At 35.2% G+C, this 68,787-nt stretch overlaps 1 protein-coding gene and 2 non-coding genes across 5 annotated transcripts; all 3 read right to left on the reverse strand.

The window, feature by feature from the left end:
* Positions 1-5,385: 5,385 nt before the first annotated feature.
* On the reverse strand, positions 5,386-5,465 carry TRNAK-CUU. The gene has a single exon. It is a non-coding gene; the product is annotated as a tRNA-Lys (tRNA).
* Positions 5,466-9,379: 3,914 nt separating this feature from the next.
* On the reverse strand, positions 9,380-22,306 carry LOC124894840 (zinc finger CCCH domain-containing protein 44-like). 3 transcript variants are annotated; one of them, XM_047405361.1, is made up of 11 exons: positions 21,820-22,306; positions 21,533-21,612; positions 18,499-18,686; positions 15,708-16,719; positions 15,485-15,612; positions 14,710-14,769; positions 14,574-14,624; positions 13,525-13,595; positions 12,487-12,641; positions 12,286-12,357; positions 9,380-12,200 (listed from the first exon to the last, which is right to left on the reverse strand). In XM_047405361.1, exons 1-11 carry the CDS (start codon positions 22,053-22,055, stop codon positions 9,694-9,696), a joined length of 4,560 nt encoding a protein of 1,519 aa, XP_047261317.1. In that variant the 5' UTR covers positions 22,056-22,306; the 3' UTR covers positions 9,380-9,693. The 3 variants fall into 3 exon arrangements, with proteins under 3 accessions (XP_047261317.1, XP_047261318.1, XP_047261319.1); XM_047405362.1 differs by lacking the exon at positions 18,499-18,686 and having other exon boundaries at positions 21,820-21,869; XM_047405363.1 differs by lacking the exons at positions 18,499-18,686; positions 21,533-21,612; positions 21,820-22,306 and adding an exon at positions 18,330-18,475.
* Positions 22,307-40,067: 17,761 nt separating this feature from the next.
* On the reverse strand, positions 40,068-40,174 carry LOC124894841. The gene has a single exon (XR_007051386.1). It is a non-coding gene; the product is annotated as a small nucleolar RNA R71 (small nucleolar RNA).
* Between the last annotated feature and the right edge of the window lie 28,613 nt (positions 40,175-68,787).

Consider the following 68,787-nt stretch of genomic DNA (forward strand, 5'->3'; position numbering starts at 1 on the left):
CGACGGCAATGGTGGCTGCCGGCAGCAATGGTGGAATTAATTTCCTCCCAAATTTAATAAAGATTTGATTTTATTTCTGCCCAAACGTAAAAGATGATTAGTTTTTCAATTTTGTGATGAATTTTTCTTTTTCAATTTGAAATTGGGTTAAATTGATGGAAATGAATTGGGTGTGTTGAAGATGAAAGAAAGAAGCACCATCATTGAAGAGAAGAAAGAAACAAGAGAGAAGAGAGAAGAGAAAGATTTTTTTTCGATCAAACATAAAAAATGATTAGTTTTTCAATTTTGCGATGAATTTTTCTTTTTCAATTTTAAATTGGGTCAAATTGATGGAAATGAATTGGGTGTGTTGAAGATGAAAGAAAGAAGCACCATTGGAGCACCATTGAAGATAAGAAAGAAAGAAGAGAGAAGAGAAACATTTTTTTTCCAACCAAACGTAAAAGATGATTAGTTTTCAAATTTTGGGATGAATTTTTCTTTTTCAATTTTAAATTGGGTCAAATTGATGGAAATGAATAGAGAGTGTTGAAGATGAAAGGAAGAAGTACCATTGGAGCACAATTGAAGAGAAGAAAGAAAGAAGAGAAAAGAGAAAAAAAGAATAGACAAGAGAAAGAATGAAAAAATAAATAAATAATTTTAAAATCAGAAAATTGAGGGGCTATTTGACTAAAAAAAATATTTTTAACATTTTTTTAATACTCTCACACACCCAATACGCGTGAATTACACACATTTATCCAAGTGGACAGATATATACCATTAAAATACGAAAGAAAGAAGTCTAGGGGGTAATAGGACCCCCACAAAATTCAGTATCCTCAACTGCAAATCTGATCAAAGTTCAGGTATTTTTTTGAGTATTTTTCTATAAAAAAAAATAATAAATCATTCATTGATTTTTTAAGCTAAATAAAATATTATTGAATAATTTTTTTATTATAATGAACAAATAAAAATAATATTTTAATAATAAAAATAAAATAAATAAAAATAATAAATTATTCATTAATTTTTTAAATTAAATAAAATATTATAGAATATTTTTTATAATGGATAAATAAAGATGAAAGTAGCAGCACTTCTATTATTTGCAACCCCAAGGTAATTCACTTTAAAGATAGTACAGTCGTATTTGGGACAGATTCTCCACAGTCCAAAGGTAACCAAATCCTAACAAATTGGTTTACACTTTCTTTAAGCAAAATAGCTTGAACCCTTCTATTTATTTGAATTTTTAAAGTGGAACACCTCTATTTAATTTTTTGTTATTTGAATCCTTAAATTCATCAAAACATAATATTTTAAACTCCTCTAATCGTTGACCAAGTTTATGTGGCACAAAATCGACTGAATTTGACGAAACGCGCGATTGCACGAGCATGGGTGTGAATGAAGATCATTTTTTTAATTATTTTTATATTAAAATAATTAAAAAAGAAAAAAAAAGCCACCCACCCCCCCCCCCCCCCCCCCCCACACCCACCACCCCCCCCCCCACCCCCATAACCCCCCCCCCCCCCCCTCCAAATTCCCCAGTCATCCTCCTTCACTACTATTTGCCACCGTTAAAGTCCACCCGCCAAAGCATCATATAGCTCCCCCCTCCCCCGGCGGCGTTTCCCCACCCGACAACCCCGATACAGCCCCCACCATTTAACTTTTTAATTTTTTTAATTCACTTTTCCATTTTAATTTTTCATTTTTTTAGAATTAATTTGAAATTTTTGTGGATTTTGCTAAAGATATTTAAATTTGAAAATTCATTATGTTTGTGTATGTGAATTTATAGGTAAAAATTTAAATTAATTGGAGAGAAATTTTAATTATTTGAAATGAATTTGATGTTTTTTTTTTTGTGAGCAAACATCAAGAACATGATTATTGAAATTTTGAGTAAATTTCACCCATGGTCACTTAATTTTGTGTCTATTACACAAAAGTTATTTTTCTTTCATTCATTTCATCCATCGTCATTTAACTTTGCTCCAGCCATTATAAAAGTCACTATGGCCGGATTTTGTAATAATTCCACCGGAAAAATGACGTGGCAACCTTAATTAGTTCTTGATTTTAATTTAAGAGAATGTAATACACTATCCATATCTTTGATCCATTTATGTGCCCAACTCAATTATCCTTATGAATTATATAACAAAAAAAAAATCAATTTTTTAATAGATTAGGCTACCTGGTGCTTCATAGAAAAAAAATTGATTGATATTTTTATGAAATTAAACTAAAACTTATCAAAATGAGAAGAAAATAGAACATCATAAAAGTCTGAAATAAAAATAAAATATTTCATAAATTACATTCATTTGTGTTTATAAATTACATTTCATAAATCGCATTAATTAAATAAATAAATTTTAAAAATTGCTTTTAATAATAATAAATAAAAATGAACAGGGACAGTACATTTTCAATTTGAAGTTTACACTCTTAAAAAAATTAATAATTAATATAAAATTATTTTTATCATAATATTCATATTAATTGATGTATAAGTTTAAGTTTGAGGGAATAATTAAGAGAATAAATAATTATCTTGATTATTAAGAATAAAATATGAAAAAAACTTAAAAATTTATTTATTAAATTAAAAATAAAAGTAAAAAGTATTTTTAATATAATAAATACATAAAAATAAGCAAAACGCTATCGACAATTTTATTTTAAATAGAGAAAGGGGGAGGAAATTGAGGGCCTAGGGAAGAAGCATATATCGGCCAGCTAGAAAGGGCGGAGGTGGGAGTGAGGATTGGTTGGGGAAGGAGGCATCATATTTTATTTTGTGATCATATAACAAAGTTTATCCTTGCCAAACAAATTTAAAATGTGATTTTTTCAAGCCAAAATTCATAGATAAATAAAGTTGGACAGACACAGTAAAATTGAACACTTGTTATGAAAAATTGACTTTTGTGTAATAGACACACATGAACATAAATTATGAAATATTTTATTTTTATTTCAGACTTGTTATGTTGTTCTATTTTTTTCTCATTTTTATAAATTTTAGTTTAATTTCATAAAAATATCAGTTAGTTTTTTTTCTATGAATCATTAGGTAGCCTAATCTATTAAGAAATTGATATTTTTCTTGTTATATAATTCATTAGGATAATTGAGTTGGGTACATATAAAATGGGTCAAAGATATGGGTAGTGTATTATATTCTCTTAAATTAAAATTAAGAACTAATTAAGGTTGTCATGTCATTTTTTTGGTAGCTTTATTACAAAATCCGACCATAGTAACTTTTGTGATGGTCGGAGCAAAGTTAAATGATCATGGATGAAATGAATGAAAGAAAAATGACTTCTGTGCAAGAGACACAAAATTAAGTGATCATGGGTGAAATTTACTCTTGAAATTTTTCTACAATTTGTAAAAGTTATTTATTTAATTAAATTTATTATATATGTAATTTTTTATGTGACATTTAAAAGTGACGAGCGAATTCAAATTTTCTTTCCCTTCATTTGAGATTTATTTTTTTATTTTTTTTGTAAATTAATTTCTCAATACAATTTTTTTCATGTTTTGTTGGGATTAAAATTTGAATTTGAATCGAAAATGAGTGATAGTGGATATTAAAAAATTAATAAACTCCATGTATAAGCTTGAAAATGCTTGAAGTTCAAATTTGAAGAGCAATAAATGAGTTTTTGTGATTTATCAAAGATATTCAAAATTAAAAATTAAAAAACTTATTGTGTTTGTGTATTTAAATTTAGAGTTGAAAATTTAAATTAATTGGAGAGGAATTTTAACTATTTGGAATGAAATTTAAAAAAATATACAATTTATAAAAGTTGTTTATTAAATTAATTTTTTAATAATTAATTTCTTATGTGGCATTTTAAAAATGACGTAAAATTTAATGCAGCACTTGAAAATGACGTGGAAGCAATTGTGTTATACACACCAAAATAGGGTTTAAAAGGATGATTTTTATCGAGTTGAGGGGTTCGGATTACAAAAGTCTAAGTTGAAACGTTCATTTTACAAACTCAGACAAGTACAAGGGTCCACGATACCATTTCGCCCTTCTTTATATTGAGTAAATTTTATCCGTGGTCACTTAACTTTGTGTCTATTACATAAAAGTTATTTTTTTTAAATTTATTACACAAAAGTCACTTTATTTTGCTCCGACCATCACAAAAGTTACTATGGCCAGGTTTTACAATAACCCACCAGAAAAATGATGTGACAATCTTAACTAGTTCTTACTTTTAATTTAAGAGAATATATATATTACTCATATTTTGACCCTTTTTATATGTGCCTAACCCGATTTTCTTTGTGAATAATATAATGGAAGAATACTAATTTCTTAATAGATTAGGCTACCTAGTGAAGACTATTTTATAATAAAGAAAATGATTGAGATTTTTATAAAATAAAATTATACTTATCTATTCTTAAAATCCTCTAAAGTTGAGACATGTGTTGGTAAATTATTTTTCTCCTCTAAAATTATGACATGTAGTTGAAAAAAATTATTTTTGTCCCGCTAAAAATATGACATGTAGTTGATAAAATTATTTTTTTCATAAATTTTTTCTTGCCACTTGGGCCTTTGCATTCGGTATATCATAATTATATGATAAACTACTTTATTTATTGAGTTTGTCTTTATATTTTTAATCGTTTGACTAATCGGATAATTCTCTTAGAAGTTTTCATTATAATATTCAGTTTCTGATAAATTACATATTGTTTAATTAATTCAATTAATAAATAAAAAAGTTAAATATCCTATAATTTCTTTATCTATTAAAGTACTTATATTTTATGACTTTTACTAACATGACTATCAATAATATTATTTGTACAAATTCCGACAATAATTATTCAATGACAAAATAAAAAAAAATACTTTAAAACTATCTTTAGCATGTTGATTTATCTTCAAAGAACTAAATATTTAAAAAAAAAAAAAACAATATCATACGCGTATTTCTATTTTAGGTATTTTGAAGAATTTATCTTGTTTATCACTCTTTTTCGATGCACCTTTTGGCAGATAAATGTAATATTATGAAATATTTCATACAAATATCAACCAATTTTTTTTTATGAAAATAGTCATTATTAGGTAGTTTAATCTATTAAGAAATTGGTATTCTTTCATTAAATAATTCATAAAGAAAATTGGGTTGTGCACATATAAAAAAGATCAAGATATAAATAATATATTATATATTTACTTAAATTAAAATTAAAATTAAGAACTAATTAAGGTTGTCATCATTTTTCCGGTAGGATTATTGTACATCATTTTTTATGGATGAAATATATTCTCTTCATCTAAATTCGTTCATAAAGTTGAAATTACTTAATTGGGAATAAAACTGAGTAAACAGACGCCCACCGTGGGGTGTGGGGCTCAAACCCACGACCACAAGGTTAAGAGCCTTGTGCTCTACCAACTGAGCTAGATAGGTTTCTTGTTGGTCCGTCAGCGGCAAGAATTTGATTAACTTCTAATGTTAATATTTAACGGCTTAGCCTTGTACGTAAGTAAGATGTAAGATTCAAAAACCAAACGAGTTTAATGAGCAAGCGTTGAAAATCAAATATTATTATAAAGATTTTAAAATTGGAGTCGTATATGACTATTCAGAATTTGAATATACTTCTAAATATGATTTATATCTCTAATTTCTAAAAATTAGTAAAATCGTTCAACTTAACTAACCTACCTATAACATACAATGCAATCTTCTCTAAAAGAGTTATATCTCAAAATATATAATCACATGATGTCATAGATTAGATCCCATGTACAATTCACTTTATTTGAAATTTTTAAATTGGATGAAGATGAAGTTACGTTTGATTACAATATTTACAAGTAATAATTGTTTGTTTGAATGTACTTCTCCCTAAAAAAACATGAAATATAATTTAAATAGCCATTTTTATTTTTATTTTTAAAATAAGGTAGATTTGTGAAAAAAGTGAAAATAAAATTTTGGATATTTTTCAAATTTAAAGTTGTATTTAGAATTTGCATGATCCAACACAAAAAATTTTTTAAAAAAAAAAAAAAAAAAAAAGGCAAACTCTCATGACCTAAACGGGTCTTGAATGTCTCCAACCAAGAATGAAAAAACTAAAAATTACATAAATACACGACTTATGTTTTTAATATTACAAAAAATTTCAAATCCCTAAACATATTACAAAAATTCTAACATATACACAGAATGTTATGTATATGTCGGCTATATTATATATATTAATAGGAAAAGAGAGTAAAAATAATTAAATAATTAGGAAAAGGTGTAATTAATTCCAAAAGGATTGGTATTTATGTACCGGTTGATTCAATTTTTGGATGAGTTGAGTTGATGAATGAACTGTGTACTGTAACCAAGCGTCCAAAGATTGTTTTGGTAAAATTAGATTCAACAATAATAATTACAAACCCCCAATAGCCCAAACTTTGTTCGTCTTGTTTCCATCTTTAGGAATTTGTCCTCCGCTTCAAAATACTTCCTCCGACCACTATACTTAGAATATATTTTCATTTTTACTTATCACTTTTAACATATTCTAAAAATATTTTTTTATTTTTATAGCACTTTTAGCATATTAAGAAACATCAATTAATATAAATACTATGATAAAATTCTCATATCGATCACTACATTTTAAAGAGCATGCAAATTTCAAACTTAGATAAATAAAGTAAAAGTGAACAATGGAGTATACCAATAAAAATAATTAAGCTAAAACACAAAATAACTTTAAGGAATCTCATTTCTGACAATCTTTTCTTTTCTTTTCTTTCTCAGTTTTTATTGATTATAAATTTTAAAATAAACTGACTCACCTTCTAGTAACTTAGTTAATTTTATAGTTTTAGTAAAGTCTCTAGATTAAATACAAACTTGATTTTGGATGCCCGTGATCAACTTGACCAGTCATTCATCAACCTGTCTACAACTGACTAATAAGGATCGGTCCGTTTAAAATTAAACTGTAACCGATGAGCCAATCATAAAATTGGCTAATTGATATTGGGTTATCGAATAAATAATTGGTGTTGGGCTAAATTTTATCTTTAACAGTTTATTGGTGTGGGGATGCATTAATCAATTTTCTTATCGGATAAACCATTAACCCGTTAAGAACTATCATACTTGTACTTTTACCCCTAGATATATAAAATACATATTATATTTTTATAAATCCTAAACCTAAAGCCCCATCTAGTATCTACCGTGATGTATTATTATTAGCTAACCAAAGCCCTCTAAATATTCTTCCTTCTTAATTATACTTTCTAACCCTAGTCTGTAAATGTGTAAAGTCTAATTTAGTATTCTGCCTAGAGCAACTCTTTGTTTTGAATTCTCAAATTTCTCCACTGATTTGGAAAAGGAAATGAAAACAAAGATTGTATTTTTAGCTGCTTAGCATTAATTAAAAATATGTAGTGTGTACATATTTCGGGTAAGATAAAAGATGTTTAGGGTAAGTTTTCATTTCTGCAGTCAAATTTCGGGGAATAGCTCGTGAGGGATGATATACTCGATTCTGCTTCTGTAAACCACATAAATTCAACAAGTAGTGTGTCGCTTAGGCATAGTTATAAAGGGGGGTAAATTCAACTACTAGTGTGTCTCCTACGCATTATAAAGGGGGAGCGTTGGTTTTGAGAGGCAAGCACCAAGTATTATTATTTATTAGTACTACTATTTCCTCTGTCACTGTATTTAACACTTCTAATACAGTAAGACAAACTAAGAAGAGAAAATTAAGTATGGGGTGGCAAATAAGTTTTAAAATTAAAATTGGTAACAACTTTGATCAACTTAAGTCAAATTCTTTTTAATTAGTGATTAAATAAATTGGGGTATAAAATGTAACTTTTTAAAATTTTTAAACTTTTCAAAAGTCCTCCGAATTCCCCCTTTTCTTATCTTTCAATATTTCTTTTTTTTCTTTCTTTCTCCCGACCTTCTTCTTCTAATTTTTTCTCTCTCTAGTTTTTTCTCTTCTTCCATCTTCTCTTCTTTTTTTTTTTCTCTTTTCATTTCATTTTTCTTCCTTTTTTAATCTTTATGGACTATTTTTTAAAAAAAAAAATTGAGTAGTTTGAAAAGAAATTTTTTTATTTCTTTTAAAAATAAATGAAGAAATAATTCAACAAATTCAGCAACTACCAGAGTTTCTACAATAGTTACGGTAATTGCTACAACAACTACTATTAGTTGTGTTACAGCAACTATCGAAGTTGCTACAGCAACTTTGACTGTTGCTCCAGCAACTTCGATACTTAATTTCTGAAAAAAAGATGTGGTTAGAGGAGGAGCCCACGAAAAAACGATATTTATGATAAAAAGGGAGGTGGTGGTGTTGGTGGTGACGCCGAATGAGAAGGACATTTGTTGAGATATTGATAACGACGATGGTGGAGGAGAAAGAAGAAAAATAGGCGATAGTTATGTAGAGGGAAGAAATAATGGTGAATCTGAAAGAGGTGGCAATGGTAGTGATAGTGGAGGAAGAAGAAGTGGCGGCGGCGACGACAAAAAGGGTGTGGAGGAGAAGTGATGGTGATGGTCTAGGAATCTTTGGGTAAATATGGTGTAGGAATCTGTGTGTAAATATTAAACTTAAGAGTTTTAAAATTAATGGCATTAATACTAATCTTAAAATTGTCACTTCTACTCTATATTTAAGACTTGTGTCACTCTTTTTTAGTTTTAAAATTTTTTTGCCACCCTTAATTAATTTACCCAACAACTAAGAAGTCCTCTATTTTGTAAGGTGTGTTCATCAGAGGTACCATGGAGGTCCGATACACCACCCGATAATGATTCGATAATTGTTCATCCGTTACAATCCGTTACCGAATCAACCGTTTTCTTATTGGTTGGTTAGTGTAATTGTTCATTCATTACAGTCCGTTACCAAATCAACTGCTATCTTATTTGGTTGGTTAGTGGACCGTTACCGAATCAACCGTTATCTTATTGGTTGGTTAGTGAATTAGTATATTTTAAAACCAATACAGTTAAGCCAAACCATTAAGCCTAATTATCCGTCCGATACACCCGATACGCACCCCTAAATAAGGAGGAATACAACCAACAAAATAGTGCTGCTGTGATTCTAAATGCTAGTTTGTTGTAATGTAACTGTACAAAATGCGTGGCTGTTGCAACTGTAAGACTTGCACAGGAACTATGCAAGGTTGAACGAGTATGTCATCCCTCACGAGCAATCCCCAGAAATTTGACTGCAGATATGGAAACATACCCTAAACATCTTTGAACTAGACCCTTAGAATTGGCAACAACATTTAGGGCGTAAAATAATTAATCGCGGGAGAGCAGAAGCGTTCTTCTCTCTAATCTCTAATGTATACGTACAAATTCCTGACGATCACCAATTCACTGCTGTAGTTTGTACATAGAGCAATAGTTCCCCGATCAAATACAAGGATGATACAATTATTTTGGTCTGCTTTAGTGTACTAGTTTCTACCTGGTTAACATTATGGTTCAGTGGGAATTCTTTTTGTATCCTGCCTTCTTTAACTGAAATTTTTTGGTTAAATTATACTAACATTTTAGCTACATCTTGATCATCCTACTGAAAGAAATGGTTGTACAAAAAAGATTAAAGCAATTGCCGTGAATTCACCAATTCATACCTTCAAAGGTGAAAATAGTCGCACGACGCCCCCTTCTTGCAATGCCCACTCTCATAAAACTTGCAAACACGTTGTCCATTTGGAGGAGGCCCAGAGTATGCCCTGCCACCAAATGTCTGTCTGCACCACGATGACCCATCCCTTCCAAATCCCAAGTCCCCTACTGGAATAACCCCATCTCCTGGACCACCAGACCTCTCTCCTGAGTATATACACTGGCTTTCAGGCAATGGATTCCCAGTGAAAGGGGAGGTATTCACGTTTGAACGTCCACATGCAGTCACCATGCTGCTACCTTGATTAACATCTGTGAATCCCTGAACCAGTCTACTGCAAATCATGTTTGCAGGTGCTGCACAATAGTCGGTGGTTATAGCTTCCAGACCTGTACTATAGCTGATGACTGAAACTTCAGTTTTCCTCGTGGTAGAGGGTGTAGGTACATTGGACCCAGCTTCACCCTGGGAAAAGCAAACATCAGCTGACTTTGTTTCTCTCTCATTGCAAGAAGATGAAGTCCTGCTAGACCTCTTTAAAGGATCAAAAGCTTCGGCCTGTGATGCCCCCGCTAGTTCATCTGTCAGAGAGGATTGACAAGGTAACTGCATATCTTCAGTGGAGCTCAGAGCATCATTTTTTGCAGGATCAAGTGTGGGACTAAGCTCCTCAAGAAAGCTGAAAAAGTCACTTTTAAACACAGATATTGTCTCCTCACCGCACCTCATGGCTGAGGTTGGTGAACCCATACCACTTTGAGTTTGAGATTCCATTGCATCAACTTCAGCTAATAGGTCTGATACTGATTCCTCATCTAAAATGCTGAACTCTATTGGCTCACCAAAGAGTGCTCGCCAATCAGAAAAGTTTGAGATTTGATGACATGAGGAATTATGATTGAGTTGGTTGGCATCTGAAGTAGGTGTGTCGACATGATCACCCACTGCTTCAGCTGGTTTCAGTGCAGAATCAGAGAAAAGATCAGAGTCCACAGATGGTTTTGCAGCTGGTGAATATCCACCCAATCCACTAGCTAATTCAGGAAGTTGGGGGCCATCAATCACTAGACTAGAAGCACTGCTCCAACTAGGGCCTGAATCCTGAACAGGAAAACTAGAAGTTGAGGAATCTTTGTTTGATGCAGCCTGCCTAACTGGAGCTTCGTCTTCCAATTCTGGTTTAGCACTTGGCAAATCCTGGATATTTGAAGCACAAACTGGAACAGGGCCTGAATCCTGAACAAGAAAACTAGAAGTTAAAGAATCTTTGTTTGATGCAGCCTGCCCAACAGGAGCTTCGTCTTCCAACTCTGGTGTAGGACTGGGCAAATCCTGGATATTTGAAGCACAAACTGGAACAGGGCCTGAATCCTGAACAGGAAAACTAGAAGTTAAAGAATCTTTGTTTGCTGCAGCCTGCCCAACTGGAGCTTCGTCTTCCAATTCTGGTTTAGGACTTGGCAAATCCTGGATATTTGAAGCACAAACTGGAACAATCGAACTCAAAGAAAGTAGCTCTTCAGCAGCCTGAGCTTCAACATCGTCATAGCTAGTTTTTGGAGTTGGGCTGGGGAGATCTGGATAAGTCGTGATACCTTGTTCAAATGAATCAATTGACTTAGTTACTGATGCAAAACTAGATCCAGATTTTACTTTAACTGAAGTTCTATTACTGTTTGAGGATCCCCAGTTCTGTCCGGAAGACTGCCCTAAATGCCTCTGACGGTGAGATTGCATACTATGGCTAAAGCCATCAGATATCTGAGATATTGGGCTTCCACTTGAGTCCCGAACCATATGACCTGTACTGTAGTGAAAATCAACAGTTTTAGGGCATTTTTTCCCATGCAGAGGAGCTCTGTGCACATTTCCATGACTGGATGAAGGTTCTGGGCTGGATGCATGGGGTTTGTCAGAATAAGAATTATTCAAGTCCAAACATTGTGGAGAAGACGAGGACAACCCATCCATTTTCGCAGTCTCAGTGTTACCATTAGAATGGTTATTTCTGATACGGAGGTGCCAAGGTACCTCCCTCCCTCCACATTCTCTCCCTATTCCAGTTGCAGTTGCACACCACCCAACGCTACTGTTAACAGAAGCAGCACCAAGCTTCTTAGACTGGTGTGAAATCTCACCATGCACCTGAGGGGCTTTATGGAACAGCCCTTTTAGTGCATTAGTTAAAAGTACTGAGTCGTCATGCTCATCATTTGTCCATATCCTCATATCAAGTGGGAAAAGCCCCGACGTATTCCATTTCTTCAACTGTGTCACTGAAAATGGTCCTTGTATTTTACCACTAGGGTCACGGTAATGCCAAAGCTTGTCTGTATCACTATTTTTAGTGGATGTTGAGTTCACTGTAGATAAGCTTGTAATTGAAGTTTCAGATGCAGACCTATCCACAACCTGACATTCAGTACCTTGATTCCCTAGCTTCTTCATAATATTTCCATGAGCCTCTCTTTTTTCACTCACTTTAGATAGAACCATGATAGATCCCTCTTTATCTGGATAAAAAAACAAAAATTCTACTTACTTAGATCACAAAGAATCAACTTTTGAAAGACTTGCTGGTACAACCAACCACCTAACCTTTCTTCCATGAAGACATATGCTTGTCTTCCCTTCTACTAAATCTAGCGTATTTTGGCCCCCCATGTTCAACTGCATTACATTAACATCATCAGTAAGCAAATCTTTCAAATTGCGCCCAATAAAAAGAGATCACCCATAAATTGGAAAAGAGATCACCCATAAATTGGAAAAGAGTGACTAAAAACAAACTGATGTAACCTTGTTTTTTGTCGTCCGATTCTCCAGCATCTTCGTCTGTTTCATAATTAGGATCCATCTTTGGATCAGCATGCACTTCTGGAATTGCAAGTAGCCTCCGCTGATGTTCTTCAGGCGTCTTCAGAAGCTCTAGCTTCTCTACACATTCTCTGAGCGTGGGAAGTGTCAAGGAAGTCCACATACCCATGCTCAAAGTCTGATCTAATTAAAAAGTGCAGAACATGATATCTATAGATTTTGAAATCATATGCTCTTTTTCAAAGAAGAAAATTGAATTCAATCTTTACAGAGAGATCTAATAAATATCTCAATTGATTTAGATGTTGAACTGAAATTTGCGAGTTAACAGCAGCAGTATGCACCAGCAGCTATTTCACGGTTCACTCTTATTCATTGTAAAAGATTTAGTTTGCATATTTCTATAGCTTAAGCAACTTTTATATAACACATATATTTTCTGCTATTTAATATTATAAGAGGTGACTGCAGAAAGATAAAGTAAATATGAGTGATTCAATTCTAAAATGTGTTTTAGGGTTCATAAAATGGTAAATACTACTAATGTATGTGAAGATCTAGGAAAAATAGTCTGAACCTTGTCAAAAAAATTATTGATTAAAATATATTTGAGAAATGAAAAGCACTCCTATTTATATCTGCTTATAACAATGAAAAGAAAAAAGTACTTGCATTTTACTCAGATTGAGTCTTTTTTCATTAAAGTAACTTCAACCTCATTGAAATGTAATTCAAATTAGTAAAACCTCAGTTGGGACCAACCTTCCCATTGCAATTTAAATTTGTTCATGTCCCTGTTTCTGACCTCCTTTTTTCTTTCCCTCAATAAACTAAATTATCCATTTGTTAAGGTAAACAGACAGAAACATATGGAACTGTCAAAAAAAGTGTGGAACAAGAGAAAAAGAAAAATACAGAATTTTAAAATATGGTGCCTCTGCTATTGTTGGAGACATCAATATTATCTTGAGATAACAATATATAAAGGTAAACTGCTTCAACAGAGGAAGGAAAGGATATTCTTTCTTGCGCCCTTTTTCACTTGCTCTTTCACGAAGATTGTTGAGTCGTTGTATCTCCTCTTCCAGAGACTGTTCATTTTTCAAAAATAAAGAAACAAAAGCCCATCACAACACAACCTATATAACATCTTTTTCAAAAGTAGTAACAGTGACAGTACACATAACACCTTCGAACACAAAACCTTTTACGTTCCATGAGAGTAGGTACAACAAGTGTTTATGGGTCGGGATAGTTTACCTACTTTGGAATGTAAAGCAACAAAATGTGTAGATCAGTTACCATTCAGGAATCAATACCTTTTCCTTCTTTTGGCTGCAGTTTCTTTGTGCTTTAGACACCACTCAGTTTTGAAGCACAAAAGAATTCTAAAAGGAAGAAAAACATTTGAATACATTTTAAAAGATCCAACTATACCAATTCCTCTCTGTTGCAATTAAATTTACATGATCAAATGAAATATTTCTATCTCCCATTACTAATTTCAATACAAAATATTGCCTCTTCCTTGCCTAGACATGCTCTGCCTAAAGAAATACATAGTTTAGAACTTCATTTAGGCCCTTCAAAGTCATGCAAAAGCTTGCTAAAAATAAAATAAAAATACTGCATTATACCCAGATGAGATGCTCATCCAGATCATTGATATGATCTAAAAGAAAAGAAAGGAAACCCTTAAGCACATTTTAAAGACTTAATTATGCTCCTCCCTTAACCCTTTAAACACATTTTAAGGACTTAATTATGCTCCTCCCTTGCTGCCATGTGACTAGGTCACGGGTTCAAGCCATGGAAACAGCCTCAGGCAGAAATGCAAGGGGTAAGGCTGTGTTCAATAGACCCTTTTGGTCCGGCCCTTTCCTGGACCCGCGCATAAAGGAGCTTTAGTGCACCGGGCTGCACTTTAATTATGCTCCTCCCATCCCAATTTCTTGTGGCCCATTCATTATCATTCCAGTTAAATTTGCATGACCATTTTATCAAGGGAATATATCCATCTACAAATACTAATGGAGAAAATTGCAATGAATAATGAAAAGGTGACATACATCTTTGAGTTTTACAGCACGGAGTTCCATTGCTTTCTTCTGTATCTCACCCTATGAAGAAGAAAAGGCATCATTTAATCAGTCATTGTGATATCCTAAAGCAAAACTTAAAAGTGACATCAGGTTCAACACTTACTATTGTCAACCGCTTTACAAGCCCACATTTTATGATCTGACGTAATCTTCTGCATTCATCCTGAAAATTGCCAATAAATAATTAAGAAGTTATCTGAATCAACACCAATCACCTACTGAAATCACCATACACCCTATACAGGTACAACATATTAAGGTGACAGAGTAGTAGAAATTGTTGAGAGTCCACATTGTTGAAGGTATGAGCGGTAGTCACTTAAAAAAAACTTTTTATTATTACATAGTTGAAAATAAAAGAGATATAGAACAAAATTAATTGAACCCACACCTACTGTGTGGTAGATTCCCTGATATCACTAGGCTTAAGTATTGGTGGTAGTCTTTTCATATGGTTCCAAACAGTTCCTCACAAGTTAACTTTCGGAATAGAGTTAAGTTCAAGGTCCATTTTGCTTAACATATAAAAGCCAAGAGCTAAACTCATCCCTGATACTAGACTACCCATCGTACGGACCAAAATTATGTTACCATTGCTCCAAACGTCCAACTCTGAGCATGCCGAAGGATTTAAGAGTGACCATATTGGTTGACGGCATGGACTGTAATTTCTTTATACTATCGTGGACAATCCTGACCTTATGAACTAACTTTTGGGATTGAATTAGGTCCAGAATATAGTTTCCTTCGCAGAACTAAGAAGTAAAAGGTTTATTTATGTACCATTCGTAAACATGAAAATGAAGTTATTCATTAATAAATGCAACAATCTTGCAATTCAAGTAGTGAACAAGGAACAGTCACGTGTATCTAATTACCTCAGAGAAATCTTGATTTGAAATAGAATCAATAGGAACAATCTCTTTCTTGTTTAAGTTTAATACTTTAAGCAGTACATCAGCAGCCTTATCCCCAATCTTATATGGAACAAATGCCTTGCTTGTACCTGAGTTGAAGATATTATGTTCTCTGGAAACTAGATTTAAATCTTGTTTACACCAGCATGAGTAGTTAAAGAAATCTTTTAAGAAATGTCGGTACCTACGACATGGACAAGCCTGTACATATCCTGCTTCTGATTGTTACCAGATATTCTTATCCGGACAACTGAACCAATAACTCTGCTTTGGAACTTCTCCATATCTTCAATAAGACTCTCCATCAAATCACGGCGCAAATATATGAGATTGATGTTATGAGCATCAATTGCTGCATACTCATCTAGATTGACCTGCACGAAATTTTTTTCGGGGTGTCTCCGTGATTTACGTTTCTTAGTTTTATTCATCAAGAATGAGGTATCATTGTTAACGCCATCCTCCACATGACTAGTAACATTTCCAACAATTCCAGCTGGTATAAATGTACTACTCTGTGAATCCTCCTTTATCAGAAAGTGAAACTCAAGAAGCTTTAGCATTTCTATGTGGCCAGCACGATGTTTTCCGAAAAGACTTTGGAGCCTCGAATCACAAATTATTTGACTTTTCTGATGAGTATCTCGAAGATTGTTTCTCTTTATGTACTCTAGTAATAAAGCCTGGACCTCAAAATGTGATAAAGCAGAAGTATCACCATTCTTCATGTGTGCAACAAACTCCAAAAGCTCTTTGGATGCCCATTCCATGCGTCCATTCAATGATGGCCCCACAGCAGTACTTGCTTCTTCTTTCTTTAAAGAATCTTTCCTCCGTAAATCTAGCTCTATGGGCTGTGTTTGCTCCAACTGTGGAGAACAACCAGTACCATTTAAAATTTCAGCCTCAGCAATTGTTTGGATTTCAGTGATTGGAGGAGCCTTGCAAGGTGGCTCCAGCAATTGTTTGGGTTTTTTCAGCTCCAAATGGTCAAAAGACTTCACAATACCTTTGCCATCAAATGCAACAGGATGAGATACCCGCTGTCGCTTAGCATGTACTGAATCTGATCCTTTCCAGGGACTTTTAGCTTGAATAAGTTCATTTTGTGTTAATGATAATTTTTCTTTTAAGTACATCCAATATACCTTGAAGAGATACTCCCAGCTACTCTTGTCATCAAAATCTACTTGAACCTGAAAAGATTTCAGGCATCACAAAATCAAATACAAATGGCAGACACATAACAAAACCAAGATTCCTATTTTTTCTGCAGAAGTAAAAGAAAATGAAACAGTACACAGTAATACTACCTGTGAACAAGATTTAAATTAAATAATTTCTCTCTTTCCATAATTTTTTACAAATCTGGAAAGGCATGATAGGAAAATTGTCTGCAAAAAATTAGTAATTAGATCTGATGATCAGATCTGCTCATGGAGAATGTGACATTCTTTATCTATTCACAGGTAAAGGCAATAATCGTTCTCGGGGGAATGCATCTTACTCAAAATAGAAAAAAAAAAAAATTTAAAGAAAGACCAAATACCTAGGTAGCCCCTCAAACTTGGTTTGAATGGTTTAAACACTCCATTAGCTAGTGACCATTTGAATACCTCTACCTGGCAGAGGTGTGCCTCGTGGACACTTATGTTCATGCGTGAAAATACGCACTGTTGATGTGATAGATGAAGAAATCGACAAATGTCGTGTAATATTTTCCCATAAAAAGTATAAAAAAACAGCAACAACATACCCAGTGTTTGGGAGGGTAAGATGTACGCAGTCCATACCACTACCTCGGATGAAGTAGAGAGGTTGTTTCCGATAGACCCCTGGCTCAGGTAAAAAGTATAAAAAAAAATACCTACAAATTTTTTATTGAACCGCAAAGCAACTCCAAGCATCGCCATGAATTTTTGGACAAGGAGAGGAATATGTTATACAAGAGAAGTTGGTTTGTCGCCAGAGAACATTTTCTGGCCATGTTTTCCAGTTGTTTGAAGGCGGCCGTTCTCTAATTTCTGTTGGTGGTTTATTCACTGATTAAGCCACCAATGAATTATGAGATGTGTCCATTAGTAGCTTGTTCGAGGTATTAATCGCCTCAAAGAATTTACTTGTCTTGTTGGTTGTTGCTTTACATCCTAGAAAGAGACTCGAAACGATTAAACAGAGGTCAAGAGATGAAATTCCAACTGGAAAAACATCAGTTTTAAACTAGTGGGATATCTTAGCCTTTTGAAGGCTTGACATATGTGCAAAGAAATTTGATAGACCATCCATGGAGAAGTTAGCTGATAGGTCTATGGTGTTTAGGAAAAAGTGTTGTGAAATTTGGAAGTGTCCCACGAAGTTTACAGTCTTCTAAGTTGACATCAAAAGTTTCTCTGTTTCTAATTCAATCTGGCACTGTTCCCAGATTGAAATTGTACAAATTGTTATAAGAAAGGTCTACTGACAGAGTTGAAGGGGGGGCTATGGAGAAGGCAATAGGCAAACGATCTTAGATAGCATTGCTTGATAAACTAAGGTTCAGAAAATTTGGTAGTCCTGCAATAGAATCTGGGATTTCGCCTGTCAACTTGTTAAAAAACAGTGACAGAGGGGTGCCTTTAACCTGCCAATTTGACTGGGGATTTCTTCGTGATATTTGGGCTAATTGCACAAGTAAATTGGGATAAGCCATGAAAGTTTCAAGTAAAAGGGTGGAAGTGTGGGGTCCATGTAAAACTCAATATTATTCTAAATAAGAAGAGAAAAATCACGATTAAGGTCTCACGAGCTCAGATTCAGTGGAACACACCTGATCACAATTTTTTCAAATAGAGGATACCTATCTGGTCACTAGCTAAGTCTGGGTGTCCAACTGACAAAGCCCACCAACTTTGAGGGGATATCTTGGTATTTAGACTTGATGATATCATGAACTGTCAAATTAATAATCAGCAACGAGATTATGGGGCACAGCATACCATCTCCTGGATTCCTTGGTCTATATTCTCAATCAGCATGATAATTCTCATGCATGTTGAGCAAAAGCCTTTGTTTCTTCGAACACATAAGAAATCAGCATTTTTTGTACATCCTTTGCACAGTGAATATGTACAAGTATAGCACATATAGTGGGAAGCCTTTTGACATACACTACAAACATGCCAACCTGAAAATAAAGGTAATTTGAGAATGTTATGTCATGCAAGTATCTGGAGGTGGTGATGTGATAGTCGATAGAAAATCATATGCATCTATTATGATCTTCTATTTGATTAACTTTAAGCAACTACTTCAAGACTTATAGTTTAAGAATCTTTACATTTTCTATTATTAACTTAATCGTTCATGAACATTGTTGATCAAAAATTCAAATGTAACACATCTGGGGAAACGAATCCTTTGAAGTTCAAAAAATATTGCACCAACTTGAAATGAAATGGAAAAAATACTCAGCACTACACGTGCTAGCAACAATCCCGTGTATATTTGGTGCTTAATATATGTTTGTGGTTGAACCCTTGCTGTGAATATAGATTCTCCAGATATCATGCACACTATCAAAGTGTCTTCAAATACACACATCCTTCGACAGTCGGTGTATATGCAGTGCATGTGGAATGTATACATACATATATTCACACAAAAAGATAACGCTGGTAGGTGGGTTACACTGCTCAACGAAGAGAATGTCTTCAGTCACTTTAACTATTAGTATGACATACTAAAAAAAATTCAAAATCCGCCTTATCCACTCCACTTCAGACCTATAGATTCGTTGCAGCTTATTCTAACATTACAATGATGAAAACTAATTGTTTCATCGAGTAAATTACTCCAAGGTTTCTCTTGCGCAATCCAAAGACAAAAATTCAATGCAATTCACAGCTTAGACATAGTTCAATTCATCATTTTCCTATGGTACCATGTATTCTGATTGTTTAACGTTTACTTTAATCAAACAATTAGATCCTTGTTTGGTTTCCCAAGAAAAAATCCTTATTCATTTTTTTCTGTTTCTTTTATTTTTAAAAAGGGATCTGATTCTTGTTTCTCTCTGTGCCATTCAATTTCACATTAAGATTTTGTTTTTTAAGATTTCCCAAAGTGAAAATATGTTTTCAAGATTCTCTTTGATTAGTGCAAAGATACAGGGAAAACGGAGCAAAGAGAGTGAGATATACATTAAATATTTGAATGGAATGAATCAAATTGGAGCAAAATGAACAGTGAGGATTCATATAATCGACTCTTAACTACAACAGGCTTGGTATTTTGAGGCATAGTTGTTGATGTTGTAGGATAAGTAAAGTTCAGCAACAATATTGAAGGGCTGTGAAAGATTGTCTTCAGGTCTTCACTTTTCCAAACAAAAATTTGGAAATAGAAACCATTTCGAACATGTTACAAATATAGAGTACAAAACACGGGAACAGATCAAGATTACAGCAGAAAATATACACATGAATTCATTTTTTCTTGAAAAAATGCACAAGTTAGTAAGCGAACTATCGTGAACCATGTCGATGTTGATCGATTTAGATGGATCGTATGGGTTGGAACTTGTTCCTTCAAAATTGTAAATGCCAATTGCAGCTAAAAATTCTAATATGCCAATTTCGGCATGATGCAAACTTTCCAGCTCTCAGGGCTACAAGAGAATGAACAAGGATACTCTTCCTAGTTTTCCTCCTTTTATACATTCCGGATGCCTATTGCAACTGCACATGTGCCTTCCTTTCTCATCTCTCTACCAACGCAGACACCGTGCTATCGCCTGGTTGGGCACTCGCTGCTCTTTTTTTTGTATGAAGTAATAAGAAATTTCATTGCGAGCATCAAGAGGATACATAGTACAAAAGTTAGGAAGGTGACAATACTTCATTAGCTCAAATACAAAAAAAAAAAAAAAAAAAAAAAAAAGACTCAACTAGTACCACGGAGCTAACAAAGTTCAAATAGTTCTCGGGGGAATCTATGGGTGAAAGCTAATGCCAACTATATAGATACAAAAGACACCTACCCTTAAAGGAGTGATTTGGAGTTGATAAACCTTCTTTGACCATACAGGCCAACACATACTAGCAGGTATCATCTTCCAGATTGACTTGATGGCTTACCAACTCTCCAATTGCACCGGCATTCAAAGGCCACTTTGGTGCTATGTGGCACTACCCAATTAAAACCAAATATAGACAAAACCATACTCCATATATGAGTTTTCACTCTAAAACAATTTTATAATTGCTGTAAGTAGCTATTGGCAAGCACACATGTTCCCATTATAGATGTTTGCTAAATGTTTATATGTGAATATATGCTTTTATATGCAGAGAGAATAAATAAGTACTAATCTTGATGTTGTTACAATGAGAAATAGTGATTTTTTCCACAATGATTGATGTAACGCAGTTCTTTCAGGCCAACTTATGATGATTTACGAAGCAGCAGTAAAATGAAGGATCCAGCATCTCGCTTCTTAGATATTTAAAAAATAACAGCACAATGAAGTTATTGTAGTGTCACTTAACATTTTCATTGTGCACAACCACCTGCCTTAAAATTTAATTGCACCTTATCTATGTGTTTTTGGTGACACTGCAGTAGCATGGTCACCTTCATCCGTAAGGTGAACCTTTAAATGGAAATAGCTTAACTAAATGCCAGATGCACAAGCAATATGACATTACCGCCTCTAACGTGCCACTTTTTCCTTTGAGAAGCCCATTGCACTAAAGCTCTTGCTATGCGCGGGCTCCAAGAAGAGTCAGACCGCAAGGGTCTATTGTGCACAGTCTTACCTTGCATTTCTGCAAGAGGCTGTAATGTGCCACTCATTGATTAAATTTACCATCAAACAGAAATCTACATGACCTCGCCTACTATTTAAGTCCATTTTCCAAATGCAGTAACTAGCAATTGCACATCCAATAAAAAATTCATAAATGAACAAAGATGAGAACTAAATGACTGCAAACCGGTTCTTTAAGTGTGGGTAGAAGCAGAGATACATACCGCAGTTCCATTTAGCTTTGGAGCGGAAAAATGCCTCATCCCGCTTAATACAAGCTGGATGATATGCCTTCGGACACCCCCTTTACAATTCAGTAAAAAACAATAATCAATACAATCAATCAATTCATACTTCTCAAAGTCAAACCATTAAAAAAAACCAATTTTGGAATAAATTAGAAAAACACTTTTACGTTACTATTTACGAAGAACAAGTACATCAATTTTTAGCTGAAAAGGCCAGTAAATTTAATTTCTGCGAAACCCTGAAAAACGCGTGGTTAACTCACTTGCGATCGCATAGGACAAGCGAACCACCATCGAAACAAATAAAGCAAACATCTTCCCCTTCCTCCCCCTCGCGATGTCTCTTCAGTTGCGGAGCATTCGATACTGCTACACGTGGAGGCCTTCCACGCTTCGTCTTCTCAGAAAAGCCGATCCCGTTAGAATTCCCAGCAGACACCACGGCTACGGCAACTCCGACCAGCTGCTGTTCTACTGACGATGCTGCGGCGTCCTCCATGGGAATTCGAGGTCGGAGAAAGAGAGTTTATGAAACCCTAAGGTAGGTGAAATTGGGCGGAGGAGTGATCGGAAAAGGTGATGGATCATTGACTATGCCAAGTTGTGTGTTTGGGAGTACGTGGAAATTTCTGAGACGGGAAAGGGGAAAAAGTTGGAGAGATGAGATAGATGGGGGGACGGTGGTTGGGCCCCATGTTTGGCAGAATCAAGTGTGTGTAAAATGTGTGTGCGCCACCCACATAAAAATCATATATTTCCTCCGAGTCAATTTATATGACAGTTAATTGATATTAAGTTTAAGAAATATGACAATATTTTTAAAATTTATTCTTTAGTACTTCCTCCCTCCATTTCATTTTATCCGTCTCAAATTTTTTAATTTAATGTCTCATTTTACTTGTTTTTTTTACTTATCGAGATAAGATAATTTTTTTTTTCCATTATATCCTTAATGTAATTGATTATTCCTTGTTATTAGTCTTCCATCAATATTAAAACTAATAATAAAATACAATTAAGAGGGATAAAATGATAAAGTTACATTACCGATCATTGTTTTCTTAATAGCTGTGTCATCCCAATTTGAGACGAAGGAAGTATTATTTTGGGTGACTTTAAATTGTATTATCAAAAACAAAATTATACTTTTAAAAATAAATTATTATTAAATCTAAAAATATTTTATTCTTTTTAAGACTGATTTGAAAACAAAGTGGTGTCGTATAAATTAATAAAAAGACAAAATAGGAAATAGAAAAATTGGTGGGGTCCAGCTGAGTTTTTCACACTTTGGTGAGACACGACTTGTGGATACACATTACACATGGAGATAGATGACTTGTAAGAATATTTGCACCCAAAAAAATAATAGTAGGAGTAGTAATAAAAAAAAATTGTGAATGGACATGGCAGATACCTGACTTGTGATTTGTGAATACACGTGGAAACTCATTAACTGCGCATGAAATAAGAATTTGAAAGTTATAAATTTAAAATTATTAAATTCTAAATAGTAGTTAATATATATTGAACAGATTTTAAAAATAAATGGTACTTAAATTTTGCCCAGCTCCAATACTTAGTTTGTCCCTTGCACGTGAAGAGGGGCAAGGTTCCTTAAGACTTGTTTACAAATCTATGTAAGGCGGAAACTAACTTTAATAGAAGTTGTTAACAAATAATTTTGAATGAGCAAAACATAAAAAGAAGAATTATAACTTCTTACATTCACTTTTCCATTTCTTCATTTTTAGAGAGACTAAACTGCATAAATTTTGACTATATTTTAAAATATATATCTTTATTATATTAATATAAAAAATTCAACTTATAATACACATTATGTAATTTGCAAATATCAAAATTTTATATTTTAAATATTGAACAAAATGCGATAAGCAAAAAAGGAGCAAGAATAATAGTGGAATACTATTTGGGGTTGTTGTTTTGTGATGAGTGTGTTATGGAGGTCTTACAAACACGTGAACAAGTTGAAACTTTTGAAGAAAAAAAGGGGTTCACACTTGGCTTTTTAATTAGTGGAAGTGAGGGTCAGAATAGCTAGTTGGATATGGGCAAGTGAGTCACCCCAAATTAAAGAAATGGACGACCCTTGAACAACAACTGCCTAACTCTTCTTCCTATAATTATACTATACCATCATGTGCAAACTTCATCAGTCTATTGTGGTTTGCGAAAAGCCAACTTTAACGTAAGAGAAGATAGACGTTAGCTTCTTTCTACTTTCTATTTTGTACGATTTGTTCTCATTTCTCAATGATCGATTTGCAATTTTGACTCGGCACATTGAAAACGACAAATATTTTCATCCAAATGGAACTTCGAATATTATTAGTCGGTAAGGGAACAATTATTAGGCCCGTGTGGTTAATTGAGCATAATAGGGTTAATGAATTTTTGAACATTAAAAGTTAAATAATTAAGATTTTTATTTACTTAATATCTGAAATTTGAATAGAAAAGTATTTTTTATTCATATAAAATTAATTAAGACATCTCTTAAAAATTATATATTGATTGATGATAATGACGACTTACTATTGTAATTGTGGATGTCAATTGAAGGAGGATTGATGGTGATTGTACGAGTCAAACCTCACTATGTGAGAGTGTTTGTCTCAACATTTCATAACTGCTATAGTGAGATATTTTATATATACTTATACTGACATTTGATATTTAAATCTCATTGATTGTTATAAATAAACATAGGCGAAAAATTAGTTTAATCATTTTTGTGTACCAAATTGAAGCAATGGATTTGTTAACCTAAATAGACCCCAAAAAAAAAAAAGCAAAGGATCAAATTCGTCCCTCTATTTGAAAAATTGGTTAAATATATCCTTTGTTATACTTTGGGTTCAAATTTACTCCCATTGTCATACTTTGGGGCTAAATTTACCCATCTGCTTTGAAAAATAGGCTAAATATACACTTCATTATATTTTGGGGCCAAATTTGCCATCAATTTCATACTTTGGGATCATATTTACCCTCATTGTTAAGAAACTTTTCATTCGTACCCTTCCTTTAACAAAAAAAGTCAAATCAACATTAAATTGCCTAATTTTATAAAATTAATCATACCTTAATCTAATTCGCCCGATCCGACCCACAATAAATAAACAAATAAATATATCCTTTCCTAAGTTTTGTTGGTCTAATTTTTTCAACGAACAAAAATACTTCTTTTTAATGTGCAACGCTATTAAGTTGTTTACAAATAAACAAAACGTAAATCAAAATAAAAGAACAGAGAAGCATGGAACTAGAGAAAATGTCTATTCCAAACTTTGCTCTTGTTTGATTATATTCAAATTTCAAATTTTGGTATGCAATTCTATGTGCATCTAGATTTTAGAACCCGTGAATAAATTATTTGAGCAAATGACATGATAAAAAATTTATATAGATCTAAATTGCATATAAAGGTATATGAATGAAGAAATGTCACAATTGTCATATAGGAAAACCTCTTAATCATCTAGAAAAATATCCAATGGGCCTAATCTAGTATATTTGATCGTCAAGTGTCATTTCTCATCAGCTCTACACTAATGCAATTTCATGAACTGAGATAGGGATATATTTCTTTGTGTTTGCACTGATGCAGATCATTTTGTCATGAGCTATGCACTGATAGATATTTAGTGGCTTAATCTCGTTGAAAAAAATTGATCAAAAAAACTGAAGGGGATATATTTATTTATGATACAAGATCGATAAAGAAGGCACAAAACAAACACCAAAATATTCCACAAGTTTGAAGAACCGAGGACCCCTTTGGTAACCACTCTCGGATTCACTACAACAACAACGAAAATACAATAACAACAAGATATTAAGGTGTTCAACACCTCTAAAATTAACGAGCCAACAAACTAGATTAACAACACAAGTACAAGAATAAGAAGAACACAAAGTCTCGATTTTGGGACACCAAACCCGAGAATGAACAACAACAACAATAAAATAGATAGATAGATAGGTAGATAGATAGGTAGCTTGACATATAAATGTACAAACACTATGAATCTAAGTGTATATTGAACACAAATACCCAAGAATTCATACAAGTAACACCAAGCTCGACGGTGACCTCAAGGAAACGGGATTTTCAAGCAACCAACGTTTCAAAACTAGCACCAACACAAGTGATATCCACACTTGTTTATAAGGAATCCACCTTGCAAGACTCTCTCTCTCTAGAACTCTCAAAATATATCATCAAAATTTATGAATAAAAGACCTAATATGTTCTATTTATAGTCTAGGTTATAACTTATTACAAAATGACTATAATGCCCTTAATGAATCAAGACAAAGGGGCGGCCTTGGAGTATGCATATTGGACGACTTTGAAGTATTGGAGACTTGTTCTCTACACTTCAAAGCTTGTTCCATTGGTTGGCCAGCCACGTGAGCTCGAGCCTTTACGTATTCATCTACAATCATGATTGTACTTGTATCATCCTCCCTTTCTTGAAAAGGATTCTACCTCAAATCTGAACCTTGCAAAATAATAGAAGAGACAAAAGAACACATATTCCTCATGACATGAGGGTTAACATTAGCACAATCAACAAAATTTTTTTATCAAATCACGAGTGTACATTCTACATATGCCATGGGACCTTAGGAAAAAGGATACCCTTCTAAGCACCAAAAGAAGTACTTGTTCATCCATCAAAGTGTGACAAGAAACAAGATAAAAAAAGAGAAGTGTAATCAAACATAGCATCTTGCCAAGGTGGCTCAAACTTCACATACACCCAAACATCCCTCTTACCCGAATACCCTCCCAAGAAAGAGTCAACTAGTGTATCCCATAAGTGTGACAAGAAACAAGTATCAAGAGTTGCTCATCAAGTGGAAAACATAGACTCTTCTTGGAACAAAAAATAAGCCTGAAAGCCGAGATAGGAAGGTTATACATTCCATGCACATTTAAGCTATTCCAAAAGACATTCGCATCACCATGCTTCAAATGATTACCGGGATCAAATGGGTGGAGTGTCCATAGACTCGGGTTTAGGAGGCATTTCCTACCATAAATCGGTATAGAAAATTTGATCTTTGAATCACCTACCATAAATTCATAAATTATGTGTCTATATATACCTACAAACTAATATAGGTACAACATCTAAAAATGTAATGATAATAATATAATGAATAAGGAGAGACATTAGAACTGGAAAAAAAAACATAAAACTTAATATTTGAATCACCTAACATAGATTCAAAAAAAAAAAAAAAACTAAAAGTATTGACTTTTACTTACTTTTGTCTCCACTTTCTTTCCAGAGTTTTCACTTTTGGGGATATGTCTAGAGACTTTTACCTTGATTTTATGATTGTAAAAAAAACAAGCAACACCAAAACTAAAGAAGAAGGACAACAATATTAAATAGACACTTAATAAACTAATTGGAAGAAAAATAATTAATATACTAACCTCAAGAGATTTTAGAGATTGAAAATCAAAGATGAGTAACGCCTCTAATTGATATATATATATATATATATATATATATATATATATATATATATATATATATATCCACACCTCTTGCACAGAAATATGATTTACAAGAGGCTGAGTGCACTGTTGCATCTATGTATAAGAGAATTGTGTTATCTTAGTTACACTATTGTTAGTGTTTGAAAGGTTTTAGTTCTTTGAGAATAATCATTGTTTTTGGCAATTCTAGGTGTACAGATCGTTGTTTTGTTGGGTTTTTATGAAGTAAGGTTTTGGATATTGGCTTATTACATGATTATTCTATTTAATAGATATCAAGCTATGCAAACATGAAAATGAAACAATCACTTTTTTTATCATAACTGCAACATGGGTGAGAAAAATTCTCCCATCCAACTCTGCAGATAGCCATTAAAGTACAGTAATACTTCAAGAAAAAAATCTAGAAACGAAATCAGAAGAAATATAATCATAACAAAGATCTAAGCGATTTACTAGTTACTAGAGACATGATTGTCAACACAAGTAAAACTAAGAACAATCTACATGTAACCTAAACCGAATTTTCAACCCACGGTGGTAATGGACATAATATTAATTAGTTGGTAGTTTAAGGAATCCTAATCCTATCAAAATTCCTATAAAATAATAAATTTAATGAATTTTATAAATTTAAACTTCTTTATATATATTAATAATAATTTTGAAAAATAATTAAAAGATGATTTTGTCTAAAGCGGAGACATTTAATGAAGGTCAAAAATTTTAAACAACATTTTTAAGGCCCTTCACATTTTTAATATAACTAGTTTAACCGCACGTGCCTCACACGTGTAGCATTTAATTATTTAAAATTAAATAATTTTATGTATTGCAGAGATTTTTAATAAAGTGTAAAATTTTAAATCATTTTTCAAAGATTTTTCACACTTTAATATAATAATGTAAATATAAACATATATTTTAATGTAATTATATATTTTACCACCAGAAGTTTCAAGTGATTGGTGGATATCACTTTTGCATTTCTCATGCAGTACCTTTTTCCCTTTCTACCAGAGGCTAAGAGACGCATCAATTTGAACCATATTTTTGGTACGGTTCTTTTTCTTTTTCTATATTTAAAATTTTTCCTTGTTTTTAATGTCAAATCTTTACAAAATCATTGATTATATTCTTATTACGTACTTCAAACTTTTAAAATTTTGATACTTCTTAAACTTTTCTTATTCTAACGCTTTTATATTTATTTCTAGATCTTTGAAATCTTCTTAAAATCAAATTCAGTCGATTTAAAATTTTTAAACTAATGAAAGAAGTATTAGTTGTCATTAATCCTGATAACTTCTAATAAGAAAAAGTTTTATCATAAATATATATTTAATTAATTTTAAACTCTTAAATATTAGAAAAAAATAGTGAAAAGACGATATTAATAGAAAAAATACTACCTCAAATAATTTTATCATCATCGAATAGAAATCTTCAGTTTGCCATGCTTAAAATCTTTATATAATTAAGAAAATCCTAATATTTAGAATTATAAAACCAATTACTAATACTTTACCTTATATAATTATTTTCTTAATCAAAAAAATTGGAAATCTATATTCATATAGAATAATTGGTTAGTGCTAAATACGAACATCACTCCTTGTAGTTAGTACATTAAGTTGAAAGTATTATTTAATTCTAATGGGTTTTAATACGGAAAAGTTTCATTAATTTTGATGACTTTCAGTAAGGATAGATTTTACTTGTTATCTAAGTATGACACCTAATCTTTTTCATCTTTTTGGTAGGTTAAATAGTGTAAATTTAATGAAACAATATCTTACTCTCACAAATATGAATAATATATTTAAGAGCCATTTTTTAAAATTTTAATCTATATAAAAATATATAATTAAAAATTATAATAAATAATATTACAAGTGATTAATTCCATGAACAACTTTTTCAAAATAAAATTGGAGCAAAAGACGATCCTTGATTTTCATTAATAATTGAGAAAAGTTTTTAGGAAATAATGACAAACAGGATGTAATATTGAAGTCATTTAGCACATTAACATAATTAAGAGAAACTCCTCTTTATTTATCTCTTTTTCATTTATTCTCCTTCTTTTGGTTCCATTAAAGTCTTTAGTACATTAACATAATTAAGATAAACCCCTCTTTATTTATCTCTTTCTCATTTCTTTTCCTTCTTTTGGTTCCACTAAAGTCCTCACAACACCTTTTTGATCTTATTGAGGCGGGCCATATACCCTTACACCACGACAATTATAATCCTTGGTGTAGAGGCATATTTTCAACTTGACTCAATGAATAATATTTCAAAATATAATTAAATAATATAATCGTAATTAAGTCACAATTAAATAAAGTCAGAAAAAAAAGAAAGAGATACACCTTTGATTTTTTTTGACTACTTTATTTGGTAGCAACATACTTTATTTCTTCTAATTTGTCGATCATAATTTCAATTGAAATAGAAACACGAGTGGGAATTCATTGTCGATTATTAATCATATATAATCTTTAAAGCTTTAACTAAAAAATTATAATAATGAATATAAGAAAACAACTCGAAATAAGAAAAAAAATAAAGGAATCTATCAGAATTTTATCGACAAAATAGAAACCCTTGAAATTGATTGAAAACTAATACTCCTAACTTGTAATGAGGTTGAAAGTAAAAGAATTTCATTGAAAACTAATACTCCTAACTTATAATGAGGTTGAAAGTAAAAGAATTCCATTAACAAATAAAAACCTACTACTGATGAGTCTTTCCACGTGAACTATATAGTGTAGGATTCTTAGAATAGAAAGGAATTAAATTAAAGTCCAAGTCCTAAAATAAGTAATTAATATAAGGTTGGATCATAGGAGTATTATTATGGGGTTGATTAGGATGGATTTTGGGTACAATTAGAATTAAGACTGTAGGCATTGAGTTTTGTCCATATATTATCATAAATATATTTAGTTAATTTTCAACTCTTAAATATTAAAAAAATAGTGAAAAGATGATTTTGTCTAAATCAAATACTTTTAATGAAGGGCAAAAAGTTCAAACGATATTTTTAAGGCCCTCACACTTTTAATATATTATAAATATAGATATAGATATAGATATAGATTATAGATTATAGATATAGATATAGATTATAGATTATAGATATAGATACCTTTTTTTCGAAAATGGTCAAATTTAGCTCTCTACTTTGAGAAATTACTTAGATATACCCTTCGTCATATTGTGGAATTAATTTTACCCTCGTTGTCATATTTTGAGGCCAAATTTACCCCTCTACTTTGAAAAATTGACTAAATATATCCTTCGTTATACTTTGGGATCAAATTTACCCTTGATGTCATACTTTAGGGTCAACTTTACCCAGTTGCTAAGAAACCTTCCAAATGTATTATTTCTTAATCGAAAATCCCAAATCAACGTTAAATGCCTCATTTTTAAAAATAAAATACATCTTAATTTAATCCATTTGATCCGACTCGGTGCACAAAAAGACATAAATTGATACAAGTACAATCATGATTGTGGACCAATACGTAAAGGCTCGAGCTCGAGTGGCTGGCCAACCAACGGAACAAGCTTTAAAGTGTAGAGAACAAGTCTCCAACACTTCAAAGTCGTCCAATATGCACACTCCAAGGCCACCCCTTTGTCTTGGTTCATTAAGGGCATTATAGTCATTTTGTAATAAGTTATAACCCCTTTCTATCCCTCCATATCATATGGCTCCATATCTATAACCCCTTTCTATCCCTCCATATCATATGGCTCCGGCCGAACATAAAGAATTAAAGGAGCAACTTAAGGACCTCTTAGATAAAAGTTTCATTGGACCCAGTATTTCTCTGTGGGGTGCTCTGGTCCTTTTCGTGTGTAAGAAAGATGGCACTCTCAGAATATTTATAGATTATAGATATCAAAACAAGGTTACCATCAAGAACAAGTATCCCATTCCTAGAATCGACGATTTGTTCGATCAACTTCAGCGTTCCCGGTGGTTTTCTAAGATTGACCTTAGGTCGAGATACCATCAGTTGAAAGTTGGGGAGTAAGACATTCTGAAAATAGCTTTCCAAAAATGTATGACCATTTTGAGTTTGTGGGTATGTCGTTTGGACTGACAAATGCTCCTGCAACCTTTATGGATTTGATAAACAAGGTCTTCAAGTAGTACTTGGACATATTTGTCATTGTATTTATATGACATACTGGTGTATTTTAGGAGTAAGGAGGGACATGCAGACCATTTGGGAATAGTACTGTAGACCTCTAAGGACAGTTAATTATATGCAAAGTTTGGTAAATATGAATTTTGGTTGAAATCTGTTACCTTCTTAGGGTATGTCATTTCATTGGTTGGTATTCATGTAGATCCTCAGAAGACTAATGTAGTGAAGCACTAGACCAGACCCATCACTCCATCCAATATCATGAGCTTTTATGTTTGGATGGGTATTATAGAAGATTTGTTAAAGGGTTCTCCTCTATATTCGCACCATTATCTAAGCTAACCCAAAAGAAAGTGAAGTTTATATGGTCGGATAAATTTAAGAAGAGTTTCCAAGAGTTGAAGGATAGATTGACTTTGGCTCCAGTGTTAGCTTTACCGGAAGGGTTAGATAGCTTCATGGTGTATTGTGATGCTTCTATAGTTGGGTTGAGTTGTGTGTTGATGCAAAATAGGAGTGATAGATTATGCCTCTAGAAAACTTAAGGATCACAAAAAGAATTACCCAACCACAACTTGGAGTTAGTTGTCGTGGTGTTTGCCTTGAAAATTTGGAGACACTACCTCTATTATGTGCACGTTGGTGTTTTTACTAACCACGTCTTTAGTATATATTATTTCAGCGGGAACTGAATCTTTATCAGAGAAGGTCGTTAGAGTTATTGAAAAATTATGACATGAATGTGCTTTATCATACGGGTAAGGCCAACGTGGTGGCTGACGTACTGAGTAGGTTGTCCATGGGCAGTGTGGCTCATGTAAAAAAGGAATAATGATAATTTGTTAAGGAGGTGCATAGATTATCCCGTTTGGGAGTACGTTTGATCCACACTGATGATGGGGTAGTAATCGTTCAAAATGGTTCAATTATATTTGGTAGTGGAAGTAAAGAAAAATCAGCGAAATGATCCCATATTTAGCCAATATTAGAAGAAGTCCAGCAGCAGACCATTGAGGTTTTCTCCTAAGAGGGAGATGGTGTACTTTGGTATCAAGGTAAGCTTTGTGTTTTGAATAGATGGGTTGAGGAAAGGGATACTAGCTGATGCTCATGATTCAAGGTATTCCATTCATCCGGGTGCTACTAAGACGTATCGCGACTTATGGGAAACTTATTGGTGGAATGGTAAAGATGGACAAAACAGAGTTTGTGGCCAAGTTCCCGAATTGCCAGCAGGTTAAAATTGAACACCAGAGACCGCATAGTATACTACAGTAGATCAGAATTCCTATTTGGAAGTGAGAAATAGTGAATATGGATTTTATCACAGGGTTGCCTCATCCAAGACGTTAACATGAATCAATTTGGGTCATAGTTGATCGAGTGACTAAATCAGCTCATTTCCTACCTGTTAAGACTTCAGATACCACAGAAGATTATTCCAAAATGTATTTATGCAAGTTAGTAAGGCTTCATAGAATATCTTTATCCATCATTTCAGACAGAGGCACATAGTTTACTTTACAGTTTTGGCAGTCTTTTCAGAAAGAACTTGGTACAAAAGTTAAGCTTACTACTGTTTTTCAACCGCAGACTAATGGCCAGGTTGAACGCACCATTCAGACATTAGAAGACATGTTGAGAGCATGTGTTTTATACTTTAAAGGAATTTGGGATAACCACCTACCTTTGAATCAGTTTACTTATAATAATAGTTATCATGCTAGCATCCAGATGGCTCCATTTAAAGCATTGCACAGACATAGGTACAAATCACCTATAGGATGGTTTGAGGTAGGTGAAGTGGCATTGATTGGGCCAGATTCTGTTCTTGAAGCTATGGAAAAAATTCAGTTGATTCATAAAAGATTAAAGAGTTCTCAGAGTCGTTAGAAGCCATATGTAGATGTAAGAAGAAGAGAACTCATTTTTGAAGTGGGGGATTGGGTATTCCTGAAAGTATCGCCAATGAAGGGGATAGTGAGATTTGGAAGAAAAAGAAAGTTGAGTCTCCGGTTTGTTGGTATGTATGAGATACTAAGATGTATAGGAGATATGGTTTATGATTCGAACCTTCCATCAGAGTTTGTTGTAGTTCACCCAGTGTTCCATGTATCAATGCTTAAGAAGTGCATTGGAGATCCGTCCTTAGTAGTTTCCCTAGAGAGTATTGGGGTCAAAGATAACTTACCGTATAAGGAGATTCCTGTGGAGATATATGATAGGCAGGTCTGAAGGCTATGGAATAAAGAAGTAGCATCAGTAAAGGTTCTTTAGAGAAACAAATTGGTTGAAGGGGCTACCTGAAAAGCTGAAGCAGACATGATGACTAAGTATCCTTATCTCTTTTCTTCCAACTCAGTTCCTACCGAAGGCAAATATTTATTTTCATCCAAAAACCTTTCTCGTTAAGTCTGTTTAAGTATACTTAAGTCATGTCTTATGTTGTGAGAAATCGGATCATTGTGATAGATATAAGCTTGGTTATAAGTTCGGTGTAGGTGTGTTAATTCTTTTCCAAATCCTGAATAAATCACATTCAAGGATGATTGTTTCCAAGGGGGAGATATTGTAATACACCGTGTCTAAAAGCCTTTGTGAAATATACGAATCATTCTCTTGAGTCGTACATACAACATACAAGTCGTATGTAGTAAGTCGTACCTATGGCAGTGTGGGGTGATTTGAATTTTTTTCAAGTTATAAGTTGACCCTATAAATCGTCAAGCATGGTACAAGTTGTATGAAGTAAAGTCATGAGTTCAGTAGTGTAGGCTCCCTAAGATTCTGTCCAAGTTACGAGTGGGGGATACAAGTCGTATTGAGATGTTACTAGTCGTAGTTTTAGACTCATATGTTGTCCAGTGTATATCATCTTTAATCTTGTCAAGCTTACGAGTCATAAGACTAACTCGTATCTTCATCATACGAGTTGTATAGTTGACTCATCACGACTGTCGGTCAATTTTTGTAATGTTCAGTTAAGGAGCCTTTTGGTCTTTTCCCCTCTTATAACTCCTAACCCACGACTTATAACATTAAAGGGACATTATTTTCCTCTATTCTTCAGTCAATTAACAATATCTTTTCTCCTCTTATCTTCAAGAATATCAATATTAGGGTTTCTCTCACCAAGTCATCTCTCAAGTCTCAAAGTTCAAGTCTTTTTCATAAGTTAAGCAATTTCAGGTGTGTGGGATTTTTTGAACAAGGTTAATCTTCCATTCTTGTGCCCCAAAAGCATGATTTTAAGCTTGAATTTGCATGATTTATATTAGGGCTCGTCCCTTAAATTCTCATGTATTGAAGTATACCATTATCATATGATTTTAAGGCTAAAGATGCATAAAGGTTAAATTTACTCATATTTGAACTATAAGATTGATATTGTGATTTGAGTTTTTTTTACTTTGATTTGGATTCTAATAAAAGACTTCTATAAGGGTATTGAGCCTGTTATTTTGTCATAAGTGTTATAAAAAGAAGTAAGAGTTCCATGATTCAAGAAGAAGCATTAAGTTCATAAGAAAGTTTAAGCCTTTCGAAGTTCCAGTCATATGCATTATAGCATGATTCATGAAAGCTTGATCTTTCGATCTAAAGATAAGACATGAAATCCACAAATTATCCATATTGAGTAGGATTTAAAGTAAAATAGAAGCATAATAGGCTTTTAGTCCATAAACGTTTACGCTACTTAAGGTGGATTTCTTAAGTATGAGCATATATGTATTATGGGAGTAGTATTTAGCACCGAGAAGGAAATGCGTATGAGCATATCCTAAATTTCTGGAAACTACGAGCCACTGTAGGTTAAGATTTTTCCTAATATGGATAAAGTATAGTGATCACTTAAGTTAAGGTTATATCCCGATGGCAAGGTAGAACAACTCTACACAATATGGGTAAGTTGTTGGACTCCATGATAGCTCACATCTATTATGTCGGTTAAAAGAATCTCCCATAAGAAAGAATAAGGGTAAAAATTTCAGAACCTAAGTGTTATGGCTCACTAAGTTTACTCTTATGCATCATTATCCATGTTTTATGATCTTGCAATCTTTAGTTTTACTCAAGTTCAAGGTGAGTTTTTACGCTTAGCATGCATTATTTGAAAGTTTACATATATATTCAGTTCTTGTTTTACTTTGCATTCACCCCCACATACTCCGAAAATTCCAGAGGTAATGACCCGCATATATATCTATATGCTACATTGTCTTATAATGTATTTTTTGGTGCTCATTTCTAGCAACACGATTGACTACGAGCATCATCACCTGCATCCCAACTTTGTGAGTCCTTATAGTCTTAGGACTCAGTTTATCAGACTCTTATTCGTTGATGGAAGTACTTTAGTTATTTGATTTCCATTTATGTTTGGATTAGCTGGGATCTGCCCCAGTAGCTCTCTAGTCAGTATTAGAGGCTTGTCAGACTATGTATGTTTTAAGTTCAAGGAGTTTGTTTAAGGTTTCCAAAGTTAAAGATTTACATTAAACCATGGAATTGTTTACCTTCAGTTTCTATATATGTTAGTTCACTTTTCATGTGAGTTTTAAGATATAGATATCATGGGTTAGCTTAGGGCTATTAGTAGTCTTAAGTACTGTGTGACGTCTTGGGGTACTTCCGGGGCGTTACATCTTTATTAGTACATCATAATTCTTAATATCCTGACACCTGTCAACTCTCCCTCAAATAAAAAATTAGACAAGGTTCTTTTGAAATAGATACATGAATACCACGTATATCTCGTAATAATCTACCTTCGAAGCATACACCAATTCTTTCACCGCTTGAAGTATTATTTACCTACTAAAATATCACCCCCCCCCCCCTCTTTCGAAGATTTTAGTACCACAATGTAATTCTTATCTAAATTACGAAATAAATAGGCTTCTAAATACGGTATTGCATAAGTTACTTTTTCAGGGATTTGACTTGTCATATGAGCCAAAATTTTAAATTTCTGTATGCAAAAGAAGTATAAATATCTTCATATCAAACACTCGCTAATAAGTACATCATCTTCAGAATTGCAACCCTAAAATATGTTATTTATGGGAAGAAATCAACTACACAATGAAAAATCAATTATTGTTCATATCTCATAAATATGGATCAAACTGCATAAAGAATATCAAAGAGTAATCATGTTCTTGACCTCAACCCTAGAACAAGGGTATTTAGCCACTTATGTTTGAATTAAACATCAAAAACAAGTAATTAATCATACCCAAAATTAGTCTTTAGGTAAAGAAGTTCAAAAGAAATAATAAGAACCCTAAAAAAAAGGAATTCTATGCTTTTTAGCTGCTGCTATGTTTGCCAAAAAGTGTTTGGAATTGTGCTCACGTGTTCCTGTTATACTTGGAAAAATTTCATTTGATCTGAAGCATTGACGCAACACGTTGATAATCGCGTCAACACAACCAACGTGTTACATCAACATCGTGTTGATGCACTGTAATTTACCTTTAAAATTAGGCTAAGTCAAGTTCTTTACCACACGATGCGACGCGTTGACATTGCATCGTGTCACTAGAATTTTCTCCTAAAAATATGACTAAGTGTAAAAATTTTTGCATCGATGTGACGCGTTGACATCGTATTGATGCACTGTAAGTTGCAGATGAAATTTTTTCTAAGGCACTAAACATACTCATCGACGCGATGCATTGACATCGCGTCGATGCACTGGAAGTTGCTCTTCAAATTTTGGCTAAGGCACACTTATTACCAATCGAAGCGACATATTGAGATACCATCACGTCACTGGAATTTTTTCCATTTCCTCTCTTTCTTTCATCAATCCTTAGCTCCATTCTTTTATCCTTATTCTCGTGTATCTATAATGTTTTTACTCTGATCAACATGGTCTTTTGCATCTTTATGATATGTATTCAATTTTCTTTCGAATCCATGAGAAATTTACCCTGTATCTCTAATCACATCGGTTAGCCATGAAACACAATTTAGCTTATAATTCAATATAATTAGATCAATTTTTATTCTCAAAACAAATACAAATATGGGTAAATAGAGGTGTTTGGACATATATATACACCCTAGATCAATTACCAAAATCTTTCGTTGGACATTTATACATCCAAGTTACAACTGATTACTTTTCAAAATGGGACAAAGCTGTTTCTCTAAAAGAAGTAAAGAAAGAGAATGTGGAAAACTTTATTTAGGTTAATATTATCTACCGCTTTGGCATTCGTAGATATATACTAACGGATAATAGTAAGTCATTTGATAAAGTTGATGACTAAGATATGTGATATTCTTAGCTTCAAGCAACACAACTCCTCTATGTATTATGTTGCTGTCAATGGCGTTGCTAAAGCATTCAACAAGACACTTTATAAATTGTTGAATAAGGTCATGTCAAACTATAAGAGAGATTGATAAAAGCACTTTAGTTATTTGATGAAAGTACTTTAGTTATTTGATTTCCGTTTATGTTCAGGTCAGCTGGGGTCAGTCTCAGTGGCTCTCTAGTCAGTAGTAGATACTTGTTAGATTGTTTATATTTTAATTTCAAGGAGTTTGTTTAAGGTTTTCAAAGTTAAAGATTTATATTAAGCCATGGAATTGCTTACCTTCAGTTTCTATTTATGTTAGTGCACTTTTCGTGTGAGTTTCAAGCTGAATAGATATCATGGGTTAGCTTAGGGATATTCGTAGTCTTAAGTACTGTGTGACGTCCAAGGGGTACTTTTGGGGTGTTATAAACTTGGTATCAGAGCTAGGTTTAAAGAATCCTAGAGAGTCAGACAAGCTGGGTTACGTAGAGTCTTAATCATTAATGTAAAGTGCACCACATTTATGAAGTGCACCAAATGGAGGCACATTTGGCTCACCTAAAGACAAAGTATCATTCACACTTAGTTGGCTACTAGCCTCATTCACTAAAGTGCAAGAGTTAGTTTGATTACCTTGTAGCTCATGTGGAGCATGTCCACTCACGGGAACTTGATTAGGAAGGCTTGGATGCTCTATCAAGTTATCCAACTCCTTGCAAAGAGAGCTTTCCGTGCTTTCTATTTTTCCTTTCACTCGGTCTATTATTCTTTCCATTCTCTCTATTCGAGTACTAAGGTCATGTTTTATACCCATTATGGCAGCCATCAAATCATTCATAGTCACCTTTTCCAATGCCATAGTACCTAACAAGAGAAATTCTAAAACAAAAACACAAAAAACAACAAACTAGTTAATGTTAGAAAAAAAAACATCCTCACAAGCTCTTATCATTTGAAATGTCTCTCAATTGGCCTCTCAAGTGTTGGTAACTCATTTATACTCTAAGGAGATTGCTTGGTACCATTTGGGGCTCGAGGTTTGATTGGTACCATTTGGGGCTCGAGGTCGGAATAGGTTCTCTTTTGAAATAACTCAAAGAAAATACGTACGGACTTGAATCAAGAAACTACGACGAATTTCAAACAGATAAAATCATACAAAGAAAAGTAGACACGAATAAATGGACCCAAAACTAACTTACAACCTAGTAGCCAATTACTAGTTTGTTAATTAGTAATAGAATCAACAAATGAAAACTAAGATACAAAGACTAGAAACTAAGAAATAAAATATTTGAGCTTAATTATGTCGCATGAACAGTAAAATATGATGATGTGGCAGCCAAGTAATTGGTCAAGGTCTTAACAAATTTTATTTTCCAAAATTGGAAGTCTTGAACAATTTATGATTTGGAAATGGTGGGAATTAATTTAGGAGGAAAACAAGTCTTGAAATCCTATTGTCAAATTAAAAAGTGGAAGACTTGACTTTTTTGTACCATCCACCTTAAAACAAGAACCAGTATACAAACTCTTCCACTAAGTATATCCTTGAAACATAGTATTATATATTAATGTCTCTAGGTTTTTGTCTGATATGTTGAGAGCATGATTACAAATTTTGGTATATTTATTTTGTAAACTTTTCATAGTTCTTTATATAATCTATCTCCTGCTATCTTTTTTTTTAGTTTTGACTTTGACTTAAGTGTCTTCTTTCATTTATTGTCATCATCCTTTATGTCTTTCTTTAACCCTTTCAGTTAACCATGATGGGTAGCTGATACGCGCCCATTATTTCGATACCAAACCAATCAATATCTTATCAATCAACAAGTTTTTGGCGCCATTGCCGGGGACTAATATAATTAGTAAATTGCTAAATTTTTAGTTTTTGATATTAAGTGTTAACGACTTGATCTTAGCGGCTGAATTTTTGCAGGTTTAGTTGAATCCAGGACTAGAGAGAGATAAAGAGTTGGTAGAGTCTTTTGCAGAACCAGAACAGATCTTTCAACAAAGGCAAAGAATGGCTGAACAAAGAAATGAACCGCCTGATCCAAATGCCAGAAATTTTGCATCTCCTGTTATTTTAGTTGTTTCTGCTCAACCAGCTGCTAGACCTATTCTTGAGGTGGTAATCCCATTCACGAACCATGTGATGAGCAGTATTCTAAAGCCCGAACCAGGAGGTCGATTTGAATTAAAGCAGAATATGGTGCAATTGCTGAATTTAGCGGGGCAATTTCATGGCCTTTCACACGAAGATCTGCAGCAGCATATACAGACATTCTTGGAAATTAGTGATACTTACATTCCTGAAGGGGTGAACTCAGATTACGTTAGATTGACAATCTTTTCCTTTTATAATGAGGGAAGCAAGAAGGTGGTTACATGCTGAACCACCACTCTTCATCTCTATATGGGAAGATCCAGCTCAGAAATTCCTTATTTGATTCTTTCCATCTAGGAAGACTGCATGCTTGAGGAGCGAGATCTTGAGTTTTAGACAAAAAGAAGAAGAGAATCTCTACCAATCTTGGGTGAGATTTAAGGGTATGCTTAGAAATTGTCCTCACCATCATCAATCAAATAATATTCTTACGCATACTTTCATTAAGGGATTGGAGCCAAACACGAAGATTCTCTTGGATCCAGCAGCAGGTGGATAGGCTCTTGAGGAAACATATAAAGAATTGCACATACTGTTGAATCAGATTTCACAAGGGAACCCTGATTGGTATGTAGATTCGAGGAGTACTCCTAGAAAGGTTGTAGGGGTATTAGAGGTAGATCAGTTTACCGCATTACAGGCACAGATCACAGCCATACAAAATCATATGATTACTTAGCTTAATAATATAAAATTGGGTGTTAAACAACCAGCAGCCACAGCGAATGCAGTCCAACCAGTGAATTCTTAGTATGAGGTTTGCGAAAGTGGTGAGCACACAATAAATGCATGTACTATTAATCCAGATTCTGTCAACTATGTGGTAAACGCGAATCAACATGGACAACAAAATTTTGGTAACATTTATAATCCCAATTGGAGAACCATCCTAATTTCTCATGGGGTTAAAGTCAGGCGCATAATACAAATCAGTACAAGGCGCAAGTGCAACCAAATCCACAGTTGGATCAGAACAATTAAGCTACTACTTAATATAGAAATATGGAGAAATTAATGAAGCAGTTTATAGCTCAACAATCATAATTTACAACTAAAATTAAGATTCAACAAGCATAGTTTGTAGCTAAGTTGAAGAGTCAACAATTGCTTATAAGAAATCTAGAGTTGCAGTTGGATCAAATTGTAGATGCACAGAATACAAGACCTCAAGGAGCATTACCTTGTGATACATAGGAAAATCCTAAGCAGGTAAATGCGGTTATAACAAGAAGTGGGCTGCAAACTAAGGAGACAGTTCAGGAGTAGGTTAGACCCACAATCAATGATGAGGGTGCTAAAGACAATGCAGAGAAAGAAGTCAAGAAAAAAGCTATAAGTAAAGAAATTCATGTGGAGAAGAAGACTCTTCCCTTATCTTTTCCTCAAAGGGCAAGGAAGCATAAAGAGGAAGCTAGTTACAAGAAGTTCTTAGATCTTCTGAAGCAGGTTCAAGTGAATCTTTCTCTTGTTGACATTTTAAAGAGTGCGCCAAAATATGCAAAATACTTAAAGGACATAGTTGCGAATAAGAATCGGTTGACCGAGTATGCTATAGTTTCATTTACTCAAGAGTGCACGTCCAAGATTTAAAATAAATTGCCCACAAAACTTAAGGATCCAGGTAGTTTCACCTTATAGATTACCATTGAAAAGACCATTTGTGCACATGGATTGTGTGACTTAGGAGCTAGCATAAATATTATGCCCATATTGTGGTACCGAAAGATGGGTCTTGGGAGTCCCAAACCCATTATTGTTATTTTGTTGTTGGCAGATCGATCACTTGCTAGGCCGGATATTATTATTGAAGATGTGTTGGTTCAAGTAGGATCTTTAATTTTTTCGATGAATTTTGTAATTCTTGACTTTGAGGTTGATTATGTTGTTCCATTTATTTTGGGATGACCCTTCATAGAAATGGGACAGTCACTAATTGATGTAGTATCCAGAAAAATGACAATGCGAGCGGATGATAAAGTAGAAGTCTTTGATGTGTACAAGGCGCTGAAACTGCCAGCTATATATGTGGAGTTATTATTTATATTGGTTATTGATCTTGCTTTAGATTGGTATTTATTATTGTCTGATGATCCATTAGAGTGAGCTTTGATGGGTCATGATCTTTATAGAGATATGAAAGTATTGGAATTGGACTACGTTATGAATTTGGCAGTGATTGAGACAAACAAAGTGCCTTTTGAGCCATTGAATAGGACAATTGGTCCATCACCAAGGCCTCAGTTGAAGAAACTCCTAACTTGGAGCTTAAGGTTCTCCCTCCACATTTATAATATGTTTTTCTTAGTGATCAAAATACTTTGCCTATTATTTTATCTGCAGGGTTATCAGATGTGCAGGTAAATGAAGCCATAGCAGTTTTAAAAAGAAGAAGAAAGGTGATTGGATGGTAAATATCCGATATTACAGGAATCAGTCCAGTATTTTGCATGCACAACATCTACATGGAAGAGGGTTATAAATCGAGAGTCCAGCAACAAAGAAGATTAAATCCTATAATGAAGAAGGTGGTTAGAAAAGAAATGATCAAGTGGTTAGATAGTGGTATTGTCTACCCAATTTCTGATAGCAAATGGGTGAGTCCAGTGCACTTTGTATCAAAAAAAGGAGGGATAACCGTGGTAACTAATGATGATAATCTATTTATTCCCACACACATGGTGACCAATTGGAGAATTTGTATTGACTATCGGATGCTGAATGAAGCTACTTGTAAAGATCACTATCCGATTTCATTCATTGACCAAATGCTGGCTAGATTGGAGAGTCAAGAGTATTATTATTTTATGGATGGGTAATCCAGCTACAATCAGATAATCATAGCACCGGAAGACCAGGAGAAGATCACTTTCACTTTTCCTTATGGCACATAAGCATTCAGACGCATACCCTTCGGCTTATGCAATGCACCTGCTATATTTCAGAGATGTATGATGGTGATATTCTCTGGCATAGTTGATGACTTTATAGTGGTATGCACGGATGATTTCTCTGTGTAGGGTAATTCTTTTGAAAAGTACTTGCAGAATCTTGACAGAGTTATAGCTCGATGTGAAAAGACAAACTTGGTGCTAAATTAGGAAAAGTTCCAATTGATGGTTAAGGAAGGAATTGTCCTAGGCCATAAAGTGTCATGTAAAGGACTTGAAATTAATAAGGAGAAGGTTAAAGTAATTGAAAATTTTCCACGTCCAGTCACAGTCAAAGGAGTGCGAAGCTTTTTGGGAGATACCGATTTGTACAGATGGTTCATTCAAGATTTCTCAAAGACTGCAAGCCCCATGTGAAAATTATTGGAGAAAGAGGCCAATTCGAGTTCGTGGATGATTGCCAAGTAGCTTTTGAAAAACTAAAGAAGAAGTTAATTGAAGCACCTATTCTGATTGTACCAGACTGGGACATACCGTTTGAGCTAATGTGTGATGCTAGTGATGTTTCTATGGGAGCAGTTTTGGGTTAGGGAAAGGACAAGGTATTTCACTCAATCTACTATGCTAGCAAAGTATTGAATGATGGTAAAGTTAATTATACAGTTATAGAGAAAGAGATGTTGGCAGTGGTGTATGTATTTGATAAGTTTATATCTTACTTAGTTGGCACTAAGGTCATTATTTATAATGACCATGCTGCTATTAAGTATCTTGTGAAAATGAAGGATGCAAAACCTCGACTGATTGGTGGATTTTGCTAATACAAGAATTTGATATCGAGGTTTGAGATCGGAAGGGAGCTAAAAATTAAGTGGTTGACCACTTATCTTGGTGTGAAAGTCGAAACCATATTGTTGATGACTCTCTTAGCATTAAGAAAGAATTTCCTGATGAAAAGTTATTGTCTTTAGATTGAATTGAGTTCCCATGGTATGCTGATATTGTGAATTTGATAGCTTGTGGGGTATACTTGATCCACCACACAACAAAGGAAGAAATTACTTTATGATTCTCGTGCCTATATTTGGATCAGCCATATCTCTTTAAGCAGGCTCCAGATGGAGTTATTCGCAGGTGTATTCCAGAGGCTGAATTTTTAAAGGTGCTATAAGATTGCCACTTATCTCCTTATGGTGGACATCATGGAGGTGAGAGGACTGCGAGAAAAGTGTTGTAATTTATTTTTTTTGGCCCACGTTGTTTAGGGATGCAATTGCTTTTGTGAAGAATTGTGATCAATGTCAAAGGTTAGGCACTAAATCTAGGCATCATGAGATGCCCCTCAACAATGTTTTAGAATTCAAAGTCTTTGATGTTTGTGGGATCGATTTCATGGGCCCATTCCTACCTTCAAAAAGCAATCTGTCCATTTTTGTAGCGGTTGATTACATCTCTAAATAGGTAGAAGCTGTGGCTAGTCCAACTAATGATGCAAGAGTGGTGCTGAAATTTATCAAGAAGAACATATTTTCCATATTTGGTACACCTAGAGCGATAATTAGTGACGGAGGTACGCACTTTATCAACACCTGGTTTAAAAATCTTCTTGCTAAATATGATGTCAGGCACAAAGTTGTTATGGCGTATCTTCCCCAAACAAGTGGAAAAGTTGAGGTGTCTAACCAGGAGATTAAGCAGATACTGAAAAAGACAGTGAATGGGCAGCGAAAAAATTGGGCTGAGAAGTTAGATGATGCACTTTGGGCCTATAGAACAACTTACAAGACGCTCATTGGGAAGTCTCCATATCGCTTGGTGTATGGTAAGCACAAGGAGTCCTTTATCTTTCCTGATGAGTGGAATTGAGCTGAGTCATGCCACGACGTAAAATAAGGCGTTGTGTGGGAGGCAACCCACAATTGTAATGTAATAGGTAGTTTAATTTTTTGTGGAAAAAAATAAAAATACAAAAAGATGAGTCATGCCATGATAAAAAATAAGGCGTTTGGTGGGAGGCAACCTACTTTTACTCATATGATTTTATTATTTTTGATTGATGTGCAGAAATGAGAAACTTGGTGAAGAAAGAAAAGGTGATGAACATGGGTCTTTGAGTAAGTAAATAGGTGATACATGGTGAGAAAAAGGTAAAGGGTAAGAAAAGTTGCATTAAAGTATTGAAATTTAGCCTTAGAAGATTTTATGGATGCAAATTACAGTGGACCGATGCTATCTTGACGCGTTACATCGATGAGCATCATACCCATACTTAGAAAAATTTTCTAAGCCTATTTCCAGTGAACTGGCGCAATCTTGACGCGTCAGTCAGACCTTCAACGCGTTACACGATGCTTCACGTCGATGCTCATTAGATAACACTTAGATAAATTTTTTGGGCAAAATCCAGTAAAACAACGCAAATTCAATGCGTCGCATCAATTTTCCATCGTGGTATCTGACGCATCGCGTCGTCTCTTCATTTTTGGGTCACTTTTATATATATGACCTTAACCCATTTCATTATTCACCCTAACCTTAGCACCGTTGCCGCCCCAAAATCCCTTCAATTTGAAAATCAAATGTTACTTTTGTGGTGCAAAATTCGTACTCTATTTTTCTTCCTCTAGTCAAAGGTAAGTTGTGTACCTTTTATTTACACAAAGTTGCTTTATATGGTAAATTATGTTTAGAATTCTAACTAGTTAGTGATAAAGGGCTTGACTTTGTTTTGATTTGTAGACTTGAGATGATAAAGGGCATGTATAGGTGAATTAGTGACAATAATTGTGTAGGTTGGGGGGTTTATTTTAGATAAACTTGTAGATCTGTTGTGTTGGAGTGTTGAAATATTTAGATTGCACTTAGTTCTGGTGTCATAATTGCATAAATTATGTATGTTGTCTATAAATTTTGTTGCTTATGTGCTTGCTTTAGTTGAATTAAGGAATTGCATGTTAAGATTGACTGAATTTCTGCATCAATGAGTTGTTTCTCTAAACCATGTATTGAATTTCAATAATCTAGGATGTGTTTGATTCACTGTATGATAAAAATTAAGTGTGGGGTGGTTCACAACACCTTAGTGGTCACTATAAAGTACTGAAGTGAATGTTATTAAAGTGAGAATATGTTTAACATAGTAAAAGTGCATGTTTGAAATTGCTAAAAAATGGTCATGTGTTCACAATTGGATGTGTTTATGTGGAAAATTATTCATTCATTAGTCATTAAGCTGAGATTGTGAATTGTGTCAACTCTGAAGTGTCTTTTTATGTTAATGCTGAATAACTGATGATTGGACTTGTGCAATAAAAGGAGAAGTCTGAGTACCCTAGTGCATTCATTTATGAACCTGTACTAGCAACTAAGTGTGGGGTAAATTTCACACTTAGTGGTGGCTATTTTTGAAGGTGCTTGCTTTATATGTTTGTGAGATATTATTATTGATAGTACATTGACGAGCAGCCATCAATAACGAAGTAAAGGAAATAATGCAGCTGGACCATCTGAGCCCAGGCATAAGAGAAGCCGTGAAGCTGACCGGGTGCCTGCAGCCCCACATGTTCCTAGGGGCCAAAAGAGGTTTGGAACTAAGGTTGTGGTTGCAGTAGGACGAAAGTGGTACTCTCAATACAAAGAGTCAAAATATTCAGCCGATTAATTTATCAATAGGGCAAGCTTGATGAAAGAATATCCATCTATGGTGAGAAAAATAGAGGCCCACCACATGAATTTTCTCTTTGAGCAGCCGGGTGCATGTAACTTAAGCTTAGTTTGGGAATTCTATGTGAATTGGAACCCAAAAGATTCTAAGGTTGAGGTACGTGGTCTTGTGATAACTTTCATTGTGAATACTATTAATGAGTTGCTAGGTACACCCTTTCAGGATCTAGAGCCACTGAAGTGAATGATCATTGAGCCACCATATCAGCATATCCATCATCTTCTTTGAGGCACTCGATCTATGGTAAGATGGATTTGCCACAAGAGAGAGGTACGCATGTATCACTTCCATTTGCTTATCTAAACAGGGAGACACGTTTATAAGCCAGAATCATCTATGCCTGTCTTGTTCATGGAAAACATATGATGGAGGTGACCCGTGATAGGGCGTATCTAATTTATGATTTGATGCGTGATAATTTTGATGTGAATGTAGGTGCCATTATTTTTTCGGCAATGAGAAAGGCTCAATTCTTAGGAGGTCGTAGATATGGGTTTGGAGGGCTGCTAACCAGATTTTTGAGGCAATAAGATATGCCTGAGAATGAGGCAGATTATTTGCCACCTATTGGTGATAGGCCATTGGATATTTCTCGCACCAAGGGACCAGCTTCTCATGGTGTGAATTTGACTATTCCCGAGCATCAAGCTCGTACTAATGAGATTACAGCCCGTATGAATGGGATGACTATGTTATAGTTGAGGACTGTGGGGCATCCAACCACCCAACAGAAGATTCGTGCGGTGGAGTTGGACTATCCATTAGGAACTCATGCTCGTACTTTGCTGCAAATTGGCCCAGATTTGATGAGCCAGTAGATGATGACATCCCTACGAATGAAGAGAGGTACATGGCTTATTCTGATGATGAGTCTGAGGAGAGGAGCAGTCTTCTAATGGAGATTCTACTAATGACTTTGGGGATGATGATGGTGCTAATGCTGATGCTGATGTGATGGCCATAGTATCGTTTGACTGAGCAGGGAGTATGACGCCACCCTGCCTTATGCATATTGCAAGCATTGGGACAATATTATATTTAAGTATGGAGTGGTTGGTCGTTGATCTTCTTCATCTTTATCTCTTTTATTTTTAATAGCTAAACAATGTTGGTTTTTGGTTGAACAATTTTTATTTCTATTTTTATGTTTTGTGGGATGTAAGTTGACAATGTTGCCCTCTTTGGAAAATGCTTTTTTTACAGTATTTTGTGTTCACCCTGTATGGTAAATTTTCAGATTACAAGTATTATGTGTGCCTTTTTTGGCAATTCTCATTATGCAATGCATAGTTAGTAGCCTTCCCCTATGATAGATAGATAACGACTATCTTAAGGGGAGTGCGCCTTTAGAAGCCGAGAAAATGATAGGACCCTGATTGCGACCTTTGATAAATGCGTTGTGTTGGGAAAAATGTTTTAATTTGACTATAAGTGAAATTTAATTGAAACAAAATGAGAAGTTTTTTGATGTTAAATCCCAACAAGTGTAGTTTGATTTGATTGGCTTAATGTGGAATTTGATAAAGTGCAACATCGGAAATTGTAAGGATCCGACTTGATTCTTAGCATGCACCGAGTGAGTGAGTGAGTATTTGTTTATATTCTACATGTATAGGAATGACTAAAACTTGTCCGATGTGTTTACAAAGAGAAATAAAGGGTGTTAGGTATAGGAAGTGATTTAGGCATTTTTTTGTTAACTGAATTGTAAAGAATTTATTTACCTACCTTTGTGCATGACCTTAGTTAGCCCTGTTGAGCCTATAGCCTGATTTCTTTGGTATCCTCATCTGTAGCTGAATCTTTTCTTTGATAGACCTTAATTTGATCCTTATTTCCTAAGCGCTTTAATACAGATGATGGAACAAGATGGAGTAGAAATATTAAGAAGGAAAAAGGTGAAAGTGAAGCCCCTGAGAAGTGTTCGTTGTGTATTTAATGGTGACGGTTAGAAGTTAGAAAAAATATGTGATGAAAATTTCAGTTATTGTTACCCGATTTTTGTGTAACAATGAACCTGTTTTGACCCTGGTCCGTTAAGGACAATGTTCACCTCAACTAAGGCAAATTGCTTAGGTTGAGGGTGGCTACTATAGGGGTGCGTAACAAGAATTGGGGTATGAAGAAAAGCTGAAAATTGAATTATGATGTAAAAAGAAAAATATTCCTACCGTAGTGTTGTTAATGTGCTTAGAAATATTGGGGTGAAACAATGGATGTGTAAATATAATGAAATGAAAAGTTGGGTTGACAAAAATGTGAATTTGATGAAAAGTGGTTATGCATTAAAGTGCTTAGAGAGATTAGTCACTATTTCCCAAATAGTTCCTCCCTGTCCCTTAGCTGCATTACAACCATAAAAAGACCTATTTGATCCTACATTTCAACATCCGACTATTAGTAGAGTAATACACTAAGGGTAAGCCTATGGTTCATCACCTATTATGTAAGAATTCTTTGTTGAGAGAAAGTGATTGAATTTTGATATTCTCCGCCTGATTAAAATTGTTAAATTGTGAGTGATATGGGGAAAACTTTCTTATTGAGAGGTGTATGCAGATAAAAGTCCGGTTTACTTATTGAGTAGCCTAATTACGTGCGTTTATTAAGTTTGCCAACAAATTGAGTGTCACTGTTGGGATGATGAAGTGTGAAATAAATTGTTCATGTGCCCAACACTAGCATGACTCTTAGGTTGTGATTAAAATGTTTGATAATGGTGTTGCTTGAAGTTGTTCGAGGACAAACAAGGTTTTAAGTTTGGAGTGGTGATCTTAGGCGTATTTATATATCCAAACACCGCTATTTACCCATTTTTGGACTTATTTTGAGAATAAAAATTATGTTAATTATATTGAATTGTGAGCTAAATTATGTTTCGTGGCTAACCGATGTGATTTGAGATACAGGGTAAATTTCCCATGGATTCGAAAGAAAATTAGATACATATCATGAAGATGCAAAAGACCATGTTGATTAAAGTTAAAAACATTGTAGATGCACAACAATAAGTATAAACGAATGGAGTTGAGGATTGATGAAAAGAAAGAGAGAAAATGGAGAAAATTTAAGTGATGCGATGCAATCTCAATGCGTCGCGTCGATTGGTAATAAGTGTGCCTTAGCCAAAATTTAAAGAGCAACTTCTAGTGCATCGACGCAATGTCAACGCATCGCGTTGATGCATAAGTTCTGTGTCTTAGCAAAAATTTCATCTGCAACTTCTAGTGCATTGACACGATGTCAACGCGTCGCGTCGATGCATAAAATTTTTACACTTAGTCATATTTTGAGACGCAAATTCCAATGACACGATGTGATGTCAACATGTCCTGTCATGTGGTGAAGAACTTGACTTAGTGTCATTTTTAAAGGTAAATTCCAGTGCATCAATGCGATGTTGGCGCAATGCGTTGGCTGTGTTGACGCGCTTATCAACGAGTTGCGTCAAGGCTTCAGATTTGGTGAAATTTTTCCAAGTATAAAAGGAACACGTGAGCACAATTCCAAACACCTTTTGGCAAGCATAGCAGAGGCGGAAAAGCATAGAATTCTTCTTTTTAGGGTTCTTATTATTTCTTTTGAACTTCTTTACCTAAAGACTAATTTTGGGTATGATTAATTACTTGTTTTTGATGTTAATTCAAACATGAGTGGCTAAATACCCTTGTTCTGGGGTTGAGGTCAAGAACATGATTACTCTTTGATATTCTTTATTGTAGTTACTTTTTGGATTATCATCTGGGTTGTTCTTAATTTCTTGAGCCTAGTATTTTAATGCTTGAACGCTATTAGAATAAATTTATATTTCTATGTGAATCCGGGAAGAGAATCGTAGACTAGAATGAGGAAATTAAGGAGAAAAGTTCTTACCCTTTATGAAATAAGGGGTTTGAATTAGTATCTAGGATAGGGATATACCTAGAAGCCTTGTTTGGTTCAATTGCAATAAGAGTACTTAACAAATCTAGAAGAATTGTTGTATCTTTGCGGGAGTTATAGCTACAATATTCAATAGATAGAAGATTTGAGGCCGGGTAGACAAAATTCGTGGCTTAAACCTTGCGAACCAATAACTCGATATCCAATTAGACTGCTATAAGAATAGAGATTTGTATGATTGTTCGGAAAGCATCAATCCTGGAATTCATATCATTATTGTTTACAACCGTAGTTTGCTTTACTCTAGTCAGTCACTTTTATTTCTTATTCAATAATTTACATTTTTTCTCAAATTCAAAATCATCTTGATACTTACAACACTTAATATTCACTGTCTAAAACTAAAAGTTGGTTAAATTTCTTGTTGCTTAGTCCTCGTGGGATGATATCTGATTGTCTAAATCACTATATTACTTGAAAGATCACATGCACTTGCGTTTACGTCTGTGTTGCTACAGTAATGGTCTGACAACATCCAATCCCCAGGCCTCAAATAGCCATGAAGAAACCATTGGGTGCAATACCTCTTGGGGTTGATGAATGAAATTTGCATGGAATTGACAAGTCGTACACCTTCGAGCGTAATCCAAGTAATCTTTTACCATAGTCTACCAATAATAACCCATCCTTTTTATATGAAAATGTAGATTTGGCCCAGACTGATGTGCCACACATACTCTCGAATGAGATTCTTACATAACTTGAACAGACTTATCTGTACCCAAACAATGTAAGAGTACTCCATTAAATAATCGTCTATAGAGTGTATCCTTATAGTGAAAAAAGCAAGGGGCTCGTCATCAGATTTTTGTCCTTATTTAAAGGCTTTCTGTTAAAAATTTCATAACACTAGTAATCAATTATTGGTTGCCGTCAGTGTTCAATCTCGACCTCAAAAGCAGTGATAACTTGTTCAACTTTCTCTATATTTTTAGTTGGCGGTGGTACTACCCATCTTTGGAAAATGATGACTTGCATTTGATCAGGAGATACCAATACAGAAGCTAAAATTGCCAATGTATTAGCCTTTTTCATTTTTTCCCTAAGGACATGTAGAATGGCCACCTCTCCAAGCCAACTTATCAACTTCTGAGTGTAATCATTCTAAGGAAGCAACTCAGGCTTCTTGACCTCATAACTACCCAAAACTTAATTGATCTCTAACTTGGAATCCCCAAAGACTTGCAATTGTAATTATTTCATATCGAAAACCATTTTGAGTCTAAGTATGAGCGCTTGATATTCAACAACATTATTTGAGCAACATTGTGTTAAAGTGAAGGAATATGGCAAAACTTCCTCATTGGGAGTGATAAATACTACTCCTTCATGATGTGCAGCACCATTAAAGTACATCTTCCAAGGAGATTGGATCTCTAAAAACATAACATTTTCATTAGGTAATCCATCAGATAACTTCCAATCATGCAGAATCGGATAGTCGGCCAGGAAATATGCCACCACTTATCCTTTCACCACCTTTTAATAGATATTTACAATTTTAAATTGTTGGAATTGCAGGTACCACCTTGCTAGAATATCGCTTAAGACAGGCTTGGACATTACAAACTTGATAGAATTTGCTTTCGAGATAAGTCGTACAATATGAGCCAAAAAGTACTGTTTTATTTTCTAAATTGAGAAAACAAGTGTCAAACACAACTTCTCTTTAAGGAATACTTTATATCATTTGGTGTTATTATCCTACTCAAGTAATAAAGGGAATTTTCTTTCCCTTCATGGTTTTCTTGCGCTAGAAATTCTCTTATTGATCTTTCTTGTACCGCAATATATATCAATAGCTTTCCAAGTATGGAAGCTACAAGTACTGGAGGCTTCATTAGAGAAGACTTTATACTCTCAAAAGTCTTGTTGTAGGCCTAGTCCCATTCGAAGGGGACATCTTTCTTTATAAGATGACTGAATGGTTGACACCTCCATCTAGGTTTGAAATTAACCTCCTAAGATACGACAACTTTCCTTGCAAACTTTTCAGCTCGTGAATATCTTTAGGCTCAGGCTTCTTTAAAATAGTATCTACCTTATCTTGATCAATTTCACTCCCATAATGAAGAATAATAAAGCCAAGGAACTTTCCAGAAGAAACTGCAGAAACGCACTTCAAAGGGTTCATTTTGAGTTGATATCTTTGAAGCCATTTAAATACTATTCTCAAATCATGTAGGTGGTCATCTCTTTCTCTAGATTTCACCACTAAGTCATTAACGTAATACTCAATATTTTTATGAAGCATACTATCAAAAACATTTTGCATAGCTCACTGGTAAGTGGAACCAACATTCTTTAAACCAAAAGGCATCACCTTGTAGCAATATATTCCCTTAGGAGTGTGGAAGACTATGAGTTCCTCATTTATTGGTGGCGCCATACGAATGTGACTAAAACCAGATAAAAAATTCATGAAAGACAATGTCTCATATCCAGTTGTGGCTTCAATCTTAAGCTTGAGTATCGAAAGAGGAAATTCATCCTTAGGACATGCACTATTAAGATCCCTAAAGTCAACACAAACTCGGATTTGCTGATTCTTCTTTCTTACAGGTACTATGCTTGAGATCCATGTGGGATACTTGACTTCACGAATGAAACCTGCTTTGATAACCTTTTTGACTTCAATTTCAATCAAAGGGACTAATTCAGGTCTAAAGGACGTTGAGCCTACTTATTAGGGCGAGCACCTCTCTTCACAGCGAGGTGATGTACTGCAATTTTAAGATCTAATCTTGACATTTCTTTATAGCTCCAAGAAAATACATCTCTAAACTCCATAAGCAACTCATTATACTTGTTTTCTTCATCTACAACCATTAAGGCACTTACATACTGATTTGCTAGAGAAATATAGCACTTTCAATGCTTAAAACTATGAAAATATGCAAGTTTTTGAGTTTTTTTGTTAGATATGAAGCGTTTTGGGTATATTTTGTAGGAAACTAGATTTTAAATGTTAAGTTCATGAAAAAAATGAAAAAAGGTGTTTTTGGCTTTTTATGTTATCAATAATGGATGTTCATGACACTTTTCAGATTGTTCGTGACAAAAATATGTGTAGAAATGGAAGAAGAGCTAAACAAATAACTTTCACCACTTGCCAGAGCTAAAAAAATAACTTTCACCACTTGCCAAGTCAACATGCGAACTGCATGTAGCACAAGTGGACTGTATGTGGGCAAAGAATGTGTTTGAAGTTCAAAATCTCGAGTATCAACCTGTAGGAAATTTTGGTCCGGGCATATACGGTCACCATATGTGCCCAGCCTCAGGCTGCATATACCATATGCGCGCAGCCTCAGGCCGCATGTGCCACATGCACCCAAGGCCAGGCCATATGTGGAGACCATATGTAGCCACCGACCATTTTTTCTTCTATTTCATTTGAGCTTTGGTTTTAGGATTTCCTCATGTACTATAAATACCCCTTATGTGTTTTTTAGTAGAAGTTACGCACTATTGATACTTACAAACATATTTTAATTCTGAGATTTGATTTTGGTCTTCGAATTCTCTTATATTGATTTCAGTTGATTAATTCAGGGCGTAGGTTTTGGGTTTTTACTTGTGATTATTGTGTTTTAATATTATACTTTCAATCATGAATATTGTTGATTACTTCACGAGCATAAGCAGCTAAAAACCTTTAGCTAGTGTTGTGGAAACCACCCTAGCGGATTGATGAAGTAGGGGTAGTGCTATTATTGTTCTGAACCGATACCCATGCATACATTGTATTATCTTCACTTTAACAGTTATCTTAGTGATTGCAAATGTTAGGATCCCACCTAGATTATTGCTACTTACTCCGAAAGAGGAGTAGTGACTAGAAAAAGATAATGACAACAGTAAGTTGGTGTTTAACTATCGATCCATGCCACTAGGTTTTATCTAAGTAAGATAGTTAGATTTCATCTAATAACTAGAGACTCAAAAGGTAATAGTTAACTGGGATCAAGATATGGGTTAGTAAGACGACATCCCTAGACTTAAAAGGTAAAGGGTGAAATCTTTCTACTCATCCAAAAAATTGTAGAATGTACATAACTTATCGATTCTTCTTGCAAGATATTGGGTTGGTTCAACTAAGCACGATAAGCCTACAAAGTTGATAATCCTGGAGGAACACAATCCTAGTTTTCACCTACAACTGAATACAACAAACTTTGATATTTTCTACTAGTTCGACATTGATATTCAATCCTCTTATTTACTTTTCCTATTCTGGCCGTTGATTATAATAGATGAGAGCTACGATTCCACGTATTCCCTTGGGACTCGACCCCAACTTTTTTTTGGTTACTATATTTGGTATTGGTCATATCATCTACAGAGTGGAGGTGTAGCTTGGGCACCATAAAATATTGACTCCATTGTCGAGGAATTTGGTATTGATTTGTGAATTGAAGTTGCAATTTTTAGGTTTTTTGTCACGACCCGAACCAGGGCCTGGCTGTGGCGAGAATTTCGAACCATAGAGGCCCGAAAAACCCCTATCTGTCTGGTAATCATGCACCTAATTCATAATTATCTAAGTAATGTGGAAGAAACACAATAATTTAGAAATATGGTCATAAATATGAAAAGAAACAATAACGGGGAAATAAAGTTTCCCCCAAAATCAATCAATCTCTAAACAACTGTCTGCGAAAATATCTAACAAATAACTGAGTCAGGTAACTGTATATAAACTGGGACAAGGCCCCCATTAGACCCCAAAACTAAATATAAGATAAAAGGACTGCAGGACATAAGACCTTACGAAACATGGAAGGCTCACTACTTGTCTCTGCAACTCTGTCTGAATGATCTACTAATTCTCTTGGCCCCTAGAATGGGCCTCTGAACCTGAGAGGTTGGAGAGGGGAGGGGGTTAGCACAAAAGTACTGGCACGCAGAGATATCAAAACAAAACATAATATTTTTACAAAGTATAGTTGAGAGCCATTATAAAACAATTTCATATCAAATCATTTGAAAACACATGGGCATAATGCAATAGTTTTCAATACCAATGTAATGCGATTGAGATAGGTGGAATACCCTACAATTGTAATTCCACGGTTATGTGGAATCCGCCTCTGGTGCTCAGCGGCCAAGCCTCCAATCCAAGTAGCCGCCAGGAGTTGGAGCCGGTATACCCCCCATGTAAGTACACCGCAGGGAAACCCCCCCATGTGAGATGTCCTAATTATTTTATAACCCTTCTATGTAGGATACATTATCATATGACCCGCATTGGCAACTACGATTTCCAGCGATGAGCCCTTTCACTCAAACGTCTTCTTCAGGCATCCATCTTTCTCATAAAAATCAATGCATTCAAACTTTGTTCAAATCAATCACATGTCATACTCTGTAGGGTATCTTCATACCCGACTTGCAAGTCAATCAGTATCATATCATTTTCTTCATTCAATCATCATATGCAATATATTTCAACATGAACAAAACAACCCTCTCTTTGAAAGTTAAAAACCATATCCAAATCATGACATTTTAAAGACATTTCATGACATTCATTTCAAGGAGATTTCAAACGATTCATATCATGTGAAAACTTAAAACAATATCATATCAAGAGAGGGGTTCCGTGTAAATCATGCTCTCAATTTATCATCATTATGAAACATATGCATATCCATATATAATATATCAAATCATATTGGAATTAGGCCTAAAGACCAAATCAATATCATAAAATGTTTAAAACATAATCATATTCATAAATTTCAAAACCCCCATTTTGAAAACATGAATTTTTAAAGCCCATGAGATTTTTGAGATAACCCCATGTACTTCTATTTCCAAAGATAATAGATATTTCTTGAAGCTTGCGGATTGGTGATTCCAAATATGTAATTATCTTCAAAAACCAACGGTCGAATCTTGAACTATTTGGGTTTTTATTTTGAAACCCCAAGGAGAATCCTTGAGCACTTTTGATGAATGAAGGTGTATTTTTGGGTCCTTGGAATTGAATTATGTGTTTTAGGGCTAAGTAAGGGTGGAAAAGGACCATTTTGCCCCAAAATGGAGTGTTTAAGTCACTCGAATTCTTTACATAGGCGCCGCCCATTACATCGCCTATGTTTACATAGGCACTGCCTAGGCCATCGCCTATGTTTACATAGGCGCTGCCTAGGCTATCGCCTATGCTTTCCAGTGGCCATGGGCGATTGGTTAGGCGACGCATATCACTTTAAAAGGTCATAACTTCTTGCTCGGGTGTCGAATTTTAGCAAAATTGGTATCGTTGGAAAGCTAAATCGAAGACCTATCATTTGACACATAGTAGGCTCCCTAATTCAACATATACTGAGAGTTATGGTCGCTGGAAGCTGACACAATTTACAACATCCACTAAAACTTAGTCGATCGAAATGGTTTCAACTCGTCCTTGAGTTGAAGGACCTCTATGGTCTAAATTTAAGCTTGAATGGATTCACATGCTACACAAATAATTAACATGCCGTATTGGCATAGGATTTTATGGCTTCGGGACTTATCAACTCATCGGAATTATGGTCTATATTATAGCCCGAAATGCAGGGCGTTACATTATCTACCCCTTAGGATCATTCATCCCCAAATGATGATGCGGGACATAGACAAACACAATTTCAAGCATAATAAAGGACTAGGAAAGATAAGATAGGAATAGTACCTCCTGTATCATCCTCCATCGAAGCAAACAAATTGGGATATCTAATTCTCATGTCATCTTCTGACTCCCAAGTTGCTTCTTTGACTTTCTGATTCCTCCATAGTACCTTTACTAAGCTTATCTCTTTGCTCCTCAGCTTTCAAACTTGGTGATCTAAAATTTCAATGAGCTCTTCTTCGTAAGATAAGAAATCTATCACTTTGACACCCTCTACTGGCAATACCAAAGAATGATCTCCAATGCATTTTTTTAACATGGATACATAGAATATCGGATGAACGGAACCCAAACTTGCAGGAAATTCTAGCTCATAAACAACTGCACCAATCTTTCTCAAAATCTGATATGGCCCTATATAGCGAAGGCTCAATTTACCCCTTTTTCCGAACCACATAACTCCTTTCATAGAAGAAACCTTGAGAAACACCCAATCACCAACTTCAAACTCTAGTTCTCTTCTTCGAACATCATCATAGGACTTTTAATGACTCTGAGCAGTATTGAGTCGTTCTCTAATGATCTTCACTTTCTCCATCACCTGATGAAAAAGATCAGGACCATATAACTAGGTCTCACCCTCTTTATACCATCCTATTGGAGACCTACATCTCCTCCCATACAGAGCCTCAAAAGGAGCCATCTTGATGCTGGCATAGTAACTATTATTATAAGCAAATTCAACCAGTGGCAGGTGATCTACCCAACTACCTTTGAAATCAATGACGTATGCCCTCAATATATCTTCCAGGGTCTGAATGGTACGCTCAGCTTGCCCATCTGTTTGAGGGTGGAAAGCTATGCTCAAATTTACTTATATACCTAAACCCTTCTGAAAAGATCTCCAAAACTGAGATAAAAACTGCGTACCTCTATCAGATATAATGGACACTGGTGGCCCCTTCAACCGAACTATCTCCTCAATGTAAATCTTAGCATAACCCTCTCCTGAATAATTAGTCTTTACAGGAAAAAAGTGGGCTGACTTTGTCAACCGATCTACAATCACCCATATAGAATCATACTGGTTTTGGGATCTTGGAAGTCCTGTAATGAAGTCCATGTTTATCATCTCCCACTTCCATAAAGACAGGACTATCTCTTGGAAAGTACCACCTGGCCTCATGTGTTCTACCTTCACTTGTTGACAGTTCAAACACTTGGGCACAAAATCAGCTATATCATGTTTCATGTTATTCCACCAATACAAGGTTTTCAGATCATGGTACATCTTAGTAGAGCCTGGGTGAACGACATACCTTGAAGTGTGTGCCTCATTAAGTATTCTTTCCCGCAGCCCATCAACATTCGAAATGCACAACCTACCCTGAAATCTCAGAATACCATCACCACCAATTTCAAACGATATAAAATTTTATTGACCCACATCTTTCTTGATTTGTATCAAGATGGGATATTCAACCTGTTTCTCCTTAACTTCAGCACAAAGGGATGACTTAGCTAACTCATGAACAATTACCCCTCCATCTTCGGAATCTAAAAGTCACACTCCCAAATTTGCAAGGCGGTGAATATACTTCATCATCTCTTTCTTTCTTTCTTCTACATGAGAAAGGCTGCCCATAGACAACCTACTGAGGGCGTCGGCTACAATATTTCCCTTGCCCGGATGGTAAAGCAGACTCATGTCATAGTCTTTTAAAAGCTTCATCCAACGCCTCTGCCTGAGGTTTAATTCTTTCTATGAGAAAACATACTGCAAATTTTTATGGTTAGTATAAATATCAACATGTACTCCATAGAGATAGTGCCTCCAGATTCTAAGTGCAAACACCACGGCTGCTAACTCCAAGTCATGAGTGGGGTAATTAAGCCCATGCACCTTTAACTGCCTAGATGCATAAGCTATCACCTTACCACACTGCATCAATACATAACCAAGTCCCACATGGGACGCATCACAATAAACCACAAAATCATCTACACCCTCAGGAAAGGTCAAAACAAGAGCAGTAGTCAGCTTGTCCTTCAACTTCTCAAAACTGTTTTCACATAAGTCAGACCACACAAGCTTCATCTTTTTCTGAGTCAGTTTAGTAAGCGGAGCAGCTATGGAAGAAAAACTCTCTACGAACCTTTTGTAATACCCTGCCAAACCCAAGAAGCTTAGAATATCGATTGGAGTCGTGGGTCTAGGCCATTTTCTCACTGCTTCAACTTTCTGGGGATCCACTCTTATCCCATCACTGGACACAATATGCCACAGAAAGGCAATAGCATCTAACCAGAATTCATACTTAGAAATTTGGCATACAGTTGATGATCCTTAAGGGTCTGAAGAATAATTTGGAGGTAATTGGTGTGATCCTCTTTACTCTTATAATAGATCAGAATATCATTAATAAATACAGTGATGAACAAGTCAAGAAACTGACAGAACACTCTATTCATAAGATCCCTGAAGGCTGCAGGGGTGTTAGTTAACTCGAAGGATATGACTAGAAATTCATAGTGACCATATCAGGTTCGGAAGGCTGTCTTAGGAACGTCTGACTCCCTAACTTTCAACTGATGATAACCCGAACGAAGATCTATTTTTGAAAAATACTTAGCACCCTCAAGCTGGTAAAAAATGATCATCAATTCTAGGAAAAGGATACTTGTTTTTAATCGTGACCTTATTCAGCTGACGATAGTCTATGCACATACGAAGGGAACCGTCTTTCTTTCACATGAACAGTACAGGTGCACCCAAGGGGACACACTAGGGCAAATAAAACCTTTATCTAGAAAGTCTGCCAGCTGCTCTTTTAACTTTTTCAGTTCTGCGGGAGCCATTCTATATGGCAGAATAGAAATAGGACGGGTGTTTGGCAACACATCAATGCCAAAATCTATTTCCCTATCAAGTGGTATCCCTGGGAGATCTTCAGGAAAGACTTTTGGAAACTTATTAACTATAGGAACTGACTGAAAAGGAAAATTTTCAACTCTCGAATCTTTTACTCGAATTAGATGGTACATACAGCCTTTGGAGATAAGCTTTTGGACTTTAAGATAAGAGATAGACCTCTAGGTTCCACAGAACTCCCTTCCCATACAATTGGTGTCTCATTCGAAAAATAAAAAGTGACCTTTCGGGTTCTGCAATCAAGGGTGGCATAACAAGAATGGAGCCATTCCATCCCAAGGATGGCATCAAAATCTACCATATTAAGTTCTATAAGGGTTGCCACAATATCCCTACTAAGAATAGACACAACACAATATCTATAAACCATTCTAGAAATAATAGAATCACCTACAGGAGTGGAAACAGTGAAGGGTTCTTCAATGACTTCGGGCTCGAACCCAAAACCAACAGCCGCATAGGGGGTCACATAAGATAAAGTAGACCTGGGATCAAGTAACACATAAACATCATGGGAAAAGATTTGTAACGTACCGGTAACAATATCTGGGGAAACTTCCGCCTCCTAGCGGTTGGTCAAAGTATATAACCGGTTGCGAATATTCTCGGCAACTGAAGGGGCTCCCTTATGAGGAGGAGCCATGAACGCGGCTTGGGGCTTAGTCCCCCCGCATTTCCTCCAGCAGAAGGGTAGTCTTTTTGAAGATGTCCCACTTTGCCATAAGTATGACAATTTTTTCCCTAAAAAAACACTTCCCTGGGTGATTCCTCCCACAAATCTCACACCGTAGATAAGTACGATGCTGTTGGGCCACACTCTCCTGTGATTGAGTATCTAGGGTTCTCGATCTATGATGAGTCTGAAAACTCTGAAATTGTCTGTCTGTTGGTGGTCCGGGCACTGGGCCTCTGGCAGCAGATTGTGCATTACTCCATGACTTCTTTTTTTTCCATCTATTTCCCCAGTTGCCACTCTGTGTCTGGTTGTGATTCTAATCCATGGTTCTGGCTCTCTTTGCTTGCATGTCTTTCTCTATTATTTTTGATATTTTCTTTTTCTTATCTTCTATCTGCTGCATATGAACGGTCAGTAGAGCAAAGTTTAACTCCTTGTTCAACATAGCCCCCTTGAACTCAAGTACCAGGTTATCAGCAAGGTTGGATGCAAATTTCCTCATCCGGGCTCTCATATTACTAGTCAACTCTGGTGCATAGCAGGCTAGTTTATTAAACTTCAAAGTGTACTCCTAGACACTCATACTGCCCTGCTTCAGATTTATAAAATATTCCACTTTGGCCTCCCTCAACTTCAGAGGAAAGAATCGATCAAGAAAAGTTTCCACAAATTTGCCCCAAACTGTGGGCTCAGCACTCTCACCTTTTGCATCTTCCCAGTCGACATACGACTGATTCGCAACATCCTTGAGCTGATAAGTTGCTAGTTCCACCCCTTCAAGCTCATCCACATACATTACCTTAAAGATCTTCCTCCACCTTGGTGCCAGTGAACTTACATGGGTTCATCTTCATGAAATGTCCGACTCTAGTAGTCTCAAATATAACAGATGCAGACCCAACATCTTTCGATCGTTGAGCCTAGTTAGCTACCAACTGTGTTAGCATATGAATAGACCATCTGAATTCTGCATTTGAAATATCTCCTTGAGCAGTTGAGGGACGGTTGACATTAGTCCGTGGAGCCTGAGGTAGACGGGTCGGGACTGGAAGGACTCCTAGTGTAGGGACAAATTCTAAAGTGTGAGCCCTGTTATAGATCCGCACCCCATGGGTGGGATGGACCTCATCTGCCTGAGCATTCTGATCGATGATACAATATGGAGGCATAACTGTGTTTCTGAAATACAAGTGATCATTGATTAGGGGACTATTCAGACTCTGAAGCATGAACTAAATCACAAAGAAGGGAAACATTTCCTAAATGCCTAACAACCTTCTGCTTATAAGTGTGGCGTGCCACACATCCATAAATAGGACTCTACCTGACGTGATTTTGCAGACACCCTGGGACCATGAACCATGCTCTGATACCAAGTTTGTCATGACCCAAACCAGGGCCTGGCTGTGACGAGCATTTTAAACCATGGAGGCCTAAAATACCCCTATCTATCTGGTAATGATGTACCTAATTCATAATGATCAAAGTAATGCGGAAGAAACACAATAATTTGGAAATATGGTCATAAATATGAAAAGAAACAATAACGGGGAAATAAATTTTCCCCCAACATCAATCAACCTCTAAATAACTGTCTGCGAAAATCTTTAACAAATGACTGAGTCAAGTAACTGTATATAAACTAGAACAAGGTCCCCAATAGACCCCAAAACTAAATATAAGATAAAAGGACTGCAGGACATAAGACCTTCCGAAACATGGAAGGCTCACCACTTGTCTCTGCAACTCTGTCTGAATGATCTACTGATTCTCTTGAACCCTAGACTGGGCCTCTAAACCTGAGAGGTTAGAGAGGGGACCGGGTTAGCACAAAAGTACTGGCACGCAGAGATATCAAAACAAAACATAATATTTTTACAAAGTATAGTTGAGAGCCATTATAAAGCAATTTCATATCAAATTATTTGAAAACACATAAGCATAATGCAATAGTTTTCAATACCAATGTAATGCAATTGAGCTAGGTAGAATACCCTACAATTGTAATTCCACGGTTATGTGGAATTCGCCTTTGGTGCTCGATGGCCAAGCCCCAAATCCAAGTAGCCGCCAGGAGTTAGAGCCGGTATACCCCCCATGTGAGTACACCACAGGGAACCCTATATGAGATATCCCAATTATTTTATTATCCTCCCATGTAGGATACAATATCATATGACCCGCATCGGCAACTACGGTTTCCAGTGATGAGCCCTTTCACTCAAACGCCTTCTTTGGGCATCCACCTTTCTCATGAAAATCAATGCATTCAAACTTTGTTCAAATCAATCACATGTCATATTCTGTAGGGTATCATCATACACAACTTCCAAGTCAATCAGTATCATATCATTCTCTTTATTCAATCATCATATGCAACATATTTCAACATAAACAAAATAACCCTCTCTTTGAAAGTCAAAAACCATATCCAAATCATGACATTTTTAAAACCTTTCATGACATGCATTTCAAGATGATTTCAAATGATTCATATCGTGTGAAAACTTAAAACAATATCATATCAAGAGAGGGGTTCCATGTAAATCATGCTCTCAATTTATCATCATTATGAAACACATGCATATCCATATATAATATATCAAATCTCATTAGAATTAGGCCTAAAAACCAAATCAATATCATAAAACGTTTAAAACATAATCATATTCGTAAATTTCAAAACCCCCATTTTGGAAACATAAATTTTTAAAGCCCATGAGATTTTTGAGATAATCCCACGTACTTCTATTTCCAAAGATAATAGATGTTTCTTGAAGCTTGCGGATTGGTGATTCCAAATATGTAATTATCTTTGAAAACCTACGGTCGAATCTTGAACTTTTTGGATTTTTATTTTGAAACCCTAAGGAGAGTCCTTGAGCATTTTTGATGAATGAAGGTGTATTTTGGGGTCCTTGGAACTGAATTTTATGTTTTAGGGCTAAGTAAGGGTGGAAAAGGACCATTTTGCCCCAGAACGGAGTGTTTAAGTCACTTGAATTCTTTACATAGGCGCCGCCCATTCCATTGCCTATGTTTATATAGGCGCTGCCTAGGCCATCGCCTATGTTTACATAGGCGCTGCCTAGGCCATCGGCTATGTTTACATAGGCGTCGCCTAGGCTATCTCCTATGCTTTCCAGTGGCCATGGGCGATTGGTTAGGCAACGCATATCACTTTTAAAGGCCATAACTTTATGCTGGCGTGACGGATTTTATCAAAATTGGTATCGTTGAAAAGCTAACTCAAAGACCTATTATTTGAAACATAGTAGGATCCCTAATTCGACATATACAGAGAGTTATGGTCAATGGAAGATGACACAATTTACAACATCCAATAAAACTTAGTTTATCAAAATGGTTTCAACTCGTCCTTGAGTTGAAGGACCTCTATGGTCTAAATTCAAGCTTGAATGGATTTACATGCTACACAAATAATTAACATGCCATATTGGTATAGGATTTTATGGCTTCGGGACTTATCAACACATCAGAATCATGGTCTATATTATAGCCTAAAATGCGAAGCGTTATATTTTTTTTTTGTTTTTTTATTAGATGGGTATACGTCAGTGTATGCCTAACACATAGAGTAGAAGGAATCCCTTACTCCCATTAAATCTAAATCCAGAGAGGATCCAACAAATACCTAGCAGGATGATGGAATTAAAAAGAGATGATATTCTTGAAGGGGTTCGTGATGATGTGCCTCTCCCTCCTCCTATAGGAGTACAGGATATTGTTGAAGGGGTTCATTGGGGAGCTATGGAGGAAGAGCTAGCTGAGCAAAGACAAGACGCAGATCATCGAGCAACACTCAGTGAAAATCAGAACAGAGGTAAGTTGCCTGTGCTCAAGTAATCCCAGCATATCAGTAAGTGCAACCATATACATATAATGATGAAGATTTGGGATATGTTGAGCCAGTAGAGACTGGAGCCATTATTCCTTTTGTTTTACCCCCAGGCATCAAGTTCGACATAACGAGTGTAATGATCCAGCTCTTAAATCTGAAAAGTGTGTTTGTGGGTTTGCCTTCAGATTGTGAAAATTAAACCTTGCAAATTTTATCGAGATTTTTAGTTTGTATACCATTCCAGGGGTGAATTAGAAAGTGCTTAAAGTGATGTTATTCCCATTCTCACTTACAGGAGAAAAATCTGTATGGCTAGGGAAACTTCCATGAGGATTTATCACTATATGGAGCGAGTTACACATGTAATTCTTGAACCAGTTCTTTCCTTCATCCAGGATGTTACTGCTTAAGGTTGAGATCTATAATTTCAGATAACTACAGTCATAATCTATGTACAAGGCATGGTTCAGGTTTAAGAAAAAACTGAGTATGGTGCCTAACCATCGGATGCCCAGGACGAGCTTATTGGAGATATTCTTTAGAGTCTTGACTATCAGCTACAGGGCAATGACAGACAACATATCTGAAGAAGCTTTTATGAGACTACGCTGGAAGGCAGCTTTAAAGATGCTAGATCAGATCTCGCTCATTAATCGAGGGTGGCAAACTCAGTCGGCTGAGAGGGGATCTGACATATATTCTATTGGTGCCTTCTATGACCAAAAAATAGATTAATTAAGTAAGAAAAACGATTTCATTGCTAAGGACTGATCTTGGGTTATTGGTAAAGCAGTTTACAATAGTGAGTTTAGAGAAAGTAAATGCACTAGGGACATAGGGGTCGTCTTCCAAAGCATATGAGTCAGAATTAGAGGAGGAAACAAACTATATAGATCGTCAGTTGGCAGGTTTTTGAGCCTAATGTAAGGGGAACCAAGCTCGGAACTACTATGATGGATATAGAGGCCACAGTAGGGAGAGAAATTGTGACTGGAGGAAGAAAAATGACTATAGAGAGAAATAATATTAGTAAATTCCACCTGGCATACAAGATGCAGAGTCAATAATAGAAGAGATGCTGACTATCTGGTAAAGGATCAAGAAAATTAGGAGATCAGCCTTAAGGAGATTAAGGCCGACATTTCAGGATTGACCCAGAAGGTTGAATCCCATGCCATGGCTATTAAGCAATTAGAGTACCAGTTCAGGCAAATGTCAACAACTTTAAACCAGAGGTAGCCAAGTACCCAATCTAGCAACACTGTGCAAAATTTAAAAAACGATGATCATGTTCTTTCTATTATCACAATGAGTAGTGTAACTACTATGGATCCCCCATTACCTGCAGTAGAAACGGCAAGGCATGATGAGGCTACCGATAATGAGATACTTGTTGTGGAGTCAAAAAATACAATAGGTGGTGATGATGTAGTTGCTAAGTAAAGAGGTAAAGGTTTGATTATTGAGCAGGAAATAAGACAAATTTCGAGACCACCCCCACCTTTTCCCCAGCAACTGAAGCATAAAAGAGAGAAAGAAAAATTCAAGGGATTTATTAAGGTACTGAAAGAATTGAGATTGAATATGTCTCTTCTTGAGGTGTTGGAGTAGATGCCTGGATATACCAAGTTTATAAAGTAATTGGTCACAAAGAATAAAGGAGCAATGATTGAGGTTATTGATGGCCTGAAGCACTGTAGTACAGTCACTACTAGATCTCTGGCCACAAAAAGGGTGATCTGGGAGAATTCACTATACCATGTACTATTGGGTCATCCCAATTTGCCAGAGCCTTATATGACTTAGAAGCCAACATAAATTTGATACCAATGGCTGTATTCAAGCAATTGAGGTTGAACCCTCCAGAATCGACTTTAATGTGGCTATTGATGGCTGACTACACTGTGATGAAACCTGTGGGTATTTTATTTGGTATCATTGTGAGAGTTGATAACTTTATTTTTCTGGCTGACTTTATTATTCTGGACAGTGAAGTTGACACCGAGATACCCATTAAACTGGGGAGACCATTTATGACCACAAGTAGAGCGATGGCTAACATGGAGAAAGAAGAGTTGAAGTTCAGAGTCAATGGTGAAGAGGCCACATTCAACATCTAAAAATTGATGAAGCAACCAACTGACAGAAGGGTGGTGTCGGTGATAGATTGTATTGATGACCTTAGAGGGTACTCATATGGGTATCTTGATAAATTCTGAGTAATCAAGGTACCCGTGTCGTACCATAACTTTAAATCAAGCGCTATATAGGAGGCAATCCATGGGCTTATTGGTGAAGTCTGAGTAACCAACATAGCCATGTCGTGACGTGATGTTAAATCAAGCATTGGGCGGGAGGCAACCCACTATTTTAGTGTTTATTTTTTTTCTTTTTCTTTTGTAGGTTTTTAGCTCATGGACTTCCCTGGAATACGGTAAAATTGCTACATTCATCCATTTTTAAGTAAGGGGACTGTGTGACCAACCCATCATGGTCATAAGTCCCACATGGGCCATGTAAGTTGAGAAATAATTGAAAGATGAATTTTTGAGGATGAGAATGGAAAGTTGTGTACTTTAGTTCATAATCATACTTTTGGGACTATAAACTTAAGTTATGGGACCATAAGTATATGGAAAAATATAAAAATGCCATGTTCGACTGCAGGAAAGTGGGCCAAAAATTTTGGCCCTACACATGCTGGCTGCATGTGGCACATAAGCCCCATGCCTGGCCACATGTGGCTGCCGCAGGTAGGTCACTTGTGATCCAACATTTTAATTAAAATTTTGAGCCCACCAATGCATAAATAAGACCTAAATTAGTCCCCATCCATATTTAAACATCCTTAGCCTCATTTTAACTGATTCAAATCCTCAAAACTTCACTTTTCTCTATAAATTCAAACTTCCTTGTCTTTTTTCTTTAAATTCGAACTTCCCTCTTAAATATTAAACTAACCCCACACTTAAGTAAAGGCTAAATTAAAACTTGTTTGAGATACCAACTTGTCCCAACATATTAAAAACAAGTTCCAACTTTGGTTTTGCTTGATTTCTTCATTGTTCACTTCCAAATTTTCATAAAAATAATAACTTTCTCGGCTCCTAATTGTTATGTATTGATTTATTTATTAAATATACAACTTGATATCTATATTCCCCTACAAAATATATAGAATCTATCATACTTGTATGTAGGAACCTTGAAGTAACCTATAATCTTAATATAGAGCCTTATTTTAAATTAAATTCTAAGGTTAGGCCCTAACCGAAAGTTGAACTTGAATGTGTAGAGTAATACCACAGGTTGAGCATGTTTAGTTTGATTTGAAAATCATGATTCAAGATATGTGTGTACACATTAGACTTGTTGGGATTTTAAATAGGTTATAGGGGTGTGAAAATTGAGAAAATTTTTGAATTTTTTGAATTTTGATTTATTTCTTCAACTTTTACGATCACTCATTTTTGTTGGAAACTAACGACTAGTTTTTCAGGTACATATGGCACCGAAAGATGCTAGGAAGAAAAAGAAGACTGAGATATCAAGAATACGGGATGAGTCCCCTAAGCCCAGTAGTTCGATGGAGGAGTACCCGATTGCGCTACTTAGAAAGGTTGTAGGTGCTATGACATGAAGAGCAACGCAAGGATAGAAGTGTCATGTAGTTAAGACTATTTTGATGGGCACTATGGGACAGACACCACCTGATCAGTCACAGTAGGGGAAATGACCAGATTTTACTAGACCTAAGTCTAGGACTGAGGCAACACAGGCTGTCGAGGTTATCTAGGTAAATCTAGCCTGATCACGGATAAAGTCAGTATGGAGATCACCTCTATATTCTCCTCTATCGAGTGATCATGATGATAAAGATGTAGAAGATCCAGAGTCAGTCTTACAGGGAGTAGATCAGGACCCCCCTAGTTTGAGGAGGGATCCCAGGATTTATCTGAGAATGTTGAGTAAGAGAAGTCATCAGCGGTACCCCAATCTGAGGAGGGTACCACCACACATGTACAATAATCAAATGTACCCTAGTTTGAGGAGGGTATAGAGAAGGCTACCCATGATGCACCAGTACAGTAGGGGTAGAGTCCTGCACCCACACATGCCTTGGATGCACCCCCCAAAGAGAAAAATTTGAGGTGGTGTGTAGAGGGGATACGGGAGATATTTGATATGGATAATTTTATTTAGGAGGATGGACCCAAGAGGCTTATTTATGAGGAGAGTCGGATTGATCTATTTGGACTTAGCAGAGTCCCACAGTTGTGAGCTTTTTTTAATCGTTACCAGTTAGAGCGGATGACTGTACGACTTAGTTCTTACAGCTCGACTATGGCATGTGAGTTTTATGCATCATACCGTGTAATAATAGTTC

This window comes from Capsicum annuum, unplaced genomic scaffold (assembly GCF_002878395.1).
Source record: "Capsicum annuum cultivar UCD-10X-F1 unplaced genomic scaffold, UCD10Xv1.1 ctg77955, whole genome shotgun sequence".
NCBI classification, from domain to species: domain Eukaryota; kingdom Viridiplantae; phylum Streptophyta; class Magnoliopsida; order Solanales; family Solanaceae; genus Capsicum; species Capsicum annuum.

Coding starts and splice junctions, on each gene's coding strand:
- LOC124894840 (XM_047405361.1), bottom strand. CDS start 22,055: ATGGAGGACGCCGCAGCATCGTCAGTAGAACAGCAGCTGGTCGGAGTT. Junction 21,613..21,819: donor CTTGTCCTATGCGATCGCAA/GTGAGTTAACCA, acceptor TGAATTGTAAAG/GGGGTGTCCGAAGGCATATC. Junction 12,358..12,486: donor ATCGGACGACAAAAAACAAG/GTTACATCAGTT, acceptor AATGTAATGCAG/TTGAACATGGGGGGCCAAAA.